This window comes from Hordeum vulgare, chromosome 4H, assembly GCF_904849725.1.
Source record: "Hordeum vulgare subsp. vulgare chromosome 4H, MorexV3_pseudomolecules_assembly, whole genome shotgun sequence".
NCBI lineage: Eukaryota > Viridiplantae > Streptophyta > Magnoliopsida > Poales > Poaceae > Hordeum > Hordeum vulgare.
In genome coordinates this window covers 566554897-566626775 of record NC_058521.1, presented here as the reverse complement: position 1 = coordinate 566626775, position 71879 = coordinate 566554897, and the positions used below count along the sequence as shown (strand labels likewise).

At 44.7% G+C, this 71879-nt stretch overlaps 3 protein-coding genes and 2 long non-coding RNA genes across 9 annotated transcripts; 2 read left to right on the top strand and 3 right to left on the bottom strand.

Annotated features, from left to right (window-relative positions):
* Nucleotides 1-36814: 36814 nt before the first annotated feature.
* On the top strand, nucleotides 36815-38914 carry LOC123449580. 2 transcript variants are annotated; one of them, XR_006632028.1, is made up of 3 exons: nucleotides 36926-37933; nucleotides 38094-38656; nucleotides 38848-38914. It is a non-coding gene; the product is annotated as an uncharacterized LOC123449580 (long non-coding RNA). The 2 variants fall into 2 exon arrangements; XR_006632027.1 differs by having other exon boundaries at nucleotides 36815-38656.
* Nucleotides 38915-39812: 898 nt separating this feature from the next.
* On the bottom strand, nucleotides 39813-41286 carry LOC123449579. Of its 2 annotated transcripts, none has more exons than XR_006632025.1 (2): nucleotides 40335-41286; nucleotides 39813-40253 (listed from the first exon to the last, which is right to left on the bottom strand). It is a non-coding gene; the product is annotated as an uncharacterized LOC123449579 (long non-coding RNA). The 2 variants fall into 2 exon arrangements; XR_006632026.1 differs by having other exon boundaries at nucleotides 39813-40247.
* A 10872-nt stretch (nucleotides 41287-52158) lies between these two features.
* On the top strand, nucleotides 52159-53713 carry LOC123447086 (succinate dehydrogenase assembly factor 1, mitochondrial). Its single transcript, XM_045123654.1, has 3 exons — nucleotides 52159-52376; nucleotides 52693-52986; nucleotides 53393-53713. Exons 2-3 carry the CDS (start codon nucleotides 52723-52725, stop codon nucleotides 53435-53437), a joined length of 309 nt encoding a protein of 102 aa, XP_044979589.1. The 5' UTR covers nucleotides 52159-52376; nucleotides 52693-52722; the 3' UTR covers nucleotides 53438-53713.
* A 2440-nt stretch (nucleotides 53714-56153) lies between these two features.
* LOC123449577 (serine/arginine repetitive matrix protein 1) lies at nucleotides 56154-59488 on the bottom strand. 2 transcript variants are annotated; one of them, XM_045126853.1, is made up of 6 exons: nucleotides 59137-59488; nucleotides 58304-58832; nucleotides 58093-58212; nucleotides 57931-57997; nucleotides 57781-57894; nucleotides 56154-56624 (listed from the first exon to the last, which is right to left on the bottom strand). In XM_045126853.1, exons 1-6 carry the CDS (start codon nucleotides 59297-59299, stop codon nucleotides 56466-56468), a joined length of 1152 nt encoding a protein of 383 aa, XP_044982788.1. In that variant the 5' UTR covers nucleotides 59300-59488; the 3' UTR covers nucleotides 56154-56465. The 2 variants fall into 2 exon arrangements, with proteins under 2 accessions (XP_044982788.1, XP_044982787.1); XM_045126852.1 differs by having other exon boundaries at nucleotides 57781-57997.
* A 5672-nt stretch (nucleotides 59489-65160) lies between these two features.
* LOC123449576 (polyadenylate-binding protein RBP47B') lies at nucleotides 65161-70287 on the bottom strand. 2 transcript variants are annotated; one of them, XM_045126850.1, is made up of 8 exons: nucleotides 70003-70287; nucleotides 68613-69096; nucleotides 68252-68328; nucleotides 68041-68171; nucleotides 67262-67358; nucleotides 66633-66776; nucleotides 65671-65771; nucleotides 65161-65584 (listed from the first exon to the last, which is right to left on the bottom strand). In XM_045126850.1, the coding sequence occupies exons 1-8, from the start codon at nucleotides 70126-70128 to the stop codon at nucleotides 65494-65496; spliced, it is 1251 nt and encodes a 416-aa protein (XP_044982785.1). In that variant the 5' UTR covers nucleotides 70129-70287; the 3' UTR covers nucleotides 65161-65493. The 2 variants fall into 2 exon arrangements, with proteins under 2 accessions (XP_044982785.1, XP_044982786.1); XM_045126851.1 differs by lacking the exon at nucleotides 70003-70287 and adding an exon at nucleotides 69655-69817.
* Nucleotides 70288-71879: the final 1592 nt, after the last annotated feature.

Sequence of the window (71879 nt, the reverse complement as noted above, 5' to 3'; positions counted from 1 at the left end):
ATCTGCCTGGCCTGGACTTCGTCTTGTGGTAGTTCCTGCCTCAGGATATACGCAATGATCGACACAGTCCAATCGGGGATGAGAGCAAGAATCTCCATGACCAGATCAACCACAGCAGGTACATCGACTTCAGTCGGATCTGTTGAACTCTTTGGTTGTACTGGTTCCTCTGTAAAAGGATCTTCTTTGACTGAGGGAAGGTGGAGGTGCTCGAGGCAGACGTCACTCGGGACTGGTCTCCAAGTGGATCCGAGTTTTGCCAACTCATCAGCTGCTTGGTTCTTCAGTCTCGGAACATGGTGAAGTTCTAGACCTTCAAACTTCTTCTCAAGCTTCCTCACTGCATTGCAGTATGTGGTCATGGTGGGGTTCCTGACGTCCCACTCTTTCATCACTTGATTGACCACCAAATCCGAATCGCCGTAAACCATCAGGCAACGGACGCCGAGTGAGATGGCCATGCGCAATCCATAGAGGAGAGCTTCATACTCTGCCTCGTTGTTGGAGGAATCGAAGTGTATCTGTAGCACGTACTTGAGTTTGTCGCCCTTTGGCGATATGATCACAACGCCAGCGCCGGAGCCATTCAACATCTTGGACCCATCGAAGGACATTGTCCAATGGGCCGAGTAGATGTGGGTCGGTTGCTGTTGTTCTACCCATTCTGCTATGAAGTCAGCCAGAGCTTGAGACTTAATAGCTTTCTTGGACTCGAACTTGATATCGCAGTACAGCATCTCCATCGCCCGCTTCGCCACTCGGCCTGACGCATCTCGATTGTGGAGAATTTCCGACAACGGAGCATCAGAAATGACATACACCGAGTGGTCTTGGAAATAATGGGCCACCTTCTTCGCAGTCATGTAGATCCCGTAGATAAGTTTTTGATAGTGGGGATACCTCTGCTTGGAAGGAGTCAGGACTTCAGAGACGTAGTACACTGGCCGCTGAACTTTGTATGCTTTGCCTTCTTCTTCTCGTTCGACTGTAAGAACAGTACTGACGACTTGATTTGTAGCCGCGATATACAGAAGAAGGGGCTCTTTACTGAGTGGAGCAGTAAGAACCGGCTGGATGGAAAGTAGGACTTTGAGGTCGTCGAATGCGACTTGGGCTTCGTCTGTCCACTCGAAAGTATCTGATTTCTTCATGAGTCGGTACATAGGAAGTGCTTTCTCACCAAGTCGACTGATGAACCTGCTCAAAGCCGCTAGGCAACCTGTGAGCCGTTGAACATCGTGTATTCTGACCGGCCTCTCCATTCGGATGATGGTCCCGATCTTTTCGGGGTTGACATCGATCCCTCGTTCGGAAACGAAGAAACCGAGTAACTTTCCGCTGGGAACACCGAATGAACATTTGGCGGGGTTGAGCTTGATATCGTACCTACGAAGGTTGGCGAATGTTTCTGCCAAGTCAGTCAGCAGGTCGGAACCTTTGCGTGACTTGACTACGATATCATCCATATACGCCTCCACATTCCGACCGATCTGATTGAGGAGACATTTTTGGATCATGCGCATAAAGGTAGCTCCTGCATTCTTCAAACCGAATGGCATAGTGATGTAGCAGAAGCACCCGAATGGGGTGATGAAGGCTGTTTTTAATTCATCGGGGCCATACAGATGGATCTGATGATAGCCTGAATAGGCATCAAGAAATGACAGACGCTCGCAACCCGCAGTCGAATCGACAATTTGATCTATGCGGGGGAGCGGAAAATGGTCTTTCGGTCAGATCTTATTGAGATGCTTGAAGTCGATGCATATTCGGAGCGACTTGTCCTTCTTGGGCACCATGACAACATTGGCGAGCCACTCGGAGTGGTGAACCTCGCGAATGAAGTTGGCTGCCAGCAGCTTGGCCACCTCTTCCCCGATTGCCTTCCTCTTGTGCGCGGTGGACCGGCGCAGGCGCTCTCGGACGGGCCGAGCGGTGGAATCCACGTGCAGTCGGTGCTCAGCCAACTCCCTGGGTACACCTGGCATGTCAGAGGGTTTCCATGCGAAGATGTCCTAGTTCTCACGGAGGAATTGGGTGAGCTCAGCTTCCTATTTAGGATCGAGGGTGGTGGAGATGTTCGTCGGGGCAGCTGTGGCGTCCGTCGGGTGGATGCTGACCTTCTTTGTCTCTCCCGCCGACTGGAATGCAGACTCTGAAGCTGGCTTCTTCGAGCGCATCAAGTCGGCGGGGTCGACTGTTTTCTTGTACTCGTCAAGCTCGAGGACGGCCATCTGCTGGTCGATGATTCTTGATCCCTGCTGCAGACACTCTTCGGCCCGCTGCTGATTGCCTGTGATGGTGATCACACCCTTCAGGCCTGGCATCTTTAGCTTTAGGTATACGTAACATGGACGGGCCATGAAACGCGCATACGCTGGGCGACCCAGAATTGCGTGATAAGCGCTCTGGAAGTCGACCACTTCGAACGTCAGCTTTTCCTTGCGGAAGTTCTTGTCGGAGCCGAAAACGACGTCCAACGCGATCTGGCCGAGTGACTTGGCCTTCCGTCCAGGGACAACTCCGTGGAACTGCATGCTGCTCTCGCTGAGTTTGGACATCGGGATGCCCATCCCCTTGAGTGTGTCGGCGTACATGATGTTCAAGCCGCTGCCGCCATCCATGAGGACTTTGCGCAGTCAGACTCCTTCCACCACCGGGTCGACGACCAGAGCCTATCTCCCCGGGGTGGGTACATGTGCCGGATGATCCGACTGGTCGAAGGTGATCGCAGTCCGAGACCATTTGAGGAACTTGGGGTTGGTAGGGGTGGCCATGTTCACCTCTCTGTTCACCAGCTTCAGTCGACTCTTGCTCTCGACGTGAGCAAAAATCATCAGGGTTGCATGGACTTGGGGAACGGATCCTCCTTATCCTCCTCATCCTGTTCATGGTCCTTCTCACTCGGTTGCCCTTCGCTGAACCCCTGGATCAGGAGGCGACACTGTCGAGTGGTATGCTTCGCATATATGGGGTTGCCCTCTTCATCCATCTTTGTATGAACCGGACATGGCTGGTCCAGGATGGGGTTATTGAACTGCTTCTTCTTGGGGGTGAACTGAGCCTTCCCTTTGCCCTTGAACTTGGCATTGGTTACGGCTGCAGCTTCTGCTTGCGGAGCGGTCGGAGCTTTCTGCTTCTGCTTCCGAGTGTTGCCCCCATCTCCATCAGCGACTGTTTTGTGCTTGCCGCTTCGGATGCGGTCCTCTTCTTCGCCATTTGCATAGCGTGTTGCTATCTCCATCATTTGCATAGCGTGTTGCCCTTCGGCTGAACTTCAGGTACAGATCCCTGTACCGCACGCCTGCCTTGGAGGCGCAGACTGCTTGATGCTCGGTGACGTTCTCCACCGTGTGGTAGAGAGTTGTCCAACGCTGAATGAAATCTCGCAGGGGCTCATTCTGTTTCTGGACGCAGTGCTGGAGCTCCACGAGGCCAGCAGGGCGCTTGCACGTCCCTTCGAAGGTCCTGATGAACACTCGGGCCAGATCTGCCCAGCTGTAGATGCTTGAGGGGGGCAACTGATTCAGCCACGCCCGCCCCGAGCCGTCGAGCATCAGAGGGAGGTGCTTCATGGTGACATGGTCGTCTCCTCCTCCGATCTGGACTGCTACTCGGTAATCATCCAGCCACGTTTCTGGCTTGGACTCCCCTGTAAACTTGCTAATTCCCGTCGCCAATCGGAAGTTGGGAGGGATGTCAGCCGAACGGATGGCTCGACTGAAACACTCGGGACCAGAAACGATGGCCCTGCTTCCACTCGGACGGTCAATATCGTAACCATCGCGGTGGGCTCGGCCCCTGTCGACCCTCCGCTGGGTGATATGCCCTCTTGCGTCGGGCCTTGGGTCGTAAGTGCCGCCGACTGAACGCCGATCATCATGATGTCGGGGCCCATAGGGCCCACCCCACGGAGGGGTGCGTGAACGGCGACGATCTTCGGGATTTATGGAACGATTGCCTCCTCTGTGTCGCTGATGAGAACCAAGGCTATGAACTGACTGATGCGTATTCGCATGAACAGAACTATTGTAGATTCTGTTGTGCGACTGGGAGACCGCCGAATTTTGCTGCTGCGCCGTATGCAACAGGGCGCGGATTTGCTCGATTCCCCTACCAACCTCTGAATCAGTCGGCTGAAGGGAATCGACTATCTTGGCAGCCGCAGCCAAGTTGAGGAGAGGCGTGCGGAACAGCTCCACGTTGCTCCGTCGAGTGTGCCGACTGGCAGAACGGCGAGGCGGACGACGCGCGCCGGACGTTTCGCCGATCTCGTGCTCGTTCCGGCCAGCTTGACGGGGATTTTATGGGAATTGGCCATGTGTACTTCTGCTGCAGGCCCGCGACCCGCGTACTCAGAAGGAAACTCAATCGGAACCGAGCCCGAGCGCTGGGACGGCGGGGCAACCACAACTGACTCTAGAACCGCCACTTGTGAAGACGCGTTCTGGCACGCCTGGGCGTGTTGCACCCAACGCTGGAGCCGGGGACGGCGGGACCGCTTGTTGCGGCGCGTGACGGCGGTATAGGTCGACACCGGAGCCGACTGTTGGAGAAGAAGAATGCCGCGGGCGCCGGCACGGAAGTGCGTAGCCCCGCGACCGGGAAGCGCCTCGACGTCGAGAGGGGCGTCCCGAAGCCATGCCGAATCGTCGACGATGAAGGAGAGAGCGCCAAAGAGGATCTCGTGACCCATGCTCGAATCTCCACCGGACGACATGACGAAGTGATGTAGTCGCAAACTCGCCGGAAGTCGCTTAGACGCCTGCCCCACGGTGGGCGCCAACTGTCGTGGGTATAAGCCTGACAGTAGATGTGTAGGGTACGAAAAGGATGGGCAGAGTCCCAGCTACGGCAAGGTTGTATGAGTTCAGGCCCCTCTACGGTGGAGGTAATAGCCCTACGCCTCAGTGCTCTGGGAGCTTGTTGTCGAGTGAAATATGGAATACAATGATTTGCTAACCCTTGCACCAGCGGGGGAGGGTGGCTTATATAGAGTGCGCTGCCCTCCACAATGGTTCCGGTACAGGGGTGGAGTAGTGGCGATTGAATGCGTACGTTACAGGTAACGTACGTCCTAAATGCTAATAAATGCACCGGGAAACGTACGACCATTTCCCTCCATGGGGGTTACGATGTTCCGAGTGGCATCCAGTCGGTTAGTTGGATGTTCTCCGAATGCTAGTCTCCGACTGGATGGTCGAGGACCTGTTACCGACTGGACGATGGAGACTCGTTAATTCAGTCGGAACTGGCTAAGGGCCTTGTCCCTTATGAGGGGTAGTCCTTGGGTAGGACTTACAGGGCAGGCCTATGGCCCTACCCTAGGACTATAACCCCATCAACCGGTAAAGTATCGGGAGTGATGAATGGGTTCCGGGGTTTTATCGGGAGGGACCACCCACCCGGGAGAGGACCTAATAGGCCTAAAGGTGGCACACTAGCCCTTGGTGGGCTGGTGAGGCAAGCCCAATAACCTATTTCGGCCAAAGGAAAAAGGGAAAAAAGGAAGGAGGTGGACAAGTGGGAAGGGAGTCCTCCACCAAACCGAATTGGAGGAGGACTCGTCCCCTTGGCTCGACCGAAGCCCTCCTACTTTGAGCAGGAGGCAAGGCAACCCTCCCTCTTGTTCCTCCTATATATAGTGGAGGTTTTGAGGGCAAACTACACCGAAAAAAGCCACGTGTTGCCCTCTTCTCCACAGATTGTCTTCCTCATCTAGATTAGTCTGGCATAGCTTGGCGAAGCCTTGATGGATTAGTTCACCACCACCACCACCACGCCTTCGTGCTACCGGGGAACTCATCTAACTCTCTGCCCCTCTTGCTGGATGAAGAAGGCGGAGATTGTCATCGAGTTGTACGTGTGTTGAACGCGGAGGTGACGTCCGTTCGACGCTAGATCGGGATGGAGTTCGTGGGACGCTTGCGAATCGGATCACACAGACGTTCGACTACATGAACCGCGTTTCTTAACGCTTCCCGATTAGCGATCTACAAGGGTATGTGGATCTGATCTCCCCTCTTTGAGATGATCATCACCATGATAGGTCTTTGATAAGTCTCCAACGTATCTATAATTTATGAAGTATTCATGCCATGTTTACAATAATTCTATATAATTTTGGTATGATTTTATTAGTACTAACCCGGATTGACGCTGTTTTCAGCAGAACTACCATGGTGTCGTTTTTTTTGCAGAAATAGAAGTTCTCGGAATGGGCTGAAAATTTACGGTGATTTTTTATGGACCAAAAGAGACCCCGGAAGCACCAGAGCTGGACCAGAAAGTGGATGAGGAAGCCAAAAGCCTGTTGGGCACGGCCACCCCCTAGGTCGCGCTTGTGTGGCTTGTGACCTCCTTGCGAACCTTACTGACGTGAGACCAATGCCAAAAATTCCTATAAATACCAAAACCCCTAGAAAGAAACCTAGAACGGGAGTTCCGCTGCTGCAAGTCACCAGAGCCACGAAAAACCAATCAGGAGCCCGTTTCAGCACCCTGTCGGAGGGGGAAACCATCACCGGAGGCCATCTTCATCATCCCGTCGGCCTCCATGATGAGGAGGGAGTAGTTCACCCTCGGGGCTAAGGGTATGTACCAGTAGTTATGTGTTTGATCTCTCTCTCTCTCTCTCTCGTGTTCTTGAGATGGCACGATCTTGATGTATCGCGAGCTTTATTAATATAGATGAATCATATGGAGTTTTCCTCTCTCTATCTTGATGCCTTGCCACATGTGATGAATTGAGTTTTCCCTTCGAAGTTTTCTTATCGGATTGAGTCTCTAAGGATTTGAGAACACTTGATGTATGTCTTGCAATGGGATATCCGTGGTGACAATGGGGTGTTCTATTGATCCACTTGATGTATGTTTTGGTGATCAACTTGCGGGGTCCGTGACCTTGGGAATCTATGCATAGGGGTTGGCAGATGTTTTCGTCTTGACTTTCTGGTAGAAACTTTGGGGCACTCTTTGAAGTTCTTTATGTTGGATTGAACATGATGAATCTGAAATTATGTGATGCATATTGTATAATCATGCCCATGGGTACTTGTGGTGACATTGGAGTATCTAGGTGACATTAGGGTTTTGGTTGATGTGTATCTTAAGGTATTATTTTAGTACGGACTCTAGGGTTGTTCGTGACACTTATTGGGATAGCTCATAAGATTGATGAGAAAAGATAACTTTGAGGTGGTTTCGTATCCTACAATAATTTCTTTGTTTGTTCTCTGCTATTTGTGACTTTGGAGTGAACTCTTTGTCGCACGAGAGGGATTTATATATGATTCAACTATGTTAGTATTGTTGAGAGAACTTGCCCTAGTGAAAGTATGGACCCTAGGCCTTGTTTCCAAACATTTATACAACATTTGGCTTGTTGTTTACTATTTGTTACCTTGTTGTTTTTATATTTTCATATTACAAAAACCTATATCTACCATCCATATTACACTTGTATCACCATCTCTTCGCCGAACTAGTGCACCTATACAATTTACCATTGTATTGGGTGTGTTGGGGGACACAAGAGACTCTTTGTTATTTCATTGTAGGGTTGCTTGGGAGAGACCATATTCATCCTACGCCTCCCACGGATTGATAAACCTTAGGACATCCACTTGAGGGAAACTTGCTATTGTCCTACAGAACTCTATGCTTGGAGGCCCAACACGAGTCTACAAGGAGAAGGTTGTGTAGTAGACATCAGTCTTGCGTGTGCGTAGGAAAAAAAATTGTTTCCCATGCAACGTTCCCCAACAGTGGGCGAATTATCAAAGAATTCTAAGAGAAAGATCGTCACATAGATCTGTTGGCTAATAAATTTAGTTTTTATTTCTATCAAAGTAATTTATTGTAATGATGTGGAATTTGAGATATAATATGACATTTGAGTTATGTTATTAGGACCAGTCTTATATATTAGCAACGTTTGAGTTATGTTAATGTTTCATTTCATATTACTTGATGTGATTTTGCATTTTCAGATTCTTATATTTCTTAATGTGATGTGGGATTTTATTTTCTCATGTTGCTTAATGTGATCAGATTCTTCTGTTGATTTATTGCTAAAGTTACATTGTCATAGGTTCAATATGACGCAAAAATAGGGCTAAGCGGACAACTCAATATGAGAAAGGTCTTTTGGAGATACTTATAGAGTACAATCTATCTCATTACCATGGCCAAAATGGATGGACTACTGAACGATGGAATCAAGTTGTCAAAGAATTTAACAATTTATATCCAGAGGCAAGGTTTACCAAGGACCAGGTCCTGGATAAGGAAGCTGAGTTGAAAAAGCACTACAAAAATATCAAGTCCATAGTTTGCAAGTCTTATTTGAGTGGGTATTCCTTTACATCTCGGTTCTCATCTGGCATTATTCCTTCAATCAATCTGGTGCTCTCATCATAGGTATTGTCCTTGCTCCCCCCTCTCAAAGATTCATTACAACATCTTGCTAGCTAGCTCATCATCGTGTAGTGGACTTATCCTGCCTGCCATGGCTTCGACCTTCGAGCAACAACTCATGACTCTCATCTGTTGATATATACTCTAGGAATACAATTTTGTTTTGTGAATAAACTATGCATCGTCCGTCTTAAGTTCTGCTATCTTCTATGAAGTACATACTTCTACTATCTTCTATGAACTACATAGGTCTTTTGTGAAGCATTTGGATGTTTGCAAGTTGACTACGCGGAAGTGCGAGACATGTTATACCCATGTTACAACATCTTCTTTTGCTAGCTAGTTTATCATGTAACTAACCTTTTAATAAGAAACAAACCCAAGTTGAGTCGCACTACTTGCTTTTACATTTTTATTGCCATTCTCGATATCAACATCAGGATCAAGCCTGGACTCTAGGAATGCAAACAATGCAACAACTTTTGATAAAAGACTGAACTACTCCCTCCATTCGTTTTTATAAGACGTTTCAGACAGCTTGCTTTGCACTAATTTAGGCAGTGTCTGAATGTCTAAAACGTCTTATAGAAGTGAACAGAGGGAATAGTAAAAGTAATATGACACTCATAAATTGATTGGGTTCTGACAAAACCAAAGCAACAAATGCAAAAAACACACTATACTTTTTCATACTAGTGCATCTAATATTCTTGACATGCAATTCTTGGTTGGTATCCTTCATAGAGCACAAAGTGTTCTTACATAGCTAATGTTTTTCTTTTTTTCTTTTCAAGCTGTCCTTTCACATGATTTTATGATTACCCGAGTCCATGAAGCAATCAATAATCTTCCTGAAATACTTTATGTCTAAATGCACAATGATTGAACAATTGTCGAGTCCTAACTTTGGTTATGTAGGAGCGGATGAGACGAGACAAGTATACATCAATAAATTTGTAATTTAAACTGTTGATTTTGAGCACTATGAGTTATTGGAACTATGTTCAAATGGATGATTGCAAAAATATTATCCTTTTTTATGTTTTGGTATTGTTATATAAATAAAAAAATTAGCTCATTTTATATACCCGTGCAATATGTGTGAAAGTGCAGTTTGTGCTGTTGGAAAGTCTGTATGTGTGTATTTAAAAGTTTGTGTTGTTAAGAGTGCACTCTATGTTGCTAAAAGTTTGTGTTGTTGTTGAAAGTTTGTGCTTTTAAAAGTCTTGGTTATGGGAGCCAAGTTACACGGGTGGGAGAAAAACAACATTCCAAACGGAGGGTGGGAAGCGGAATGGAAATACAATCATGTGACATGTATTTGATTGGAGACTGGTATAATACAGGTGTAAAACGTTACAAGGATGATAGAAAAACAACATTCCAACGGGGCCCTAGTGATATACTCCCTTCGCCCCAAAATAAATGTCTTAAGCTTAGTACAACTTTATACTAAAAGTAGTACAAAGTTGAGACAATTATTTTGGGACAAAGGGAGTAGTATCTCTACTACTAATAAACAAGCCAACAAGAACTTCTCTACGTGCACCCCATAAAACGCCCCACAACACACACCAACCAATCAACACCTTACAATTAAGTCCACAAAACTCAATCTAGCAGTCATCATTCATCTAACACCTCCACGGTGTGGCCTTAGCAAATTCCAATGACTGACCGTACTCCACCATCCCACAAGCCTTCAATCAAAAAACAGAACAACGTCCCCTACATTCACGGCATTGTAATCGCAAACAAATAAGGAAATCCAAACGAAACGGCTCCCGTCGCCCAATCACGCACCAACCTCTCTGCCTTGCGTCACCGCTGTGCTAGGCCCCGTCCTCCAAGATCGTAGCATCCCTGCACATACGACCTAGCGGCCTTTGAGGAACCTGGCCTGCCCTAGCAGCGTGGCAACAGCCCGGCAGATCGCCGGTGCCCAAGATCCCACATCGGCACCCGCGCGTTCTCGCGACTCTACACCGCTCTGTCGCCTACCTGGACGATCTCCGTGGCGAGCGCCCATGAGCTGCACTTTCATTGCATCGTGGCAAAAGAACATCCACCGGTGCCCAGAATTTCGCCACGGTACCCGCGCAGGCCATGCACGTCAACTGAACCAGCCGACCACACTCAACTGTAATTCTGGCCAGCACTTCTTCAGGTTTGACTTGTACCTTTCACCCATTGCATCATTACTCAACATTGGAATTTTCAGAACAGTTATCCGCTAGCCTACTCAGTCAGAAGTTAGAAAAAGCGGTGTGCTTATCTGCCTGTCAGTAATAAAAACATGTGTGTCATGTTCATGTTCACAATTATATGCATAATATCCATGCTTCTGATAATGTAATGACATGAATATTCACATGAAGACGACGACATGTCATCTCTCAATCGTGCGGTGTCACGCACCCTGTTTTAGGATATAAGCAACAACCAACCATTCGGTAATTAGCATCAACCACTTCCTACTTTGTGCTACTGTTTCTGCTTTTTCTTGTGTGCTTAATTGTGGTATATATTTTATAGAACCTAGCACCCATTTCAGGATATAAGCAACAACCAACCACTCGATAACTACCTGAACCACTTCTACTTTGTGCTACAATTTGTGTTGTTGCTTGTGTGCTAACTTGCGGTATATATTACATACAGACCCTACCACCCTGTTTCAGGATATAAGCAACGACCAACCATTCGGTAACTAGCATCAACCACTTCCTACTTTGTGCTACTGTTTTTCATGTTGCTTGTGTGCTAACTTGTGGTATATTTTTCATACATACCCTAAAGAACTGAAGAGGTAGAAGAACAAAGAGTATTATGCACGCAATAGAGATGCTATTCCTCAAAGACGTCGTGAATCCTGTGAAAGGAAACATGGTGCTAGGGCAATGCCTAATGACGAGCTAAATGTACCACATACATCCATGGCCATGTCCCAAGGTAGAAATTGCTTCTACTCCATGCCTATGTATTTGAATATACTACATTATGCTAAATTACCACTTGTATGTATCATATATTAGACCCTAATGAGGAGCCGAAGAGGCAGCATCAAGCCTACTGTGGGAGACAAATGGCCGTTGTTTCTGTCGATAATATTGTCCAAGAAAATGAAACACATACACCAGTGTCCATGTCCATTGGTAATGATGATCAACAAAGCACTTACAACCATATGTATTAATACTAATTTTTTTTATCTATGCAGATCCTAAGGAGTTAAGGAAGCAAAGGGACAGGGAGCAGTATGCACAAAACAGGGATGAAATATTAAAACGACAACGACTGTCCCATGAGAAGAGAAAGGCTCCAACTACCCACATCTACGATGAAAATGTGTCACCCAGCCTAGCTACACGACAATTCGGTGTCACCCAGCTCAAAAAATGACACGTGCAATTGTTGTGATACCACAAGATACTGATTGCATGTTCTTAGCTTAGCAAATATACCCATAAATATGAGTACTCATGTCGTATTACAATTCGCTTGAAGGCTAAACAAATATACCAAATCAAATCTCAATCACATAAACGCATTTCGCACGACAAGGAGCATAATTTAACATGCGACGATGAGTCAAATTGGTTGCATAGGACTGCTGCATATTAGATGCAACAAATAACATGACGAATTAGAGCTATTGTTGTGCATCTTGTTCACAAAATGCAACCAACTAGATCCATATTCATAGATGTTTCACAAGGTATTCTTAAGTGACTTTGGTAAACAATGTTCCATACTTTCTTATTGTAATCAGATTCTGCCCTAATTAATTGTCCATGCAAGGTCTCACATCCCAATTTTAGGGGTATGGGTACCCCAACACAGCAGAATACGTGACCGAGATTGCACAATGGAAGATGCAGGTAAGTTTGTCGATTTGAAGATGGTGCAACTCTGTGGACAATGTTTATTCGATTCAAAAGATAATGGTTATCTTACCTTTGTTCATCTATAGAGCCTTTTACCGGCTCCAATCAACCAGAAAATATGTCCGAAAATGATAAGAGAGATCGTGTTCAAGCATCTCCGCATGGTACTCAAACCACTAAAAATCGCCTAAATACTTTTGACGAGCGTACGTTTACTACAATACATACATTTTTTTGTTATACTTATGTTATGATAAACGTACAATACATACATTTTTTTGTTGTACTTATGTTATGATTTTCCATAGTGGGCAACAACCACACAAATGGTCCATATGGAATTTTTGAGCCCGTTGTTGATCAAACCAATTTAGAAGGTACGTTTTTATATAATTGTTGGTCAGAAATGAAGGTATTCGTCAATTTATCATTTTTATGCTCTTCTTCGAGCCATTGCATACTGGAGAAGCTGCTTGCCATGAGCCTGATGAAGAAGCTAGAATATTTATGGGTCAAGGTATGTGCACTATGTAATTTCAAATTTAGCACCCTCAAGTGCACATTTTATTAGTATTGAGTGATAGTTTAATACATGTCCTCTTATGTGCTAGATGTTGCTTTCGAATCGTACCAAGTTGGACGCAATACTACACAAGCACCACCCATACCAATCCTGATGAATTTATATACCGAAACCTACCTACAAATCACCATGTCCTAAGAAAGGTTGTGGAATGCCAGCGGTGTGGGGCATTGTGGTTTCCTTTCGAGGGGCCAGCGTTTTGCTGTAGAAAAGGAAAAGTCGGTATATTTACTCATGAGGTTCGAGAAGAGTTGAAACAATTGTTTACAAGTCAAGATGACGATGATGCTAAATATTTCAGAGAGCATATATGGTATTTTAACTCACACTTCTCATTCACAAGTCTAGGAGTCACGCTAGATCGCCGAGTAAGCACTGCGGCGGGAACTGGCTTATGTACATTCCGTGTGTGTGGTCCGTTATACCATGCTCTTGATGATTTGGTGTCGGCTAATCATGGCCCTCGGCATTTCCATCTCTATATTTATGATATGGATGAAAACCTAGTTTACACGGCTAATAGGTCTCCAGATCTCAATATAGACCTCATACAAAAGATTTTGCGGATACTAGAGTGTAACCCTTATGCGCAAGTTTTTAAGAGCCTTGGGTTTGTTCTGAATTTAGATGAGTATATAATCTCACTAAACACAGATATCAACTTGGATCAACGAAGGTACAATGCTCCAACGACTTCCCAAGTTGCAACAATATGGGTTGAAGGAAGCGACCCACAAAAGTGCTTTGACACGAGTTTTGTCGTGCATGGAAAAAGGAGACCACCCCCTATATAGTAGAGCATACTATGGGTGCTACGACCCATTGTCATATCCACTATTCTTCCCACAGGGAGAAACTGGTTGGAATCGTTGCATGCCATATGTAAGGGCCTCGGAAGACACAACCCAAAAATCAGTGAATATGTCTGCAATGCAAGGAAACCAATCCTCTGATTTATATGTAGGTATGGTGTTCAGAATAGATTTATCTACGTACAAATTCTGAATAATGATTAAAACTTATGTTTGCATTTATATCTATAGGGAAACTTGATGAGAGAAAGAGAACAAGATGACATTTTTGTTCAGCATGAGGCGGATAATCCTGCATCACAAGGCAACCTAACACCTGATTTATATACACGTATGATGTTCATTATTAATTTATATAGTTGCTATTTACGAATGATGATGAAAACACATGTTTTCATCTATATGTACGAGATCTACGACATGAAAACTCTAGTATAAAAGGAGAACAAGATGGGAATTTCGCAACGCATGGAGCCCATGCCAGTTATTTACCGGCAGGTATCGGTCATCATTGCTTATGCTTCAATTCATATGACTATGTTCCCACCATACCGTGTTTTATGTTGTTAATCTTGTAGATGACAATGAGGATATCAATCTTGTACATGACAATGAGGACAACCCAGATGAGGATTTTGGTGACAATGAGGTTAATGCAACACAATCCCGAAAATTTGTTAGTGCAAGGGAGTACTACTGCTTCAAGCTGCAAGTCAGGAAGAAGCTTTTTAACATCGTCTTGTTTGGGAGGCGCCTTTTCCAACACTGGGCCGTAGACATGTATATCAAGATTAAGACTATGCGGCTTGACTAGTACTCGAAGCCAGAAAATCAAAAGGTTATACGCGCTGACCTCTACCAGGTAACGTGCTTCTGTTTATTCTAATACATCATAATACAATGACATTATGGACGTTCCATGCATTTATATAACCTTGTATACTACTATTGCAAGGTATTGTTGACATCATCATTGCCGACGAGTCACGCGGTGATCGAATTGGCAAAAGAATCGTGCTTCCACGTACATTTCCTGGTGGTGATCACAACATGCAGCAGAGGTTCCTCGATGCAATCTCAATAGTGCAGCGGTGGGGTAAACCGGATTATTTTATCATGATGACATGCAATCCCTATTGGGAGGAGATAACCGAAAAATTGTTGCCTCGACAACTGCCGCAAGACCGTCCAGACCTCGTGTCAAGAGTATACCGAGCTAAACAATGAGATATGATGGACTTACTAACTAAGGGTAAGCATTTCGGAGAAGTCACATCTTATGCACATATCACCGAGTTTCATAAAAGAGGTCTTCCGCATGAGCATATACTTCTAATCATGAAAGCAAAAAGCAAGTTAGCAACCCCGAATGACTATGACCGGGTCATATGTGCAGATATACATGACAAAGAGAAACACCCCATTCTACATGATTTGGTCGTCAAACACATGTTGCACGGACCATGTGGTGAGTTCAAAAAAAAATCGCCCTTGCATGATTGATGGACACTGTCGGTTTCATTACCCACGAGATTTTTGTGGTGCCACACAACAAGGAAAAGACTCCTATCCCATCTACAGGAGGAGGCACGTGGGACGTCGAATTAGGATTAGAGGAGAAGATTTGGACAATAGATGGGTGTTGGGGAACGTTGCATGGGAAACAAAAATTTTCCTACGCGCACGAAGACCTATCATGGTGATGTCCATCTACGAGAGGGGATGAGTGATCTACGTACCCTTGTAGACCGTACAGCAGAAGCGTTAGTGAACGCGGTTGATGTAGTGGAACGTCCTCACGTCCCTCGATCCGCCCCGCGAACAATCCCGCGATCAGTCCCACGATCTAGTACCGAACGGACGGCACCTCCGCGTTCAGCACACGTACAGCTCGACGATGATCTCGGCCTTCTTGATCCAACAAGAGAGACGAAGAGGTAGAAGAGTTCTCCGGCAGCGTGACGGCGCTCCGGAGGTTGGTGATGACCTTGTCTCAGCAGGGCTCCGCCCGAGCTCCGCAGAAACACGATCTAGAGGAAAAACCGTGGAGGTATGTGGTCGGGCTGTCGTGGAAAAGTCGTCTCAAATCAGCCCTAAAACCTCCGTATATATAGGTGGGAGAGGGGGGGCCTTGCCTTGGGGCTCAAGGAGCCCCAAGGGGGTCGGCCGAGCCAAAGGGGGGAAGGACTCCCCCCCAAACCGAGTCCTACTTGGTTTGGTGGGTGGAGTCCTTCTTTCCTTTCCCACCTCCTCCTTTTTTTTCTTTTCTATTTGATTTTTCTTCCAATGCGCATAGGGACATTTTGGGTTGTCCCACCAGCCCACTAAGGGCTGGTGCGCCACCCTCAAGGCCTATGGGCTTCCCCGAGGTGGGTTGCCCCCCCCGGTGAACTCCCGGAACCCATTCGTCATTCCCGGTACATTCCCGGTAACTCCGAAAACCTTCCGGTAATCAAATGAGGTCATCCTATATATCAATCTTCGTTTCCGGACCATTCCGGAAACCCTCGTGACGTCCGTGGTCTCATCCGGGACTCCGAACAACATTCGGTAACCAACCATATAACTCAAATACGCATAAAACAACGTCGAACCTTAAGTGTGCAGACCCTGCGGGTTCGAGAACTATGTAGACATGACCCGAGAGACTCCTCGGTCAATATCCAACAGAGGGACCTGGATGCCCATATTGGATCCTACATATTCTACGAAGATCTTATCGTTTGAACCTCAGTGCCAAGGATTCATATAATCCCGTATGTCATTCTCTTTGTCCTTCGGTATGTTACTTGCTCGAGATTCGATCGTCAGTATCCGCATACCTATTTCAATCTCGTTTACCGGCAAGTCTCTTTACTCATTCTGTAATACAAGATCCCACAACTTACACTAAGTTACATTGCTTGCAAGGCTTGTGTGTGATGTTGTATTACCGAGTGGGCCCCGAGATACCTCTCTGTCACACGGAGTGACAAATCCCAGTCTTGATCCATACTAACTCAACTAACACCTTCGGAGATACCTGTAGAGCATCTTTATAGTCACCCAGTTACATTGCGACGTTTTATACACACAAAGTATTCCTCCGGTGTTAGTGAGTTATATGATCTCATGGTCATAGGAACAAATACTTGACACGCAGAAAACAGTAGCAACAAAATGACACGATCAACATGCTATGTCTATTAGTTTGGGTCTAGTCCATCACGAGATTCTTCTAATGACGTGATCCAGTTATCAAGCAACAACACCTTGTTCGTAATCAGAAGACACTGACTATCTTTGATCAACTGGCTAGCCAACTAGAGGCTTGCTAGGGACAGTGTTTTGTCTATGTATCCACACATGTAAATGAGTCTTCATTCAATACAATTATAGCATGGATAATAAACAATTATCTTGATACAGGAATTATAATAATAACTATATTTATTATTGCCTCTAGGACATAATTCCAACATTCTCCCACTTCCACTAGAGTCAATAATCTAGCCCTCACATCATCATGCGAATTACATTGTAATAAATCTAACACCCATACAGTTCTGGTGTTGATCATGCTTTGGTCATGGAAGAGGTTTAGTCAGCGGGTCTGCTACATTCAGATCTGTGTGCACTTTGCATATATTTACGTCCTCCCCTTCGACGTAGTCGCGGATGAGGTTGAAGCGTCGTTTGATGTGTCTGGACTTCTTGTGAAATCGTGGTTCCTTTGCCAAGGCAATGGCACCCGTGTTGTCACAGAACAAGGTTATTGGATTCAGTGCGCTTGGCACCACTCCAAGATCCGTCATGAACTGCTTCATCCAGACACCCTCCTTAGCCGCCTCCGAGGCAGCCATGTACTCCGCTTCACATGTAGAACCTGCTACGACGCTTTGCTTGGAACTCCACCAGCTTACCGCACCCCCATTAAGAATAAATACGTATCCGGTTTGCGACTTAGAGTCGTCCGGATCTGTGTCAAAGCTTGCATCGACGTAACCTTTTACGGCGAGCTCTTCGTCACCACCATACACGAGAAACATCTCCTTAGTCCTTTTCTGGTACTTCAGGATATTCTTGACCGCCGTCCAGTGATCCACTCCTGGATTACTCTCGAACCTACCTGCCATACTTATGGCCAGGCTAACGTCCGGTCTAGTGCACAACATTGCATACATGATAGAGCCTATGGCTGAAGCATAGGGGACGGAGCGCATATGCTCTCTATCCTCATCAGTTGCTGGGCACTGAGTCTTACTCAATCTCGTACCTTGTAAAACTGGCAAGAACCCCTTCTTGGACTGTTCCATTTTTAACCTCTTCAAAACTTTATCAAGGTATGTGCTTTGTGAAAGTCCTATCAGGCGTTTTGATCTATCCCTATAGATCTTAATGCCTAGAATGTAAGCAGCTTCTCCTAGGTCCTTCATAGAGAAACTTTTATTCAAGTAATCCTTTATGCTCCCCAAAAACTCTACGTTGTTTCCAATCAACAATATGTCATCCACATATAATATTAGAAACGCCACAGAGCTCCCACTCACTTTCTTGTAAATACAAGATTCTCCAACCACTTGTATAAACCCAAATGCTTTGATCACCTCATCAAAGCGTTTCTTCCAACTCCGAGATGCTTGCACCAGTCCATAAATGGATCACTGGAGCTTGCACACCTTGTTAGCATTCTTAGGATCGACAAAACCTTCGGGTTGCATCATATACAATTCTTCCTTAAGGAAACCGTTAAGGAACGCCGTTTTGACATCCATCTGCCAGATTTCATAATCGAAAAATGCAGCTATTGCTAACATGATTCTGACGGACTTAAGCATCGCTACGGGTGAGAATGTCTCATCGTAGTCAACTCCTTGAACTTGTGAAAAACCCTTTGCCACAAGTCGAGCTTTATAAATGGTCATATTGCCGTCAGCGTCCGTCTTCCTCTTAAAGATCCATTTGTTCTGAATAGCCTTGCGGCCCTCAGGCAGTACCTCCAAAGTCCACACTTTGTTCTCATACATGGATCCTATCTCGGACTTCATGGCTTCTAGCCATTTGTTGGAATCTAGGCCCACCATTGCTTCTTCATAATTTGCAGGTTCATTGTTGTCCAACAACATGATTGATAAGACGGGATTACCGTACCACTCTGGAGCAGCACGTGGTCTCGTCGACCTACGTGGTTTGACAGAAACTTGAACCGGAGTTTCATGATCATCGTCATTAACTTCCTCCTCAACCGGCGTCGCAATGACAGAGGTTTCCCCTTGCCCTGTGCCACCATCCAGAGGGATGAGAGGTTCGACAACCTCGTCAAGTTCTATCTTCCTCCCACTCAATTCTCTCGAGAGAAACTCCTTCTCGAGAAAAGCTCCGTTTTTAGCAACAAACACTTTGCCCTCGGATTTGAGATAGAAGGCGTACCCAACTGTCTCTTTAGGGTAACCTATGAAGATGCACTTTTCCGCTTTGGGTTCCAGCTTTTCAGGCTGAAGCTTTTTGACATAAGCATCACATCCTCAAACTTTAAGAAACGACAACTTTGGCCTTTTGCCATACCACAGTTCGTATGGTGTCGTCTCAACGGATTTTGATGGTGCCCTATTTAAAGTGAATGCAGCTGTTTCTAATGCATAACCCCAAAATGATAACGGCAAATCGGTAAGAGACATCATAGATCGCACCATCTCTAATAAAGTACGATTACGATGTTCGGACACACCATTACGCTGTGGTGTTCCAGGCGGTGTCAACTGTGAAACAATTCCACATTGTCTTAAGTGAGCACCAAACTCGAAACTCAGATATTCACCCCCACGATCAGACCGTAGGAACTTGATCTTCTTGTTACGATGGTTTTCAACTTCACTCTGAAATTGCTTGAACTTTTCAAATGTTTCAAACTTGTGTTTCATTAAGTAGACATAACCATATCTACTCAAATCGTCAGTGAAGGTGAGAAAATAACGATATCCGCCGCGTGCCTCTACGCTCATCAGACCACACACATCGGTATGTATGATTTCCAACAAGTCACTTGCACGCTCCATTGTTCAGGAGAACGGAGTTTTAGTCATCTTGCCCATGAGGCATGGTTCGCACGTGTCAAGTGAATCAAAGTCAAGTGACTCCAAAAGTCCATCGGCATGGAGTTTCTTCATGCGCTTTACACCAATATGACCTAAGCGGAGTGCCACAAAAATATGGCGCTATCATTGTTAACTCTAACTCTTTTGGTCTCAATGTTATGTATGTGTGTATCGCTATCAAGATTCAATATGAACAATCCTCTCACATTGGGTGCATGACCATAAAAGATGTTACTCATAGAAATAGAACAACCATTATTCTCTGACTTAAAAGAGTAACCGTCTCGCAATAAACAAGATCCAGATATAATGTTCATGCTCAACGCACGCACTAAATAACAATGATTCAAGTTCATAACTAATCCTGATGGTAACTGAAGTGAAACTGTGCCGACGGCGATTGCATCAACCTTGGAACCATTTCCTACGCGCATCGTCACTTCATCTTTCGCCAGCCTTCGTCTATTCCGCAGTTCCTGTTTCGAGTTGCAAATATGAGCAACAGAACCGGCATCGAATACCCAGGCACTACTACGAGAGCCGGTTAAGTACACATCAATAACATGTATATCAAATAAACCTGATTTTTCTTTGGCTGCCTTCTTATCTGCCAGATACTTAGGGCAATTGCGCTTCCAGTGACCCATACCCTTGCAATAGTAACACTCTGTTTCAGGCTTAGGTCCAGCTTTGGGTTTCTTCGTCGGATTGGCAATAGGCTTGCCGCTCTTCTTTGAATTTCCCTTCTTGCTTTTGTCGTTTCTCTTGAAACTAGTGGTCTTATTCACCATCAACACTTGATGCTCTTTACGGAGTTCAGACTCTGCGACTTTCAGCATCGCAAACAACTCGCGGGGTGACTTGTTCATCCCTTGCATGTTGTAGTTCAACACAAAGCCTTTATAGCTTGGCGGCAGCGATTGAAGGATTCTGTCAGTGATAGCTTCTTGCGGGAGTTCAATCCCCAGCTCAGCTAGACGGTTTGAGTACCCAGACATTTTGAGCACATGTTCAGTGACAGACGAGTTCTCCTCCATCTTGCAAGCATAGAATTTATCGGAGGTCTCATACCTCTCAATCCGGGCGTTCTTCTGAAAGATAAACTTCAACTCCTGGAACATCTCTAATGCTCCATGACGCTCAAAGCAACGTTGAAGTCCCGGTTCTAAGCCATACAAGACTGCACATTGAACTACTGAGCAGTACTCCTTACGTGCTAACCAAGCGTTCTTAACATCTTGATCAGCCGTAGCGGGTGGTTCATCTCCTAGCGCAGCATTAAGGACATAATCCTTCTTCCCAGCTTGTAAGATTAGCTTAAGATTACGAGCCCAGTCTACAAAGTTGCTTCCATCATCTTTCAACTTAGCTTTCTCTAGGAACGTATTAAAATTCAGGGTGACTGTCGCGTGAGCCAAGATCTACAACACAAATATATTCAAAGTGGACTTAGACTATGTTCAAGATAATTAGAGTTTAACTTAATCAAATTATTCGCTAAACTCCCAGTCAAAAAGTACATCTCTCTAGTCATTTGAGTGGTTCATGATCCACTTACACTAGCTCAAGTCCGATCATCACGTGAGTTGAGTATAGTTTCAGTGGTAAGCATCCCTATTCTAATCATATCATCTATATGATTCATGATCGACCTTTCGGTCTCATGTGTTCCGAGGCCATGTCTGCACATGCTAGGCTCGTCAAGCTTAACCCGAGTGTTCCGCGTGCGCAACTGTTTTGCACCCGTTGTATGTGAACGTTGAGTCTATCACACCTGATCATCACGTGGTGTCTCGAAACGACGAACTGTAGCAACGGTGCACAGTCGGGGAGAACACAATTTCGTCTTGAAATTTTAGTGAGAGTTCACCTCATAATGCTACCGTCGTTCTAAGCAAAATAAGGTGCATAAAAGGATTAACATCACATGCAATTCATAAGTGACATGATATGGCCATCATCACGTGCTTCTTGATCTCCATCACCAAAGCACCGGCACGATCTTCTTGTCACCGGCGCCACACCATGATCTCCATCAACGTGTCGCCATCGGGGTTGTCGTGCTACTCATGCTATTATTACTAAAGCTACATCCTAGCAAAATAGTAAACACATGTGCAAGCACAAACATTAGTATAAAGACAACCCTATGGCTCCTGCCGGTTGCCGTACCATCGACGTGCAAGTCGATATTATCTATTACAACATGATCATCTCATACATCCAATATATCACATCACATCGTTGGCCATATCACATCACAAGCATACCCTGCAAAAACAAGTTAGACGCCCTCTAATTTTGTTGTTGCATGTTTTACGTGGTGACCATGGGTATCTAGTAGGATCGCATCTTACTTACGCAAACACCACAACGGAGATATATGAGTTGCTATTTAACCTCATCCAAGGACCTCCTCGGTCAAATCCGATTCAACTAAAGTTGGAGAAACCGACACTTGCCAGTCATCTTTGAGCAAAGGGGTTACTCGTAGCGATGAAACACGTCTCTCGTAAGCGTACGAGTAATGTCGGTCCAAGCCGCTTCAATCCAACAATACCGCGGAATCAAGAAAAGACTAAGGAGGGCAGCAAAACGCACATCACCGCCCACAAAAACTTTTGTGTTCTACTCGAGAAGACATCTACGCATGAACCTAGCTCATGACGCCACTGTTGGGGAACGTCGCATGGGAAACAAAAATTTTCCTACGCACACGAAGACCTATCATGGTGATGTCCATCTACGAGAGGGGATGAGTGATCTACGTACCCTTGTAGACCGTACAACAGAAGCGTTAGTGAACGCGGTTGATGTAGTGGAACGTCCTCACGTCCCTCGATCCGCCCCGCGAACAATCCCGCGATCAGTCCCACGATCTAGTACCGAACGGACGGCACCTCCGCGTTCAGCACACGTACAGCTCGACGATGATCTCGGCCTTCTTGATCCAACAAGAGAGACGAAGAGGTAGAAGAGTTCTCCGGCAGCGTGACGGCGCTCCGGAGGTTGGTGATGACCTTGTCTCAGCAGGGCTCCGCCCGAGCTCCGCAGAAACACGATCTAGAGGAAAAACCGTGGAGGTATGTGGTCGGGCTGCCGTGGAAAAGTCGTCTCAAATCAGCCCTAAAACCTCCGTATATATAGGTGGGAGAGGGGGGGCCTTGCCTTGGGGCTCAAGGAGCCCCAAGGGGGTCGGCCAAGCCAAAGGGGGGAAGGACTCCCCCCCAAACCGAGTCCTACTTGGTTTGGTGGGTGGAGTCCTTCTTTCCTTTCCCACCTCCTCCTTTTTTTTCTTTTCTATTTGATTTTTCTTCCAATGCGCATAGGGACATTTTGGGTTGTCCCACCAGCCCACTAAGGGCTGGTGCGCCACCCTCAAGGCCTATGGGCTTCCCCGAGGTGGGTTGCCCCCCCGGTGAACTCCCGGAACCCATTCGTCATTCCCGGTACATTCCCGGTAACTCCGAAAACCTTCCGGTAATCAAATGAGGTCATCCTATATATCAATCTTCGTTTCCGGACCATTCCGGAAACCCTCGTGACGTCCGTGATCTCATCCGGGACTCCGAACAACATTCGGTAACCAACCATATAACTCAAATACGCATAAAACAACGTCGAACCTTAAGTGTGCAGACCCTGCGGGTTCGAGAACTATGTAGACATGACCCGAGAGACTCCTCGGTCAATATCCAACAGCGGGACCTGGATGCCCATATTGGATCCTACATATTCTACGAAGATCTTATCGTTTGAACCTCAGTGCCAAGGATTCATATAATCCCGTATGTCATTCTCTTTGTCCTTCGGTATGTTACTTGCCCGAGATTCGATCGTCAGTATCCGCATACCTATTTCAATCTCGTTTACCGGCAAGTCTCTTTACTCATTCCGTAATACAAGATCCCACAACTTACACTAAGTTACATTGCTTGCAAGGCTTGTGTGTGATGTTGTATTACCGAGTGGGCCCCGAGATACCTCTCCGTCACACGGAGTGACAAATCCCAGTCTTGATCCATACTAACTCAACTAACACCTTCGGAGATACCTGTAGAGCATCTTTATAGTCACCCAGTTACATTGCGACGTTTTATACACACAAAGTATTCCTCCGGTGTTAGTGAGTTATATGATCTCATGGTCATAGGAACAAATACTTGACACGCAGAAAACAGTAGCAACAAAATGACACGATCAACATGCTATGTCTATTAGTTTGGGTCTAGTCCATCACGAGATTCTTCTAATGACGTGATCCAGTTATCAAGCAACAACACCTTGTTCGTAATCAGAAGACACTGACTATCTTTGATCAACTGGCTAGCCAACTAGAGGCTTGCTAGGGACAGTGTTTTGTCTATGTATCCACACATGTAAATGAGTCTTCATTCAATACAATTATAGCATGGATAATAAACAATTATCTTGATACAGGAATTATAATAATAACTATATTTATTATTGCCTCTAGGGCATAATTCCAACAATGGGTGGTCCCTTATAACCCATCCCTGCTTGTGCAATACAACTGCCACATTAATGTTGAAGCATGCTCGAGCATCAAGGTAGTCAAGTACTGGTTTAAATACATCTACAAAGGGCATGATCGGACATCCTTTACATTCGAGCAGGGTATCATCAATGATGGTGGAATTATCAATGAAATTCGACAGTATAGTGATGCACGCAATGTATCTCCGCCAGAGGCTATTTACAGGATATTTGGTTTTAAATTGTTTGGTGTCAGTCCGTCTGTGCTACAACTCCAGCTTCATTTGCCAAACATGCATATAGTTGCGATTAAAGCTTCTGAAAATCTAGAAGATGTTGTCGCTCGACCATCTTCTTCCAAGTCCATGCTTATAGAGTACTTTGATATGAACCGGAAGTTTCCGGCACCACGGAAATTTTTGTATAGGAAGTTTCGAGAACATTATAGATGGATGAACGGAAAAAGATGTGGCAGAATAGAAAAAATAAGAAACCACAGATTGGAAGACTTGTGTATGCACACCCTGCTGAAGGAGAGAGGTACTAATTGCGTGTGCTCCTAAGTCATGTCCGAGGTGCCACTTCATTTGATGATTTGAAAACAGTAAATGGCAAGCCATGTAGTTCCTTTAGGGAGGCATGTGAGCACCTAGGCCTCATTGAGAACGACAGGACTATTGATGATTGCATGACGGAGGTTGCGACATTTCAGATGCCTTGTGCCCTAAGAAGGTTATTTGCGACTATACTGGTATCCTGCGAGGCAACATAAATCCGAAAGATGTGGGACAAACATCTCACAACGATGTCCGAGGACTACCATCGTAATCAATCCAACGATGCAACACTTGAGCAGATGGTACTCAGAGATATCCGGGATATATTGCAGTCCATAGGAAATGATATTAAAAGATACGGACTTCTGGATTTGGTTGAGACCGATGCTTCTTATGACGGTGAGTACACAGAGGTAACACAGGAGAGGCAAATCTTTATGGACAAAGAACATCTAGATTTACTTAACAGTTTGAACAGTGAGCAGCTTGCTGGTTTCAATGACATAATGGATCATGTGATGAAGCAAAAAAGCCAGATATTGTTTGTTGATAGTCTAGTAGGCACTGGGAAGACATACTTGTGTAAGGCTTTGCTTGCGCACGTGCGTTCGATGGGCGAGATAGCATTTACAACTGCTACATTAGGTATTGTGTTGGAAATATGCCCTAGAGGCAATAATAAATTAGTTATTATTGTATTTCCTTGTTCATAATAATCGTTTATTATCCATGCTAGAATTCTATTGATTGGAAACTCAAATACATGTGTGGATACATAGACAACACACTATCCCTAGTGAGCCTCTAGTTGACTAGTTCGTTGATCAAAGTTGGTCAAGGTTTCCTGACCATAGGCAAGTGTTGTCACTTGATAACGGGATCACATCATTAGGAGAATCATGTGATGGACAAGACCCAAACTATGAACGTAGCATATTGATCGTGTCGTTTTATTGCTATTGTTTTCTGCGTGTCAAGTATTTGTTCCTATGACCATGAGATCATATAACTCACTGGCACCGGAGGAATACCTTGTGTGCATCAAACATCGCAACGTAACTGGGTGACTATAAAGGTGCTCTACAGGTATCTCCAAAGGTGCCCGTTGAGTTAGTATGGATCAAGACTCGGGTTTGTCACTCCGTGTGACGGAAAGGTATCTTGGGGCCCACTCGGTAATACAACATCACACACAAACCTTGCAAGCAATGTGACTAAGTGTAAGTCACGGGATCTTGTATTACAGAACAAGTAAAGAGACTTCCCGGTAACGAGATTGAAATAGGTATGCAGATACCGACGATCAAATCTCGGGCAAGTAACATACCGAAGGACAAAGGGAATGACATACGGGATTATATGAATCCTTGACACTGAGGTTCAACCGATAAGATCTTCAAAGAATATGTAGGATCCAATATGGGCATCCAGGTCCCGCTATTATATATTGACCGAGGAGTGTCTCGGGTCATGTCTACATAGTTCTCGAACCCGCAGAGTCTGCACACTTAAGGTTCGGTGACGTTTCGGTATAGGTGATTTATAGGTGTTGTTAACCAAAAGTTGTTCGGAGTCCCAGATGAGATCTAGGACGTCACGAGGAGCTCCGGAATGGTCCGAAAGTAAAGATTGATATATAGTAAGTCCTGTTTTGGTCACCGGAAAAGTTTCGGGCTCATCGGTAGTGTATCGGGAGTGCCGGGAGGGGTGCCGGAGACCATCGGGAGGGGTGTCACGCCCCAAGGGGTCTCATGGGCTATGGGAAGAGATAAACCAGACCCTAGTGGGCTTGAATAAGTCCCCACTAAGGCCCATAAGGTTTGAGAAGGAAAAAACACAAGGTGGAAAGAGTTTCCAAGTGGGAAGGTGGAATCCTACTCCAAGTAGGATTGGAGTAGGACCCCCCCACCTCCAATTTCGGCTAAACCTTGAGGGTTTGAGGCTGCCTCCTCCCTCCCTCCCTCCTATATATACTAGAGGTATTGAGGGTTTTTGAGACACAACTTTGCCACGTGCTGCTCAACCCTATACCACGCAGTTTTTCCTCTAGATCGTATTTCTGCGGAGCTTAGGCGAAGCCGTGCCGGAGTAGATCATCACCACCACTCACGCGCCGTCACGCTACCGGAGAACTCTTCTACCTCTCCACCCCCTCTTGCTGGATCAAGAAGGTGGATATCGTCATCGAGCTGTACGTGTGCTGAACGTGGAGGTGTCGTCCGTTCGACACTAGATCGGAATGGTTCGTGGGACGGATCGCGGGACGGTTCGTGGGGCTGATCGAGGGACGTGAAGACGTTCCACTACATCAACCGCGTTTCTTAACGCTTCCTGCTGTGCGATCTACAAGGCCTCTCATAGATGGACATCATCATGATAGGTCTTCGTGTGCGTAGGAAATTTTTTGTTTCCCATGCAACGTTCCCTAACATATTGCGGCGTCGATAATGCCTGGAGGGCGGACTGCACACTCCAGGTTCAAAATTCCAATCAAGCCCACTGACAACAACATGTGTAGTTTCACAAAGCGGAGTGGTACATCAGAGTTGCTTAAACAAGCGTCCTAGATAATTTGGGATGAAGCCGGTATGACAAAACATCAAGAAGTTGAGACTCTTGATAGATCACTACAAGATATAATAGAATGTCGTTTGCCGTTTAGGGGGAAGGTTGTCGTCTTTGGTGGTGATTTCAGGCACGTCCTCCCTGTTGTGACACGTGGGACAAGAGCACAGATCACAAATGCTACACTTCTGAGATCCTATCTATGGTAAAAGACCCGCAAGATACGTCTCACGTGCAACATGCGCACACAGTCTGATCCTTCATTCACTGAATACCTCCTAAGGATCAGCAATGGGACATAAAAGACAATTGGAGATGACTATGTCCATCTCCGTGACGACATTGTGATTGGCTATACCGAGGATGAAAAAGCTATTAACACGCTCATCGAATATGTCTTCCCATCATTGCATGCCAATGCTAGATCGAGAGAGTACATGAGTGCACATGCATTTCTTTCGACCCAGAACGATTATGTGGATGACCCGAATGACAAGATGATCTCCAGGTTTCCAGGTGAATAAAAGTTATACCATAGCTTCGACTCAATCGAGGATGACTTGCAGAATAATTACACAATTGATTTTTTGAACTCGATCACACCAAATGGCTTGCATGCGCATGTGTTGAAACTAAAGGTCAACTGCTCGATCATTCTGCTCCGGAACCTCGACCCTCATAATGGCCTACGCAATGGAACACGGATTATGATTAGAGACTTCCAAGATAATGCAATTGATGTAGAGATTGTTGGTGGTCAGCGTGCTGGAAAGTAGGTGTTCATAACTAGGATCCCTATGTCGCCCTCAGAGGACATTTCACTTCCTTTCAAACTTAAGAGAAAACAGTTTCCCATCCGCGTGGGTTTTGCAATGAAAATTAACAAGGCGCGGGGTCAGACCATCCCAAATGTCGGTATTTACCTTCTCGAGCCAGTATTCTCACATGGTCAACTATATGTTGCATTGTCATGGGGAGTGTCGAGAGAGACAACACGGGTTTTGGCGAAGCCAAACAAGGAGGTTGATAAATCCGGGAAAAATACCAAGAACATTGTGTAGAGAGATGTTTTGTAGAGATGAGGCAGGTGCTTTATTCCATTATTGTATTTATAACTACTCCTGGATCTAACATTATTTGCTTTTCACTTGCAGGTTTAGCGAAGGATAAGAATCGGATGAGGAGGATGTAAGGTTGATGAACACAACAGTATCTCCTTTCATCGAGCAAAAGGTGAGAGCTTTGCTCTGCTTCCCAATCTGACCCCCTCTGATATATATGTAATGATCAGATGGGGTAGGCACGAATAACGATAGTGGCTACACCCATATGATTTGGTTCAACTTCTTTGTATTGTTTGTTTTTCAGAAGAAATAAACTTATGGAAGAGGCAGAGGATAAATTGAGTGTCGAGTTACTCCGCTAGAAAGACAAGAAAGAAATGAGTCATGAACATGAAGAGGGGCCACCCGAAGTTATAATGTTGCCGTCTTAATAACATCAAGAATCTATTATAGTTATTTTCTTGCGCCGTTCACTCGCTGATTAGCCTATAGTTCAGCATCAGCTAAGATTATGCTCCTCTTTTGGACCATCAGATTTACCTGTTCTAATAATGAAGCGAATTGTTTATGTTTTCGTATATCTGATTTGGGAATAAAATTGCTTATTTATAAGAAGAAAACTGAAGAACACACTTCGGTGATCTTTTGTGTAATGTGTTGATAAGTTTGTAGTCAGAAAGCACACTTGGATTATATGGTTTTGTGTTTGACCGGACTTGCTTCTTGCTAATAAGCGTTATTACTACTATATATATTAGACATACGTCCACGACAAAAGTTTGTTTTACCAGCAAAATTTAAGTATATTGTCACAAGTAATGAAATATTACGAATAAAGCACAGCAGCAGACATGAAATATTGCAAATAAAAGTTGCATGAAATTTCCAGCTTGTATCTTGTCATTGCATTTTTTTCGGACAACACATGAGCAACAATAATAATAAAACATAGGACCAAAACTCACCTTCATGGTTTCTTCATAAAATGGAAACCTATGATGTCACCAATTCGAGGAGCTTTGAGTTGTAGTACATAAAGATAAACTTTGTGTACATAAAAAATGTAACATGAAGCACACCAATCCAAGCAGCCAGTCTTCACTTTGACCATTAGTTTATGTGAAAGTATACATGCTGACTACATTCAGATAAGGAAACTGAATTTCAGTATTTGCAGCATACTAAAAGTTGGATTACATGGTTTCAGGTTTGAGGGAACTTGCTTGTTAATGTCAAGCGTTATTACTACTATATGAACAGACGTGTCATACGTCTCCAACATATCTATAATTTTTGCTGGTTCCATGCTATTATATTGTCAAACTTTGGATGTTTTGTATGCCTTCTATATCTTTTTTGGGACTAACTTATTAACTCAGTGCCAAGTGTCAGTTCCTGTTTTTTCCGTGTTTTTTTACCCTTTTCAGAGGAGAATATTAAACGGAGTCCAAACGGAATAAAACTTCCGAAAAGATTTTTTCTGAAACAGAAGATACGCAGGGGGCGTGAGAACCAAGGCAGAGGCCACCAGGGGAGGCCACAAGCCCCTAGGCGCGGCCAGAGGGGGGCGCGCCTAGCAGGCTTGTGGGCCCCCCTGTGGCTCGTCTGCCCTACTTCTTCCGCCTATAAATCTCCAAAAAATCCAAAACCACGGGAGAGATCCACGAAAATAATTTTCCACCGCCACAAGCTTGTCTCCGCAAGAACCCGTCTGGGCCACGTTCTGGTGCCTTGCCAGAGGGGGATTCGGATACGGAGGGCTTCTTCATCAACACCATTGCCTCTCCGATGATGCGTGATTAGTTCACCATAGACCTTCGGGTCCATAGCTAGTAGCTAGATGGCTTCTTCTCTCTCTTGGATCTTCAATACAAAGTTCTCCATGATCTTCATGGAGATATATCCGATGTAATCTTCTTTTGCGGTGTGTTTTTCGAGATCCGATGAATTGTGGATTTATGATCAGATTATCAATGAATCTTATTTGAGTTTCTTCTGATCTCTTATATGCATGATTTCATATCCTTGTAATTCTCTTCGAGTTGTGGGTTTTGTTTGGCCAACTTGATCTATGATTCTTGCAATTGGAGAAGTGCTTGGTTTTGGGTTCATACCATGCGGTGACCTCACCGAGTGACAGAAGGGGTAGTGAGGCACGCATCATGTTGTTGCCATCAAGGGTAAAAAGATGGGGTTTATATCTATTGCATGAATTTATCCCTCTACATCATGTCATCTTGCTTAAGGCGTTACTCTGTTCGTCATGAACTCAGTACACTAGACGCATGATGGATAGCGGTCGATGTGTGGAGTAATAGTAGTAGATGAAGACAGTATCGGTCTACTTGTCTCGGACATGATGCCCATATGTGTGATCATTACCTTAGATATCGTCATGATTTTGCGCGGTTCTATCAATTGCTCGACAGTAATTCGTTCACCCACCGTAATATTTGCTATCTTGAGAGACGCCCCTAGTGAACACTATGGCCTCCGGGTCTACTTCACACCATATTTTCAGCCTTACACTTTTACTTTGTTGCACTTTCTTCCTTCAGATCTCACTTTGTAATCAATCTTGAAGGGATTGACAACCCCTTTATAGCGTTGGGTGCAAGCTCGTTTGTGTTAGCGCAGGTACTCTGGACACTTGGCTTGATTCTCCTACTGGATTGATACCTTGGTTCTCAAACTGAGGGAAATACTTACTGCTACTATGCTGCATCACCCTTTCCTCTTCAAGGGAAAAACCAACGCAAGCTCAAGAGGTAGCAAGAAGAATTTTGGGCGCCGTTGCCGGGGAGGAGGATCAAGTCAAGAATAGTCTCCCGTCAACGTGCCAATTTCTGGCGCCGTTGCCGGGGAGGATAAAGTCAAGAATAGTCCCCCGTCAACGTGTTAATTTCTGGCACCGGGGATTATTCTAAGTGAAGCTTATCCAAGTAAGTGTCGCAAACTCATCTCTTGCATTTACTTTTTTGCCTCTTGTTTTCCTCTCCCCCACTTCTAAAAAACGAAAATTACAAAAATATTTGCCTTTTTCGTTTGCCTTTCCTTTGCTTGTGTGCTATGTGCCTTCAATATGCTTGCATCCTCGCTTGCTGAAAATCTAGTGATATGGATCCTCATCCACTAGCTAATCTCTTTAAGAGATCCAATTATGTTGAAGCAATTGTTAGTGAGTTGAGTGCACTTGACTTTGTCTATGGAGGTTTGCTTGAGATGCGTGAATCTGAAAATCGTGATGAAGAAATTTATGAAGTGATTCACGAGGGCTCCTTGAATGAAAAGCATGATTGCAATGATTTCATTATAAATTCTATTAATGACAATCATGCTAAAAATATGCAAAATCCTAAGCTTGGGGATGCTAGTTTTGCTATGTCCACTACTTGTTGCAATGATCATGATTGGGGTAATGATTTTTCTGATCTTGAAATTTTTTTAAGCCTCATGATGATTATGATATTTGCAATAATATTGAAAGTGGGATTGGAGAAGTCATGACTTTAGTTGATGATAATCCCACTATTTTTGAAGAGCGTCAACTTTGCATGCTTGTGGATCATGAAAAGAATATCCTATGTGATAGCTATATTGTTGAATTTGAATATGATCCCACATGTAATTGTTATGAGAGAGGAAAATATTATGGTAGAAACTTTCATATCACTAAATCACCTCTCGTTATGTTGAGATTGCTATTGTCTCTTTCTTCTTCCTTGCATATGGTAACTATTGGTTGTCTTGACAATTTGTTTTCCTATAAAATGCCTATGCATAGGAAGTATGTTAGACATAGATGTGATTTTCACATGTTTCATGATGCTCTCTTCGTGTCCGATTGCTATCTTCTATGTGAGCATCATTGAATTATCAATGCCTAGCTAAGGGCGTTAAACAATGGCGCTTGTTGGGAGGCAACCCAATGAATTTATCTTTGCTTTTTTGCTTTCTGTTTCGTTGCGTCCACACCATCATAATTCTGTTATGATTGTGTATTTTGTGTTTCTTTTGTGTTTGATCCAAGTAAAACCTTTATGACTAGTTTGGTGATGGTTGTTTGATCATGCTGGAAAAAGACACAAACTTTTCGCTCACGAAATTATTTTTCATTTTTATCCAGAAATAGATTTTGAGTTGATTCTTTTTGCTGCTGGTTGATATGCCAATTGCCCAAACGTTCGTAATTTTTCAGAATTTTCGAGATACCAGAAGTATACGAAGTATACAGATTTCTACAGACTGGTCTGTTTTTGACAGATTCAGTTTTTGTTGTGTTGGTTGCTTGTTTTAATGAAACTATGGATAGTATCCGGGGGTACTAATCATGGAAAAGTGAGAATACAGTAATCTAACACCAATATAAATAGAAATCAAGTTTGCTACAGTACCTAAAGAGGTAGTAGTTTGTTTTCTTGTGCTAATGATATCACGAGTTTCTGTTTAAGTTTTGTGTTGTGAAGTTTTCAAGTTTTGGGTGATGTTCTCATGGACAAAGGGATAAAGAGTGGAAAGAGCTCAAGCTCGGGGATGCCCAAGGCATGTCAAGCCAAATTCAAGGACACCAAAAAGCCTAAGCTTGGGGATGCCCGGGAAGGCATCCCCTCTTTCGTCTTCAATCCATCGGTAACATTACTTGGAGCTATATTTTTATTCACCACATGATATGTGTTTTGCTTGGAGCGTCTTGTATCGTAGGAATCTTTTCTTTTTGTTGTGTCACAATTATCCTTGCTACACACCTTTTGAGAGATACATGCACTCATCGTGAATTTGCTAGAATACTCTTTGAGCTTCGCTTATATCTTTTGAGCTAGATAACTTTTGCTCTTTGTGCTTCACTTAGATCTTTTAGAGCACGGTGGTGTCATATTTTGGAGAAATAAGAACTCTCGATCTTCACTTATATATTTTTGATAGTGATCTCTCTGAGTAACTTGGTAGTTTGCTTGTGCTATGAAAGTAGTCCCAAAGGTGATAGGTATCCAAAGAGGATACAATAAAACTTCCATCTTCATGTGCATTGATTAGAAAGTGAAGTTTGATTCCTCTCAAATAGTTTTGAGACATGGATTTGGTGATATTAAGAGTTATGTTAGTAGGGTGTTGTGAATCTAGAAATACTTGTGTTGAAGTTAGTGATTCTCGTAACATGCATGTACGGTGAACCGCTATGTTAGGAAGTCGGAGCATAATTGATCTATTGATTGTCATCCTTTGTGTTGTGGTCGGGATCGCGCGATGGTTAACACCTACCAACCCTTCCCCTAGTAGTATGCGTTTAGCACTTTGTTTTGATTACAAATAAAAACTTTCGCAATAACCATGTGAGTTCTTCATGACTAATGTGAGTCCATGGTATAGATGCACTTTCACATTTCACCATTGCTAGCCTCTCTAGTGCCGCGCAACTTTCGCCGGTGCACAAACCCACCACATGCCTTCCTCAAAACAGCCACCATACCTACCTACTATGGCATTTTCATAGCCGTTCCAAGATATATTTCCATGCAACTCCCACCGTTCCATCTCATGACTTGTGTCGTCACTCTCATATTGCCATTGCATGATCGTAAGATAGCTAGCGAGTCATACGCCAAGCTAGATCGCTGCACATCCCGGTACACTGCCGGAGGCATTTCCTATAAGAGTCATTATTGTTCTAAGCTGTGAGCTATGAGTAAATAAAAGTGTGATGATCATCATTATTAGAGCATTGTCCCATGTGAGGAAATAAAAAAAAGAGGCCAAAGTTGCCCACAAAAAAAAAGAGATATGGAAAGAGGCAAAAGAGCCCAAACAAAAAAAGAGAAAAAGAGAGAAGGGGCAATGCTACTATCTTTTTCCACACTTGTGCTTCATAATAGCACCATGTTCTTCATGATTGAGAGTCTCTCGTTTTGTCACCATCATATGCTAGTGGGAATCTTCATTATATAACTTGGCTTGTATATTCCAATGATGGGCTTCCTCAAAATTGCCCTAGGTCTTCGTGAGCAAGCAAGTTGGATGCACACTAGTTCTCCTTTTGAGCTTTCACATACTTATAGCTCTAAGTGCATCCATTGCATGGTAATCCCTACTCTTTCACATTGATATCTATTGATGGGCATCTCCATAGCCCTTTGATACGCCGAGTCGATGTGACCATCTCCTCCTTTTTGTCTCACAACCTCCACCACACTCTATTCCACCTATAGTGCTATATCCATGGCTCACGCTCATGTATTGCGTGAGAGTTGAAAAAGGTTTGAGAAACTAAGAGTGCGAAAACAATTACTTGGCCAATATCGGGGTTGTGCATGATTTAAATTAGTTGTGTGGGGATGATGGAGCATAGACAGACTATATGATTTTGTAGGGATAACTTTCTTTGGCCTTGTTATTTCGAAAGTTCATGATTACCTTGCTAGTTTGCTTGAAATATTATTGCTTTCATGTCAATAGCAAACTATTGTTTTGAATCTTACAGATCTGAACATTCATGTCACATGAAATATGTTACAAAGGACAAATATACTAGGTAGCATTCCACATCAAAAATTATGTCTTTATCACTTCCCTACTCGAGGACGAGCAGGAGTTAAGCTTGGGGATGCTTGATACGTCTCCAACGTATCTATAATTTTTGTTGGTTTCATACTATTATCTTGTCAAACTTTGGATGTTTTGTATGCCTTTTATATATTTTTTGAGACTAACTTATTAACTCAGTGCCAAGTGTCAGTTCGTGTTTTTTCCGTGTTTTTGACCCTTTTTAGAGCAGAATATTAAACGGAGTCCAAACGGAATAAAACTTCTGAAAAGATTTTTTCTAGAACAGAAGATACGGAGGGGGCGTGAGAACCAAGGCAGAGGCCACCAGGGGAGGCCATAAGCCCCCTAGGCGCGGCCAGGGGGGCGCGCCTAGCAAGCTTGTGGGCCCCCTGTGGCTCGTTTGCCCTACTTCTTCCGCCTATAAATCTCCGAAAAATCCAAAACCACGTGAGAGATCCACGAAAATACTTTTCCGCCGCCTCAAGCTTCTGTCTCTGCAAGAACCCGTCTGGGGCACGTTCTGGTGCCTTGCCAGAGGGGGGATTCGGATCCGGAGGGCTTCTTCATCAACACCATTGCCTCTCCGATGATGCGTGAGTAGTTCACCATAGACTTTCGGGTCCATAGCTAGTAGCTAGATGGCTTCTTCTCTCTCTTGGATCTTCAATACAACGTTCTCCATGATCTTCATGGAGATCTTTCCAATGTAATCTTCTTTTGCGGTGTGTTTGTCGAGATCTGATGAATTGTGGATTTATGATCAGATTATCTATGAATCTTATTTGAGTTTCTTCTGATCTCTTATATGCATGATTTCATATCCTTGTAATTCTCTTCGAGTTGTGGGTTTTGTTTGGCCAACTTGATCTATGATTCTTGCAATGGGAGAAGTGCTTGGTTTTGGGTTCATACCGTGCGGTGACCTCACCCAGTGACAGAAGGGGTAGCGAGGCACGCATCGTGTTGTTGCCATCAAGGGTAAAAAGATGGGGTTTATATCTATTGCATGAATTTATCCCTCTACATCATGTCATCTTGCTTAAGGCGTTACTCTGTTCGTCATGAACTCAATACACTAGATGCATGCTGGATAGCGGTCGATGTGTGGAGTAATAGTAGTAGATGCAGATAGTATCGGTCTACTTGTCTCGGACGTGATGCCTATATGTATGATCATTGCCTTAGATATCGTCATGACTTTGTGCGGTTCTATCAATTGCTCGAGAGTAATTCGTTCACCCACCGTAATATTTGCTATCTTGAGAGAAGCCTCTAGTGAACACTATGGCCCCCGGGTCTACTTCACACCATATTTTCAGCCTTACACTTTTACTTTATTGCACTTTCTGCTTTCAGATCTCACTTTGCAATCAATCTTGGAGGGATTGACAACCCCTTTATAGCGTTGGGTGCAAGCTCGTTTGTGTTCGCGTAGGTACTCTGGACACTTGGCTTGATTCTCCTACTGGATTGATACCTTGGTTCTCAAACTAAGGGAAATACTTACTGCTACTGTGCTGCATCACCCTTTTCTCTTCAAGGGAAAAACCAACGCAAGCTCAAGAGGTAGCAACGTGCAGGACAGAAGTTTGCTTTACCAGCAAAATTTAAGCTGTCTAGGATCATTGGCACAAATCATGAAATATTGCAAATAAAGCACAACAACACACATGAAATATCGCAAATTTAAACTTGCAAAAATACTAGCGTATATCTTCTAAATGCAATTTTTTTCTTTTACACAAGATCAGCAACAATAATAATAAAGCATAACTATGAAACTCACCGATGGTTTCCATTTTGCTGGAACAACCGAAAGCACTTCCCTGTCCATTAACTAACTGGCAAGACAAAATGATACAAGAATTATATTTCTGTACAGAGAAAGATACATTTTTTGTATATAGAAAGGTATAACGCAAAGCACACAAAACATCAAAGAAATGTTTCGATGAGCCGAACCCAATATTTCCGTATTAAAATGTATTACGAAAATAACACCATCAATTCTATATGTGTGGGGTATAAAAAAATAAAAAGGAAAAGCATGGGGCCTGAGATAAATCAAAGGAAAGCGTGAGGCCTGAGATAACCACCGGGATTCTCTTCCTCCTCACGATATCCATAATCCTTCCCGTGATTTCCTCCTTACATATTGCCTACAAGGAACGATCTCTCGATCACGAGCCCAAAGAAGCAACGAGTTTTGCACACCAATCCATCCACCTCTCTTTCATCCTCTCTCGCAGAGGACTGCCGCATCTCACACCCATCCATCGCATTGGCCTCCTCCACTGCAACCTCTCCAGCTTACCGTACAGATATGTACGTGGTGAACTACCATCGTCCTCCATGTCTGCATCACAGTCCCGGTGGATTCGGTGGATCAATCTGCTATCATCATGGTAATGATATCTTTTTATAATTACATCCTATTCACGATTTTACATCTGAAAGGCAACATAGTCAATAGAGGGGATCCAACAAAGTGAATCAACATGCCCTGTGGGACACCGCAAAATTACCAAGATGATCTCCGTGACTTAGGAAATTCTTTGGAAAACATCCACCTGATTACTTGAGAGAATAGTCATGCGAGTGAGTCTCAAAGAGTTCACCAAACAATTGAACAAAGAAATAGATAGTGAAATTTACTTGGAAAAAGAATGTCCTGATACCACTATGTTAAGTAACATAAGCAGATGTGTGCATCCAGTTGTGATGTACAAAACATAGGGGTTGAATGTTAACGACATGATAATAATATATTATTGGGTTTTTCGGAAAGCATCAACAAGGGATGCAAGGACGAGCATGCGGAAAATATGCAGGTTGAAGGCATAATAACAAAAGACGAGGATGCGAACCCTGAGTCAACAAGGACAATAGAACAACAAGCCATCATGGATGATACAGAAAATATGCAGATTGATGAGGTCATTGTTATATTTTCACATGTCATTATTATTGTTATTCTGTCGGGACAAAACATTATGCAGTTTGTAGTATAATGTCATATATACAATTCTTTACTCACCTTCATAATATTCTCTCTTCTATATGTACTGGATAATATTATATTATTGTGTGTTTCAGTTACTAAGCGAGGAAGAATCAAGTGGAATAGACGACAAAGATGAAGTACAGAAAAATAATAGCACGCAGGCCACTGATTGCGAAGTGACAAAGGCATGATTTCTTTTCAACTATCCCAAATAGTTATAATTCTAATTATATTATAACCTGCATAGGGATTACTCTTTGTAATGTTGCTCTCATGAATTAACCTTGAAGGGAACAAGTGAACAAATGCAACCTACTCAAGACAATGAAATAGCACAAACATTCGACACCAAAGGGGCGGAAACTATAGGGGACAAGCTGGCAGAATAAAATGTACGAGCCGACAAATATAAAGTGGAGAAAAAGAAGAGCAAGCAATCCACTCATTTCGAGCTGAGAGAGAGCCATCTTTTCTTTTCCAACTATGCCCTAAATAGTTCTAATTGTAATGTTATTATATCCTGCATACGGATTATTCGCTGTAATGTTGCTATGAGGAATTAACTTTTCAGGAAACAAGTGAACAAATGCAGCAAGCTCTAACGACGAGGAATTAGCTCGGGCATGGGGCACCGAAGGGGCAGAAACTATAGGAGGTAAGCTGGCAGGTTCAAATGGAATATCCGGCAAAGATGAAGTGGAGGAAACAAAGAGCACGAAGTCCACTGATTTCGAAAACTCCGAAGTGACGCATGCATGTTTTCTTTTCCAACTATGTCCCAAATAGTTCTAATTCTAATTATATTATATCTTTCATACGGATGATTCTTTGTAATGTTGCTCTCAGGAATTAAGAGACAATGAAACAAGTGAACAAATGGAGGCGGTGAACAAATGCCCGATAGGGAAAGGGGCGGAAAACATAGGGGGGCAAGCTATCAATGTCAGCACAAAAAGTGAAGCATGTCCGACTGCATAACAAACTTAAGAAGGCACAAGACTACGTAGTGGCTCCAGAAGGCATGAACAAATCTTTCTATGCCCTGCTTTTGCTACATTTATTTTCTTTGTTATAAGTGTTGTTACTTAAATCATGATAGATCATGCCTGCATGATGATTGGTTCGTGATTGAAAATACCATGTGTGAAGCAAGCGACAAAATAAATTTAATGAGCATCTGGGACTCATATCTCCAAAAGAAACAGTTAGAACGTCTTTTAACCGATGGAGAATTTCTCGGCGACGAAGTAAGTATATGTATCTTATGACAAGACGATGCTATGTGAACATACGTTTCTATTATCTCCTATAACCAAGGTGTGCACTTGACATTGTAGATCATAGACACATACATACATTGCATAAGTGCTAAAGAGCATCTACAGATGAGGTGAGGTGGTAGTGCGTTCTTAGAGAATGTATGCATCTCTAAGCTGATAAAGGAATTTAGCTCTATACACGATGATGCACCAAGATGGGTATTACAGAGAGCTGCCACTTATTTGGAACATGATATGGTGAGTCTCAGTTCCATACATATTACTATGAATTCAATAGAGGACGGATATTTGTATAGATGGGACCAAAACTAACAAAACCCCCTTTTCAGTTATTCGTTCCAGTAAACATTGAAGACTTTCATTGATACCTAGCAGTTATAAATAGCAGGCTGTAATGTATCTAGGTGCTCGACTCGCTAGGCCCAGGAATGCAACGCAAAGACCTCACCGCTCTGGTTATTTATTAGTCCCACTGCACCATCTTTTGATAAGACGATATCTGTTATTGTTCACTTGTGATGCTAAGATAACTTTTCATGGAACGACTGGAAGGACTGCAAAATGTATTCCAATATGCATCGCTTCAAATGGAACTAAAATCTGATAAATGGAAAGACCTCACAACATGGCCATGGAAAGAGTGTATTACAGGAAAACTGCATAGAGATGGGTATACTCTTCGATTCAGACTTCTTGATCCAATCCCCTTTCAGCACCTCCTCCTTCTCCTTCGGGAAATCTGAACAATTAAGGGTTGCATCATCAACACACGCACCAACTACTATGATATAAATAAAATCATAGCCCTCGAAGAAAGCTATCTCTTTTTTGACTGAACCATTAACAACCAGAGCAGGGACAACCAGCCTTGGACCTTCCCAGCCCCAACGCCGCAGTGATGCACGACACACAACCACACGGCGGCGAAGGCAGCGCCGCGTGGAGCACACCATGCCCCCTGAGCAGCTAACCCTAGGGGACAAACATTGCACACAATGAGGCTATGCATCGATTTGACGGGGAGGAGCAGGCAGCGGGGTCGGAGAGATTAACCTGGACTCGGACGAGGGAGGATAAGCATATGGAGGGTCTTGAGCAGCAACACATCACGCATGTCTTTGTGGTCATCCTAATCATGATGAACACCGTGAGCAGCAGCTGGTCCTACTCCCCCGTGTCTCAGGAAGGAGGGAAGGCCCTAGCGTCGCCGACGAGCATGCCAAGCTCGAGTGCCCCCGTGTCGCAGGGAGGAGAGAGGGACCTGGCGTCGCCGGCGACCATGCCGAGCTTGAGCGCCATCGTGTAGCAAGGAGGAAGCAGGGCCCCATCGACGCCAGCAAGCATGCCGAGCTCGAGTGCCCCCGTGTCGCAGGGAGGATGAGGTACCTGGCGTTGCCGGCGACCATGCCGAGCCCGAGCCCCGCCACGTAGCAAGAAGGAAGGAGGGCCCCGTTGGCGCCGACGAGCACCGAGCTCAAGTGACCCTACGTCGCAAGGAGGAGGGAGGACCCCGGCGTTGGTGGATACGAACAAGGGGCGGGGCAGAGCAGGGGCCTGCGACCGCCGGTGGTGGTGACGAAGGGGACGGGCGGCCACCAGAGAGCGCTTACGTCGCTGGCCGGGGATCGGGTGGGGGCAGGAGTGAGGTGAGTGGACGAGTGGTTGTGAGTGAGTGCGGCGAAGTCAAAGTCCAAACCATTTATCTTCTATACAAAAAATCATTTTTTATAGCAACATCGACTATTTTTTGTAGGGCATGCTGATTCACATGCGTGGGTGAGTTTTTTTTCACCAAGGCTTGTTACGGTCATGACTGTTTGATAATTTTAAAGCTTTTTTATCACTTTGTAATCATGCACGTCATCTTGTGGTCTCTACATGGTAAATTTTATGGAGTATTTCACGGGAGATATTTTGTGTGACATCCTGTCACGTCCTCTGTGCTGGCTGATCGCCGGAGGATGGAACGACGTTAGCTGTGGCGAGGCCGACGGTGAGGAGCGAGTGGGGAAGAATCGCACAGAGAGAAACGAGAGGTAGAGACATCACGAGAGGGGATAAGACAGAGAAGAGAGAATGCGGGAGAATATTCTTCATTTCAAATCGATGTCTGAAACAGTACATGGCTCTGCTTTATATACAGCAGGCCCGTTGCACACCACGTACACCCTCGCTAGGCCCAGCCCGGTCCACCACGTACAGGCCCGATTCAAATTAACCATCGCGCGCCAGCTGCCGCAGCCCGATCGCCGTCTACCTTCTGTTACTGCTTAACTGACAGCAGTAGTACTGAAAGTACCTCCCCGTGAAGAACCGGCTTGACCCCAAGCTGGTGCAGATGGAAAACGCGCCACCAGCACGCCATGATCCTTCCAGGTGGCCGACTCCGCTGGTAAAGTAGCCCATTTCACAAGCACCTGCAAGTGTGATGCATTGCCTTTCTTCACCAGACGTCTGTCTAGTATCTCTTCAGGCACAAGTCCGGGTGCTGATAAATCAACTGGAGCTGGTAGGGACGAAAAAACTGGAGTGTGGTCAGGTATATGCTCCTTTAACTGAGACACATGAAACACAGGATGTACTTGACTCCCTCTTGGCAACTCCAAACGATAGGCAGCCATCCCAATCTTCTCTAAGATTTTGAAAGGTCCAAAATACTTCAAAGCTAACTTCCTGCAAGGACGATTGATCACCGAGGACTGGGCATATGGTTGTAGTTTAAAGTATACCATTTCCCCCACAGTAAACACTCTGTCCACTCGTTTCCTGTCAGCAAACTGTTTATACTTGCACTGTGCTCTAGCCAGATGTTCCTTAATCACAGCAGTATGTTCAGCATTTGATGCTAACCAAGTGTTGACATCAGGATTTAGAGAGGTAGGATGACCCAACAGCTGTCCCATATTTGGATCATGCCCATACAGAGCCTTGTAAGGAGTGCAACCTAGAGCAGGGTGATAAGTGGAGTTGTACCAAAACTCAGCTAGAGGTATACATGCTGCCCACTTATGAGGAAAATCATGTACTGCACATCTCAGGTACATTTCTAGACACTGATTCACTCTCTCTGTTTGCCCATCAGACTGAGGATGATATGTTGTGCCCATGTGCAATTTAGTGCCCCAAGTTCTGAACAACTCTTTCCAAAAAGCACTGGTGAATATCTTGTCCCTGTCTGACACTATCACCAGAGGCAACCCATGTAGTCTGACTATGTTGTGTAAGAAAGCCTTGGCTACAGAAGCAGCTCTGAAAGGATGCCTTAAAGGAATAAAATGACTTACTTTAGTCAGTCTATCCACCACTACAAGAATAGCAGAATATCCTTCTGACTTAGGTAATCCTTCCACAAAATCCATGCTAATCTCCTGCCATGGACTGTCAGGAACAGACAAAGGTTGCAGCAGACCAGGTTTCTTGCACAGTTCATGTTTGGCCTGTTGGCAAACTGCACATTGTTTCACAAAATTCTCCACATCCTTTTTCATCCCTTGCCAACTGAACAACTGCTTGACCCTGTGATAAGTGGGTAAAACCCCTGAATGTCCACCTACAGGAGTGGAGTGAAAAGCTTGGATCAATTTAGTTTGTAGGCCAGAGTTAGCTCCCACCCAGATCTTCTGATCCTGTTTAATAAGGACATCCATCAACTGAAATCCAGGGCAAGCATCTGCATGAACTGACATTTTCTGCAACATGAGCTGAGCCCTAGGGTCCACAGCATATGAATTCAAAATTTCATGCACCCAGACAGGTTTGCTGGATGATATTTGCTGGATGGAGAACAAATGTGCTACCCTAGACAAAGCATCAGCTGCCACATTTTCTACTCCCTTCTTGTACTGGATAGGGAACTGTAATCCCACTAGTTTTGTCATAGCTTTTCTCTGTAAATCAGAAGTTAGATTCTGATCTTCCAAGTGACACAAGCTTTGATGATCAGTCTTTATCACAAAATGAGCTCTGGACAAATAAGATCTCCACCTATCAATGGCCACCATTATTGCTAGGAATTCTTTTTCATAAATGGACAATTTTTGACTGTTAACCCCCCAAAGCTTTGCTGTAGAAGGCAATAGGGTGTCCCTCCTGAGACAGGACAGCCCCAACCCCTGTGTTGCAAGCATCAATTTCTACAGTAAAGGGCTTCTCAAAGTTTGGTAAAGCCAACACAGGAGTGCTCACCATTGCTTGTTTTAGTGACTGAAAAGCTATCTGAGCCTCAGGTGACTAGACAAAAGCCTGTTTCTTAAGCAATGTAGTTAATGGTTTAGCTAGTACCCCATAGTTTTTCACAAACTTTCTGTAATAACCAGTGAGCCCCAAAAATCCTCTCAGCTCACTAGCATTCTGAGGGGTTGGCCATTGCACCATAGCCTCAGTTTTAGCAGGATCAGTGGCTACACCTTTATCAGAAATGATGTGACCCAAGTACTTTAAACATTGATGAGCAAAAGTACACTTACTTTCTTTTACAAACAGTTGGTTCTCTTTCAAGACATCAAAAACTGCCTGGAGATGCTCCACATGTTCCTCTAAAGTACCACTGAACACCAGTATATCATCCATGAAAATCAAAACATACTTTCTGTTGGATCCTGCAAAAGAAAAATTCATGACACACTGAAAAGTGCCTAGAGCAGTGGCTAAACCAAAAGGCATCACCCTGAATTGGAACTGGCCATGATGAGTTTAAAAACAGTCTTGTATTCATCCTCTTCTTTCATCCTGATCTGGTGATACCCTGCTCTTAAGTCCAACTTAGAGAACCATTTAGCACCTCCTAATTCATCCAGGATCTCATCAATTACTGGCATGGGAAATTTACTTTTAACTGTTACTGCATTGAGCCTTCTATAGTCCACACAAAACCTCCAAGTGCCATCTTTCTTTTTAACTAATAGCACATGAGCTGCAAAAGGGCTCATGCTAGGGGTAATCATATCAGCCTCCAACATCTCTTTAACTTGTTTCTCAATCTCATCCTTCTGCACAGGAGAATATCTATATGGTCTACAATTTACTGGTACCGCTCCAGGAGTGAGGTTGATCTGGTGATCAAAAGCCCTGTGGGGAGGCAACTTGTTGGGTTCTTGAACCACTTCCTTGTTTCTGTCTAACACCTGTTGTACTGCCTCAGGTACTTCTGTAGCTAGAGCCATCATAATTCTGTTCAGTACTGCAGTGGCCCACACATCATTGCCCTTCTCCCATTTCAGCAACTGTTCCATAGACACTTCTTCTAGTTGAATTTTTTGTGCAGGTAAAACCCCTTGCAGTCTCACTTCCTGTCCCAGGTGTTGGAACTGGATCCATTTCTCTGCCCAATGGCATTGCATTACTCTCCACTGCTCTAACCAATCCATGCCCAAAATAATGTCATGGCCCCCTAAGGGCAACACTTGCATGGTATTACTAAAAGTATACCCTTGTATCCACCAGTTCAGGACTGGTACCATCTCAGTGCAAGGTATGATTGTCCCATTAGCTACCTTCACATTCATTGGCTATTTTAACTTCACAATGGTTGCTGGAATTTTGCTCAACAGTGACTGGTCCACAAAAGTGTGTGTGCTCCGAGAATCAACCAAAATGAGTACCACTCTGTTTTCCACCAAAGCTCTTAACTGAATTGTCTTAGGATGGGTTGCTCCTGATAGTGCATTCACTGAAATTGTAGCACATTCCTCAGTACCACTACCCACCAGTGCATCTAATACAACATCATATATAATTTCATGGGGATCCACCATCTCAGCAGCTTTTAGTTGTGGATTATTGATTCCAGGTTGAGAGCATAAGTGTCCAGGCATGAACTTCTCTCCACACTTAAAACACAGACTATTAGCTCTCCTGTATTCTTTTAGCTGTTTGGCCTTCCATAATTCCCCTGGTGCCAATCCCTGCCTAATGTCAGGTTTTGCATATGCATGTTTTGGGTACTGGACCTTATTGCTCTTCTGTGGTGCCAGTAATCCTTCCTGAACAGAAGCATAAAATGCAGCCATCTGCACGGTTTGAGGTATTTGAACTTCCACCCCTGCTCTCAGCTCTTCCTTAAGTCCCATAATAAACCTAGTGACCAGGAAAGTGTCACTGATAGTAGGCTCATACAACCTGACAGAGTATACTATCTGCAGAAATTTCCGTTTGTACAGTTCTACTGTCTCTGTTTGTTTCAGCATGAGTAACTCCTTCATGTGCTGCCTGTAAACATCCACATCAAACTCTTGGATCACTGCAGCAGCAAACTGTTCCCAAGAGTGAAAACCCCCTGACTGCTTGAAAGCCTGGTACCAATGTGCTGCATTCTCAGATAAATGCACAGAAGCTGAAGCCACCTTGAAATTATCAGGAATGTGGTACAATTGAAAAAATGCCTCACATTTATCTAGCCACACCCGCACCCCAGATCCATCAAATCTAGGGAAATCCATTTTGGGCATCCACTGTCTCTTTCCCCCAACCTCCTCCCGTGTAACAGGCACAGCAGTCTGCACTAGGGGTGGCACTACTGATACCTGAACCTGACGTGGAGAAGGGAAAACTCCGAGGCGTGGAGCTGCTCCCAGTATTCCCTCAGATCCATCTGAAACCATTGGTGATGAACTCTCCGTCCCCAACTGTTGTTTGGCTCTCTGCCCCACCTGAAACTGCTGCTGTTGCTGCACCTGTCCGAGAGCATCACACGAGAGGTTTACCTTCATCTGAACCTGACCAGGCGTACCGTGTGCTCGGACAGCTTGGCGTTGAGTGCCGCCAATTGCTCACAAATTCCATCCACCAGAGTAGGCTTCCCTTGCGTGGCTCGAATCTCTACAAACTCCTGCAGCATCCGCTCCTGCAGTGCCTCCATCTCGTCCGCGAGGAAGCGCGACTGCGGGTTGGGCTTAAACTTCGCCGTCGTCGTTGCTCTGTCCCCCAAATCAACCCACCTCAGGTCAGGAATTAGGCGGATCAAACCCTAGGGATGATCTGCAACCTTCGCCTCGGATTTGCTGGGTACGAATCGGGAGAAAAAAAATTGGAGCGCGCGGCGGCACGGAGGCTCTGATACCAGATTGTCACGTCCTCTCTGTTGGCTGATCGCCCGAGGATGGAATGACGCTAGGCTGTGACGAGGCCGACGGTGAGGAGCGAGTGGGGAAGAATCGCACAGAGAGAAACGAGAGGTAGAGACAGCACGAGAGGGGATAAGACAGAGAAGAGAGAATGCGGGAGAATATTCTTCATTTCAAATCGATGTCTGAAACAGTACATGGCTCTGCTTTATATATAGCAGGCACGTTGCACACCACGTACACCCTCGCTAGGCCTAGCCCGGTCCACCACGTACAGGCCCGATTCAAATTAACCATCGCGCGCCAGCTGCCGCAGCCCGATCGCCGTCTACCTCCTGTTACTGCTTAACTGACAGTAGTAGTACTGACACATCCCTACACAGGTATTTTTTCTTATGTATCATTATATTTATTCTATGTTGTATCGTTATTTAACTCTTATTATTATTTTAATAGGATCATATGACATATTTTAGAACAAAACTAGCTGTTATTTTAGTGGACTTGGAACTGAATGGTGACAATATAAGAAATCGAGACATGAAAGATGACGAAAATAACACAGATCCCACGGATTGTATGATTTTGGATGGACCCCCTGAGAATCTCAAAGCATTGAATACATCATCAGCTGTTGAGCTCATCTCACAGTCATATATCCTTTCACCGTCTATCAATCCAACAAACGATGACTTAATAGACAAACTTTGCTTGTTCATCAGTATGGTTGATGATGACGATTTACTAGAGTAAGTCACATTTTTTAGTTCATTTTGTAAATTACTCTGATGTCATTATAACTGACAGAATTTTGATTTTATAGGAGCGAATGGGTGAAAAGCTCTGATCCTTACCCTATTAGCTTAAAGTTGGGACAAATAAAAAAGATATTAAACAATGATGAATATATGGATATTGATTGCTTTAATATGGCTGTACCGATACTAGCGTGCCACGAAGTCCTACTTCTTAGAGACATTCCATCTCACTACATGGATTTAAACTTTTGTGTAAGTTACTATAATCACATATTTCATTTTTTTCTCATAGGGCTAATATTTTCTTATTCTTATTTTAATCGACGTTCCACTATGCACGAGACTCAAGTCGTCATGAAAATATGAACTTTGCTTCGTTCAAATGGTTGTTTCATAGCTGGCTTGACAACAGTGAATATCATATATCACAATGTGATATGGTAAGATTTTTTTATAACACTGGTTTATTTGGTCTCATGTAATATCATGTATTTCTAAATGTATGCATCATTGCAGATTTTATTGTCTTGGGATATTTTTGGCCTATTTCTATTGTTTGTCTTGATCAAGATAAAAAAGTTGTCTCAATTTTTGATCCAATTCCACTACCTACTTTGGGAAAGAATGTACTTAAAACCGTGGTCAATAACCTAACCCTCACGCTTCAAGTTGCAAACCCTGCATTTAAGGACGGTATCTCTAAATGGGAATGCATAGTTCTCGTTGTTCCGACAAACTTACACTGGTATGGATCTTTTTAATGCATTATAATATTGATTAATTCATTCAACGCATATTATGTGTTTATTTCATACACGCAGTGCCTTGTCGGGTTATTTGGTTTTCAATTACATGCACTCACTGTGCAATGGAAATATATATTTTCTCATACCCCAGGTGACTGTCTACATCATGCTTATTTGTATACATATTATTGCACACATAAATTTGTTATAACAATGTTGTATAATGCATGTAGGATGGTTTTGAACCGAGAAAGCAATATTTGGTGCACATTTTAAAGTATGAAGATGATGAAGCTCAAAACAATATCCCATCCGTTGAACGAAGCATCTATAGATGGACCTTCATTGCTTCAAAAGATGGACCTTCAAGACATGCTTAGTTCTGATTTTCAAAATATTTTTTTGTAACCATTATAATACAATTATTATGTGAACGTGAGTTTTATGCGGAGACATGTTTCTGGACCGTGTGTTACACACGTTCTCATTTCGTTGGGCATCGCACACGTTTAAATGGCTCGATGAAAAAACTCGTTAAAATAAAAACCAGATTCAAAATAGATGTTTTTACTATAGATTATGATACATATGTTGGATCCCAAATATGTCACACTTTTGACAAATATTTTGATGCCATCTGAATTTTTTGATATTTTTTTATTATGATACCATATGAACTCATTTTATTTAAAATGTACGTTTTTTAGGGGATATTTTTTTTTGAAACTAACTGAACCTTTATAAACTAGCCAACAAAGCTAGGAATGTCATCAGAGATTACAGCTAACGCAAAGTACGGGGGTACCCCCACCCACTCCTTACACACGCCATCACCCACTCCAACCCTAGCAAACTTATGTGCTACCCCATTAGCTGATCGCCGAACCCAGTCCACCCTACAGGCTTCAAAGGTCGATAACAGCGATTTAACTTCTTGGATCCAAGGCCCCACAGCAGCCATATTCATCTGTTGTTCCTGCAGCATCCGGACCAACCCTTGATTATCAAGCTCAAGGTGTATCTTCACGACTCCCCGCTGACTTGCCAATTGCACCGCCCGTCTGCACGCAAGGATCTCTGCCGCTTCCGCATCCCTGACCTCGCCGAAGAAAAGGGCCTCTCCAGCAAGGAAGGCCCCATTATGGTCCTGCAGCACCACACCTCCGCTGCCCTTCGTACCAGATTTAGTCATAGCTCCATCTGCATTGACCTTAATCCACCCTTCATCCGACACTGTCCATTTCTGAATCGGCCGATCCTTTGGCTGCCTCGCAGCTTGCTCATGTGTGGTCTTCCACTCTCTTACCAAGGCAGAAATTGAGTCTACTATCGCATGTGGTGGGGCGATCCGTTTCCCGTCCCTTGCTTCGTTCCTGGCCAACCAAAGTCCATACGTAGCCTGCACCATGTATTCTTTCTCATCGTAGCAGCACCAGCTAACCAACCAAGAAGCCAGCGAGATAAGGCGCCCTGGGAGCCAATCTGGATCGGTGGTGCTGCCACCGAGACTCCTATCTCCGAGCGTAACATCTGCCAGAACTGGGCTGAATGTTGGCACGACCAGAATCTATGAAGAATAGTTTCCTCTCGGCCGCACGCAACACAAAAAAAACCGGGCTTAATACGACGCCTATGCAGTTCTGCACCCACTGCAAGTCCATTTCTGATCATGCGCCACATATGTATCTTCGCCTTGCCTGGGACGTTAGTATCCCACAGCGCCAGGAACCCCTTGTGCTTATGAACCGAGCTCGACCCCTCTAGCTGTCCAGAACGCCCTTGCGTTAGAGAGACCCGGAGATGGTACGCTGATCTCACGGTGAACATCCCATTCTTCGTGTAATTCCAAGCCTGGTAGTCTTGTACATGCGGGCCACCCATAGGAATCTGCTTGATATCAGCCGCATCTGACTCCGAGAACATTGCATCCACCTTCTCAATATCCCAGCATCTTCCAGATCTAGTGAGTAAGTCCCCCACCTTAGTAATACCCCTGTGCAAAGGCTTGACCGAGCGGCCTCAAACACCCTCTCCTTGGAATCCAATTGTCATTGTGAATGCTGATGCTTGATCCATCTCCCACCCTCCAAATCAACCCCTCCCTTAGTAAGTCACGTCCATACAGAAGACTCCGAAACGTATATGATGCATTGGAAGGACAAGTAGCTGACAGGATGGAGTGATCGGGGAAATACCTAGCCTTAAGCACTCTTGCCAACAGAGAAGATGGCGCCTGGAGGACACGCCAGGCTTGCTTCGCCAAGAGCGCTTGGTTGAAAGCCAAGCCCACCATCTCTCTTAGGTGTACACATTTTGTCCCACGCAATCCAGTGCACTTTCCGCTCACCATTAATTGCTCCCCACCAGAATTTTGAAGAAATAGAAGTCAGGTTCCGGCATATCTTCTTGGTTAGTTGAAAGCAACTCATGGTGAAAGTTGGCATGGCTTGAAGCCCAGATTTGATGAGGACCTCTCTCGCAGCCTTGGACAACCCCTGTCCTTTCCAACCAGTCACCTTCCCTTTGGAGCTCTCTGTAACATACTTAAAAGTGCCATTTTTCGACTTCCCAACCAGTGTTGGGAGCCCCAAGTATCGCTCACTGAGAGCCTCAGATTGAACACCTAAAACTTGTTTTAGTTGGGCCTTTGTCTCCTCTTGATAACCCTTTCCGAAGAAGATCGACGATTTCTGTAAATTAACCCGCTGGCCAGACGCTTCTTCATACTTAACCAGTATCTCCTTTAGAGTCTCCATGTTTTCGTTTGATCCTTCCAGAAAAACTATGCTATCATCGGCAAACAACAGATGTGTGACATGGGGACCAGCACTTCCAAACGACACACCCTTGATCATATGTTCTTCCTTTGCTTTCTTTAGCAGTGCAGAGAAGCCTTCCACACAAAATAAGAATAAGTATGGTGACAAAGGATCTCCTTGCCTAAGCCCCCTCGAGGGACGAAAGCATCTAGAGAGACCACCATTCGGTTTGACAGAAAAGCTCGCCGATTTAACACATCTCATAACCATCACAATCCACTCACTCGCAAAACCGAATTGGGCCAACACTTGTTCAAGGAAGGTCCACTCGACCCTATCATAGGCCTTCATCATGTCCAGCTTAACGGCACACATACATTTCTTCCTCTTCCTAGTTCTTATCGCATGCACACACTCATAAGCCACTAGAACATTGTCTGTAATGAGACGCCCTGGGACAAATGCGCTTTGCTCCACCGAGATCAAGACCGGAAGGATTTGTTTGAGCCTATTAGTCAGTACCTTCGTAGCAATCTTGTAGAGCACATTGCACAGACTAATCGGCCCGAACTGGGACAAAACCTCCGGGGAGTTTACCTTGGGGATCATGACAACCACAGTGGCATTAAACGAGTCCGGCGGCGCTGCCCCACATAAGAAGTCTCGAACAGCTCGGCATACATCCTCTTTCACCAACGACCAGTGCCGTTGGTAGAACATGGCCGGCAAACCGTCGGGCCCTGGGGCCTTAGTTGGCCCCATCTGGAAAAGAGCAGTCTCAATTTCCTCATCAGCAAAAGGCGCCGTTAGTCTCGTGTTCATCGCCTCAGAAACCACCTGATCAACGTTCTGAAGTAGGGCAGTAGCTCCTTGCGATCCTTCCGACGTGAACAACTTCTCATAGAAAGAGGTTGCAAGTTCCCTCATCTCTTCGTCAACTTCGCATATAGATCCGTCATCTCTCTTCAACGCTCTAACTGTGTTCTTCCTCTTACGATGAGAAGCCCTGTTCTGAAAATATTTCGTGTTCATATCTCCCGCCTTCAGCCAATCAACCCTCGATCGCTGCCTATACATCACCTCCTCCCGCTCATAAATCTCCCGTAGCTGCTCTTCAATATCCCGCACCTCAGTGGTATATCCCGTCATCCCAGCTCGAGCTTTTGCATCCACAAGATCAGCTTTCAGTCTAACGATCTGCCGCTTCACCGAGCCAAAAACATTCCGAACCTAGTTCTGCATATTCCTGATAACTTTCTGTAGCTTCTGACAGACTGCACCCAGGCTATTCGTATGCAAGCCAGCATCCTCCCATGCTGCATCAACCACTAATTCTACTACTCACAACCACTAATTCTCCCACTCAAAAAGTACTTGGTGCGGCTTGGAACACTTTAAACGTTCCAAGCTGAAGACACGTCTAGTGTAAAATTTGCCGGTGATACGAACGAACACGTGGGCACTTTTCCTCTAAAAAAAAAAAGAAGAACTGATTTCTAACCTGCAATTCCCTATTTTACCCCTGGGCAGAATCGATCGAACACACCAGGATCTTGCCCTCGACCGTCCCGGCAGGCAGGCGACGCGCCCCCCAGCGCCCGACCCTCTCACCCGCGCCCTGCCCTCCCTCCGCTCCAGCTCCTCAGCGATCTCGGCAGGCGGCGACGGCGGCCAGCCGCGACCAAGTCCCTAGCTCCCGCCGCTCCGTCTGCCCCTGCCTCCGCCCCACTCCGCCCGCCTCCTCCGTCGTCGATCGACCCTGCGTGCGCCGGTGAGCAGACACACCGAGGTTCTTCTCCCCCCATTCTATTCCACCGGCACGGATTGGAGATCCATCCAGGCTTGCTTGCTTAGACTTGTTCCGAGACTTCCGCCCTTGTATTTCCACCCTGCGCGCGATCTAATCCAAAAGTTCCTTCCCGAGCCCCGTTCGCCGTGGATTTGCTTGCTAGGCGTTTGCGCTAGAGCAGGTTGTTTTATGATTGTCTTTTGGGGTTTCAGTGAATGGTGCGCCACCTGAGTAAGAATATTATGCGCATCACCACGAGACAACTCGTCTGAATTCTGATAGTTCCATTTCTTGCCAGGCCTTGATGGTTGCTTGACAAGGGGATGAGATGGCGTCCCGTACGAAGTTATCTGGTATCCAGAGGCAGGCCTTGGCGTTGTACAGAGGGTTCCTTCGGACAGCACGGCTCAAGTCCCCGGAGGAGCGCCGCAGGATCGAGTCCGTTGTCTCGGCAGAGTTCCGTGAGAATGCCAGGAGTGTCGATCGCAGGAACTTTGTGTACATTGAGTATTTGATGAGGAGAGGGAAGCGGCAGCTTGAGCAGCTCAAGAACCCTGATATTACTGGACTTTCTACACTTCAAATAAATAAGGTATATATAAAATCTTGGAAAAGATTCTAATGTTCTCTCCAGGTAACGCTGATACCAAATGATATTGAGTTGGCTGTTGCGTGAAAACACTGGGGATTGGCGAAGCACTGATAGCTGTTTGCATATAAATGCTGTCTTGGTAATTTGTAGGAGATACTTAAATTTAAGTGTAGTTGCTCCATAACATCTCTTGATGTAATTGGTTGTTGTGCATTCCGAGATCCAATCCACATATCATTTACGCTTCAGTCACAATTTTTACCACATGTTTCTCTTTGTTTGTATAAAGCTAATTAGTGCAAGATCAAACCACATGTTTCTCTTTGTTTGTATCATAATCTGATGACGTGTATTCTAGTTTTTAAGGTAATCTTCACATGTTTGCATTGATTTTGGAATTTTGCAGGCCTCTTCTATTCCAGAACTTGGTGTTTCTACTGGGAGACAATAAAAGAGGAAATGGCTTGCTTTTAATGGTGTCCAACATAAAAATGGCCTCATATGAAAGCTCTTTATGATGTAACTTCTCTGGTGCTCCTTCATTTTCCCGTAGGAATCCCTAGATGAATTTCGTAGCATCTTATTGCCCTCTGGATATTAGAAGTGTGATTTATGTATGAATTCTCTTGGTATTACCAAGATCAATTGGACCAGAGTTTATTGTGAGAGAGCATATACATTGGAGTTATATAGTGTCTAAATGACTAAACCATGTGGGTTCAATTCAGCAATGGTGTTACTTTCTATACAATGTAATTCACCCCTATCATTTATGCAGACTTATGTGCCAAATTGAATTTAACTCAGAAAAAAAGATGATGTGACCTATTGATGGAATTTATGTTATATTGAAAACTGAATTGTATTGCTTCGATGGTATGTCGTAGGGATGTTTTCACTTCCTTTGTTCTCCACCAGCAGTGTAAATGCTGCAATATATATATTTTGCTATAAGGTTCTGCTTGAAAAAGCAATGAGTTTATCGTCTAGGTCAGTTTAAATAGTTCTTCTGAATGCATATATGGGCCAGATCAAGCAATGTCGCAAAGCGTGGAAGATGGTTCTAACTGCTAGTGGTTTGAATCATCATCGCCACAGTTAATGTATTATTCTGGCTCACTCACTAGAACTTCCTGAAAAAATGGTACGTCTTCCCATAGGCTAGATCTTACATGCGCTGCTGCTGATATAGTTATGTACCGAATCAGCTTCAGACCCACGGTGTATCATCCTTGACTTACCTATAGCTACCAGGAGAACTAACCTAATATACTGTAGTCATGGTTTATGATCTTTTAGACCTTTCAGTGTATCCATGCCTGTCAACAATCCGTGTATTTTTATTATGCTTGTTCATAATCTAAAAGATGTGCATTATCGACACTTCAGGTAAGTTGCATGTCTTTGAACTGTCATTTTGTCACCATTATGGTGAATATTTTGCTCCATTTTTATTCACTTGATCAGTAGCCTGTTTGTCCTCGTGTCGTGGCCTTTCTGAAGGGTGATCAGGCATTTTTCTTTGTATCTTAAGTAATCAGTTTGGCTTGCAAAAGCACTGAAATAATGCTAGTGCATTCGGTTGGCTTATAGTGACTTTAAGGTGCCCTGATATATTCATTGCTTAGTTCACCTGTGGCCTGAAGGACAAATCTAAATTTGCAACTAACTGTCTGAAATGGCCTATCAAATTTAGTTGCAATAGCCCTTGGTTATGTCCAATAGTACGCAAGAACATACTCCTTCCATTCCTAAATACAAGTATTTTAAGAGATTTCGCTAACTACATACGAAGCAAAATAAATGAATCTATACTCTAAAATATATTTATATATATCCGAATATCTAGAAAGACTTATATTTAGGAACGGAGGGAGTAGTTGCTTGCTGCACCACTCATACATGCATGGTGTCTTTGAGGAGCTTGTGCTTCTGGACATTTTGCACAACTAAAATAATGGTTCTTTCAACTTTCAAGCCTTGACACATTTGTACATTTGATGTCACACACTCACACTTGTAATTTTTGTTATTTATGCATTCAAGTCTATGTCAGTCTCTTTCATGAATGGGCCATAAGTAGTAACTGTTCTCCTGTCTGCTCTTCCTTGCTATAGCTGAATAACTGTAGCCACCAACAGCTCCAGTGCGGTTGTTGTCTCTGCCTCAAATGCATACCGTTTTCAGACAAACAGAAGTGTAACAAATCATATCTACAATCACACAGAGCTTGAGAAACGAACAATTATCGATTCACGTAGAGTTGAGCAATGTAACAATTATAAACTTTTGAACCTGCCCCCGAATTCCCTCGTTTCCTTGAGTGTTCCTCCGATCAAACACCTGAATGGTCTTAAACACAGCCTTAATGTTAGAGCAGCTGGATTATGTATAATTATTGTATAGCTAAAAATATACTCCCTCCGTCTTAAAATATGTGTCGCAAATTTTGTACTAATATCCCATCTCAAAATAGGTGTCGTAAATTTTGTACTAATATTTTGGGATGGACGGAGCACTACTGTATATGGATTTTTAGGGGATGCACTCTCCAACCTACGATTGCATCTGGAGGAGCTGGGCAACACTCGAGTGCAATTTTTTTGCCTGACTAGCGGTGCAATACCTTGTCTGGACATCCGACCTACGTGCTCGCCATGGATTGCGGGACCAGACGTCTGCTCGTGTCTGCAAGACGAAGACACGGTTGACCACATTCTAATCCAATGCGGATATGCGAGGGAGGTCTGGCATTACGGCTTTCAGGCCATTGGTTTAAGCACAAACCGGACGGAACAGGATTAGTCTCTCACTAGTTGGTGGCTGCAGGCCAGGATGAGTTGCTCCTAGTTTAGACAGGAGGGGGTTTTGACACTACGATCATCGCTGTCACTTGGTCCCTCTGGAAACAGCGGAACGCAAGGGTCGAGAGAGTGAGTCTGGGTTTTTGGTTGTGTTGGTGTGCGCTACCATTGATGTTCGCATCATTGGTTAGCTTCTCTTAAATCTTTTGCTTCCTTCTATAAAATATGCGTCGACTAAGTTTCTATGGAGCCATTGGCAACAAAGGTACTCCCGTGTGTATTTCGGATCGAATAATGAAATTAGTGCCTTTTGCTCAAAAACAGCATGAGAAAACAATCCAGAACAATGCATTCAGTAAGATTAAGAAGAACAATAATATTTCTCTATATCTTGAACAATAACATCATTTGCAGTACATTTGCTCAAACAGCCAATTAGCAGAAGAGCAGTAACATCTCTCTATATCATGAGTTCTACTCATGGTATTATAAATATCTCGACTTGTATGGCTTGACTGGTAAACTATACATATGCTTTCTATTTATTTGCCTGACAGAATGCCCATCAGATGAATAAATCAAATAGGAGGAACTGGGGGTATTTCAAACTGAAACAAAGAATCGATCCTAGCTACATGAATTGCAGTAGCTTTAAAGCTTCTGATTATTTTGCTGCTACTCCACCAGGAAAGTGCACGGCTTCAAGAACCAAAACACGCCACTGGAGCTCTCTTCGGCCTCATAAGCCCTGTTGTTGTTCATATCTTTAACCCCAAAAGGTTGCCTCTTAGCTTCTCTGCTGTTCTCCTGATCCTTATTAGGCGTCATCTTATCCTGAAGAAAAGGAGTAGATATCAACATTAGTTTAAATGCATGGTTAGCGTGTGTTGAGATGCTATTTTTGGATTCACAGCACTAATAGAAGATCAATAGGTTATCTGTCACTATAACAGTAAATGATGAACCGTATGATTAGCGCCACTAATTTGCAGGAAAAAAAAGCCTGCACACCATTAAGAAAGGCCACGATGATAAGGTGAGAATAAACAGGATACTGATCAGGTGAAACATTTATCATAATTGTGTTGCTGAAAAAATTACAGTACACGTTCATGCACAATGGAGTTAGTGCCACATATGCTGATGCCACTGATTTGCAAAAAAGAACGCCTGAACGAGAACAGCCTTAAGAAAGGTCACAGTGACGACATGAGATCAAACATGCTACTGATCAAGTGACTGAATGGAGTGAAATATACACAAGTTATGCACAATGGAACTTACACTGAAGTGTCAATTATGTTGGAAACACGAAGAAAATGCACATTATTTTAGCTTATAAAACATGCATAATAAGGAGACACTGATTATTGACAGGCATGGACACTGAAGTTCTCAGAGATCTTTAACTCAGAAACCATAAGGAGACACTGATTATTGACAGGCATGGACACTGAAGTTCTCAGAGATCTTGAACTCAGAAACCATAAGGAGACACTGATTATTGACAGGCATGGACACCCCAAAGTTCTTGATAAATCGGTACAGAACAATCTGAGCATCAAACTCGGTATGCAAGATCTAGCCTATGGAAAAACATATCATTTTGAGGAAGGGAAGTTTTGACTTAGGGTTATAACCGAGTCTAAGCCATTAACTATGTTGATGATAATTCAGATCACTAAATTTTCTGATCAGAACCAAGTGCTCGACTGATTGAAATGTTCTTAAATATTTTCACAAAGGCCAAGTGCTCGACTGCTTGGAATGTTCTTAAATATTTTCACAAAGGCTAGTAGAAACACACAAATACCGAAAATTCACCGAGCAAACACTCTCAGTCGACTGCTTGGAATGTTCTTAAATATTTTCACAAAGGCTAGTAGAAACACACAAATACCGAAAATTCACCGAGCAAACACTCTCAGTCTAACAGTCACCAACACTATATATCAATAACCAATATTATAGGCATGACAGATTAAGTCACCTTCAGTGTCTTCTTGAGTGGCGAGCTTGATGTTGCACCTGCAGCTTTCACGCTCTTGACACGGTTTACCGAGGGGGATGGAAACCGCTGCGGAGTAGGTGGTGTTGCCTTCACCTCCTTCAACACAGAGGGCGATCTCTGCCCCTTCACCTCCTTCAACACAGAGGGCGATCTCTGCCTCCCTGCTTCCACCTTCAACCCCGCCTTCTTCCCCTTCCTGCACAAACCATCATTATCACAAACCACCATTATCAGTACATCAACCTACAATCCTCTAATGCCGCTTTTGCATCATAGTGACAAGCAAATTACATTGGGCTTGGACTCTTTTGTGCTGTTTCTTGCCTCGCCACCTTCTTCACAGCGTCCGGCAGAACCCGAGCACCGCCGCCGCTGCTACAATCCACCTTCTCCACCACAACACTGCTGTTTCTGCAAAAATGGGAGTGTAAGGACCTGAAAGTACCAATCCAGAAGGGGTGGATAACTCAGCACCGATTCCAAAGAGAGAGGGAGAGATTACATTGGGCTCATTTCCTCCATGTCCTCTGAGACAGGCTGCTGGCTGCCGCCACCGCCGGCCATCCGCTTGAGCTCGTTGTAGAAATCCGATATCTGGCCAAGTATGTCCTTCCCGGAGAAGAGGTTCCTCGCCGAGAGGGTGCTCTTGAGCTGCCTCGGCGCCGGGTTCCTGCCGAGCAGCGCCTCCTTCTCAGCATTGTCCGGCCGCTTCTCCGCGCTGGACTTGATGGCCTCCTTGGCGTTCTTGGCCCAGCGCTGCGCGCCGAACGGCGGCCTGGTTGCCGCCGGGGGCGGCGTGGTCAGCGCGGGGTCCTGGTTCTCGGCGTCGTCCTGGAACCTCTTCTTGGGCGGCGGCTTGGGCTTGGTGGGCGAGGCGAATGCGGCAGTCCCGCCGGCGCCTCGTCTCTTGAGGTTGTTATTGGCGTCCCTCTCGCCGAAGGGCATCATGGCGGACATTGATCGCAGCAGCCTGGCCTTGGGGCTGGGGGTCTGCCGGAGGAAGTCGTCGGCCGTCTTGGGATGCTTGCAATCTGCGCGGGATCCAGCACGGAAATCAACTGGGGGAATCTCACAAGAAGAGAAACCAGAGCGCGGCCTGAATTTCTCGAGAAGCAAGAAAACAGCGGCGAGATCAGCCGCCCCAGATCAAGAAACCGGGGGCAGGCTCGTTGCCAGCCGGACCCGCCCGCCCGCCATCGGAACCGAATCGAATCGGAACCTGACACTGACAAGGCAGAATCCTCTCGCTCGTCGAGGGAGGGGGGGGGGGGGGGGGGGGGGAACCAAGGAAGCAAGAGGGGACGCGGGTAAGGAAGGGGGATGGATCGTACATACCGGGGCGGCAGAACCAGGCGTCGTCGTCGACGGCGGCGTTTCCGGCCTCGGGGTCGGCGAGGTCGGCCCAGTGCGGCGCCTCGATGCCCTCGTAGGTGTCGTCCCGCACGAAGCGCGACACCACCCTGTTCCAGTCGATGTCCATGGGCTCCATGGACTCCATCCCCTCGCGCCCCGCCCCGCCCCGCCCCGCCCGCGCCCGCGCCCGCGCTCGTGAGTCTCAGGGTCCGCCGGAGGGAGGGAGGGAGGGAGAGGGGCGGTTCTCGTGGTGGTGGTGGTGGTGGTGGGCTGGCACGCACCTGCTCTGCGTCTGTGTGCCTTCTCCGGCTGGGGCCTTGGCTTTTCTGCGGGCTGCGCGAGCCGTTACGTTACGCTACGCTGGGTATTGACCTGCCGTTGGCTCGCGGGCGGCCGATTCTCTATCCTTCCCGACCGTTGGGGCGGGGGAGAAGAAGGCCCGCCGCTAGCCTAGTAATGGCGGTGCGGTACCGCACTCCCAGGCCCCACGTGGGTCTCGTCCTCGTCGGTGGAGCGACGGAGCGTCACAACGGGGACCGGTATCCCCGGATCCATCGGCCGGTGTCGCGTGTGTCACCTGAGAGATCTCGTCCGCGTCGCGCCCGTTTTCACCACGGATCACAATTACCCCACCTTATTACGGTTCATGGGAATACGGTTTCCATACCATGGTTGCCCTCCGTTTCCCCTCTTTCCCGGTTGCAAAAAAGAACTGCTCCTTCTGTCCCAAAATAATTGTTTCAACTTTGTATTATCTTTAATACAAATGTGTACTAAGCTTAAGACACTTATTTTAAAACGAATAGATTATTTCTAGCATAGTTGCGAGCCTCCCAAATATGCCAGAATGTCACTGTAAGAACTGTAGCCTCATAGTCAGAATACGTGGACATAAGATCATATAGCCATAATTTTGGTGACATGAAAGCACATCGTTGCAAATTGATGCCATATGTATGTTTAATAATCTCCCACACGTCCCTCGTGTGCGGGCAGAAGAGCATTGCGTGAAGATAACATTGTGACGTGGGGAAGCGGTGGGAGGGAACCAGAGGAGACACGCGTCACGCGAGCGTGGCGGTTGATGGAGTGAAAAATCAGCCGGCTAAATCTGATCGTCCTCCTTTCTTTTTAGGGTCCCCCATACAATCCTTGGGAATGCGGTTTGTGTACCATGGTTGCCCTCCATTTCCCCCCTTTCCCAGTTGAAAAAAACAAAACAAACCTACTTTCCATTTATCTTCCATTTCCTTTCCCATCGTTTCTCCGTGAGTCCTAGGGAGCTCTCCGGTCTCTCTCGCATTCTCCCTTCGCTGGTGCCACCGACCGGCATGGCCATGCGAGGGAGGATCGGGCCGGCGTTGTGGTGTGGGGTGGGGCTAGCCTTAGGAGGCGTGTGACATTATGTACTTGAGGAGCTTGGCACACTTGCAGGTTCTACCTGATGGTGCCCTTCTGTCACCCTAGGCGTTTGGGTACCCTAACCTGCCATCCGAACCCGAACCGAACCGAATTATCCGAATTGTCGGGTAATACCGGTATCGGGATAGGGTTCCGTTTTCATTTCATGGCTATTTAGTTTTCGGGTTAGGGTTCGGGTTTTAGCCCGAACAACCCGAAATACCCATACAATCTAAATTATTCATACTAGCCAAATTATTGATGCTATTATTACACTTACATGTTACCCATATTAACTAAAATACACATACTATCAAAAATACCCACGATATCCAAATTATTAATACCAAAAGTTGATGTGTGCTTCGAATATTTTGGGTCTTCTGGATACTGAGGGAGTTCCGGATTAAGGGCCCCTCGGGCGGTCGGGTTGTCCCTTATGGGCCGGTCATATGGGCTGCGTCATTAAAGACCGAATTATCTAACAACTTCGTAATCAAGATGGAAAGCTCCAAAGACTAGACGTGCACTCCAAGGCAGGAGGACTAGTTCGGCCCATCTACCCGGATTAAAGTCAGTGACATGTAACCCTAGGGGCCCTGGTGTCTATATAAACTAGAGATTCTTATGCGTAGAGGCAAGTTATCTCATCTCGGGTTTAGCTCATATGATCTCGAGGTAAATCAACTCTGTAACCATCGTTCCCCATCAATATAATCAAGCAGGACGTAGGGTTGTACCTCCTCAAGAGGGCCCGAACCTAGGTAAACATCGTCTCCCCCTCTTTCCTGCAACCCATCGATCTAAAGTCCATAGTTTGGGACCTCCTACCCGAGATCTGCCGGTTTTGACGCCGACATTGGTGCTTTCATTGAGAGTTCCGCCGTTGGATCACTGAAAGGATCGATGGCTCGCTTCATAATCAACGACCTAGTCTACAATGGGGGCATCTTTGCCCCCGAACAAGTCCCCTCGCCCGGCAGCTTCACACTGTGCGCGGACCTAACCGGTCGTCCTGGCCAGATCGTTGGTTTCGTCCCCGGTCACCGAATAAAGTTCAGAGACTTTGAATTATCCACCAACTCGCGAGGCAATCTGTTTCCCGCCAATGCCACGGTCTTGGCCGATGAAACTCAAAATCCCGAAGCCTTGACTCTGGGACCCTTGTCGGGCCACACGGTCCCCTTCTCGTCGGAGAGGAGGCCTTGAGCTCGGAACTGACCGTTGTGTCCGGACAACAGGAAACGACTATTGCCGAATTGGCTTCCCTCACGGAAGTCGCGGAGGTCAACTCCAAAAATCTTGAAACTATTGATCGGGACAGCCTCTCATTGTTAAATGAGATGCTCGACCAGATCCATTCGCTGCAAATCTCACTTACCCAAAGTCCGACTTGGTCGAAGTTCGGCTCCGAGGTGGATTATGAGGACTTTTACGACCCACCCACCACCCACTTGATCGCCACCATCGAAGATCTAACCGACTCATTGGACTATGCCTCCAAATAGCTCAAAGACATGGACGATGAGGCCTACTACCCCACCCCCATAAACACCGGGCGGTGGACAACAAAATCTACCTACGACGTTTACATGGTAGACACGCCTCGCGACACAGATGACGTCACACCCAAGCAAAACGACGATAAGCCCGTGGAAGAGCCCTCAAAACGCCGAAAGCCGCATAAGCGCACCAAGGCAAATAAGGGAAGGGGCTCCGCACAAGCCACACGGGAGAACGCGACCCCAGATGGGCACGGCTATCCCGAATCTCCCGAGCACCAACCAGAGGAACCGGCCAATGTCGATCCCGACAGTCGCAACAATTCGGACGACGTTGACGATTACCTCCCTCCCATCGACGACCTAGATGTCCTTGAAGACGAAGAATTCATAATTCCCGAAGACCCCGAGCTATTATTTCATGTAAGGAAGCTTGTTTCTTATGATGAGGAAAATATTTTTGAAAGAAGTAGTAGATCATATCCTGGGGACTACGCACACAACCAGGAGCAAGAGTAGTAGATCATACCAAATCTTAGCATTACCCTTTAATGAGAACGGAAATAATTTAAGAATATAGTAGTAGCAATTTTTCTCATGATTAGTAAATAGGGTGGTTATATCATTTAGCTTAGCGAGATGTGCCACAACCGTTTCATTTTTATAGCCATGAAAAGGATCAGATTCAACCAAACTAATTATCTTTGGGTCGACAGAGAATTCATAATCCTTATCAGTAACAAAGATAGATGAAGTAGCAAACTTAGGTTCACATTTCATTCTAGTATTCAAGGATTTTTCTTTCAACTTGCATAGTAATTTCTTAAGGTCTTCTCTATCCTTACAAGCAAGAAAGTCTTTGGAAATTTCTTCATCCATAACATAACCTTCAGGTATTTCAGGCATTTCAATTCTACCATAGTCGTGGCTAAAAGGTATTTCAATATTTTCAATAGCAAGAACTTCATGAGTTTCAGTAGTATCATCAATTTCAGCATGCTCAATTTCTTTAGCTCTAGCAAGACATCCTTGTTGATGATCTCTTTGTTGATGACTAGGTGTGCCATCGATCCAATCAACGGAACTCTCAATGAAAGCACCAATGTCGGTGTCAAAACCGACAGATCTCGGGTAGGGGGTCGCGAATTGTGGACCTTGGATCGATGGGTTGCAGGAGAGAGGGGGAGACAATATTTACCCAGGTTCGGGCCCTCTTGAGGAGGTAAAACCCTACGTCCTGCTTGGTTATATTGATGCGGATGATGATTATAGAGTCTATCTCGAGACCGTATGAGTTAAACCCTAGATGAGTCAACCTGTCTACATGGACGTGGATCCCCGATTTATATAGTCACCAGGTGATCTAGGGTTACATACAACCGACCTAGTCTACTTTACTTGGACATCATGCCGGTCTTCGGTGCCTTCCTCCTTGAGTACGAGATGACCACGCAGCCCGGCCTTCGATTAGTACGGCCCATAAGGTCGGCCTCTTCATAGTAAGCCGACTACCTGAGGACCCCTTAATCCCGGACTCCCTCAGGGGGCACCTCTTAGTAGCACGTGATATAAATTTGATCTCATGCTATTCGAGGTGTCGACCTCCCCGTCTTATAGTTTTTCTTGAATGTTGCTTCGGGTGGTTTCGAGCATCGTGATGTGAAATGGGTGTGTACTCGTTATGTGCGTTTGTTTCCAAAATACTGTAAGCGAAATTAGTCATTTTGACTACCGAAATCTGTTAGTTGTGGGTAAACAGTACAACCTGTGCAGAATCAAAATTATTCGAGTAGCCGTGTTCATGGTAATGACGTTTGGTTGACACATTAAGTGTCGGTCTTAGTGTCGATCTTTGGAGAACCAAAAATCTTTAATGTCGGAAATAAACTTGTAAATTATATGAATATCATGGTTGTTTGTTGGACTAATTGTTTAATTGATTGATGCACCGAGTATCACCTCGGATGGTCTTATCACCTGATACTCGCATTTTTATTTTTAAATATAAGCCATTTATATGGTGTCGCCTAGATGTTCGACTGTGGTTGTTTATATGTTTTTCCTTTTGAGACGTCATTTCTGATACCCGATTGGTTTATTTTCTTTTTTGTTTCACCTTTCGAGGCGTTGCTTCAGACACATGACTGTTTTTTTTAACTTTTGAGGCATCGCTTCAAACACCCGATTGGTTTATCTTATTTTTTTTGTTTCACCTGTCGAGGCGTCGCTTCAGACACCCGATTGGTTTATCTTATTTTCTGTTTTACCCTTTCGAAGCGTCGCTTCACACACCTAGTTGGTTTATCTTATTTTCTAATTTCATCTTTTGAGGCGTTGGACACCTGATTGAATTATTTGATCTTTCAGAAATTTCGGAAGAATTACCGCCCAACTTTTCCATTTCATGCATTGTTTGGTTAAGCGGCTTAATCTTTATACTTGTTGAAATGTTATATTTAATCTAACCCGAATTTGTGCATTATGTCTGCATTCAGTATATTTTATGTTCAAAGTGTCTTGCGAGTACATTCAAAATACTCATCTGGCTTGTTGATTTGACCAGATATTGATGAAAACGATCTTATGAAAGACAAGTACGCTAGCAAGTCCAACGTCTTGCGAGTACATTCAAAATACTCATCCGGCTTGTTGATTTGATCAGATATTGATGAAAACGATCTTATGAAAGACAAGTACGCTAGCGAGTCCGACGCCTAGACGAGTCCCAATCAGTCGTTTGCAATCCTGGAGTCCACCACTTGAATTATCCACCGATGTTTTCGTCACACAAATAAAATTGTCGAGCCTCACCTTAACGCTTGACTTGCTGTAATATATTAGTCATGACACCCACTTCATCGTGACATATCCACTACCATCATATATTAGCACTACTATCATTTTCACGATCGACCTTAACTCAACCATTGTCTACCGTTTCGACTTTATTTCTGTGCTGAAATGACATTACGGGTTATTTCGGATAAACATATTATTCGAAAACAGGTCCTGACAGGGAGAAACTGCGGACACATAATTATGCACAGCACCACGACACAAGAGAAGATAACTTCAAATCCTGCACCAGAAAGAAGAAAGAAAATTTCACCCACCAGAAATTTTTATCTGCGCCACACAAGATCAGGATAAAGAAGCATTCTTATGCTGCATAATACCCCAACACTTGTTCCTTTTTGCGGTGATTACATGACAGAAACTTGGCAGCACCATCGTTGGCATAAACCTGTTGCTTCGGATAAACAAGGACAGGGCTAACAGAAGAGGTTTCCTAAATCACAGTACATGCGACCCAACATACATGAAGCTAGCTAAGCTGCCTGTCATAATCTCGATCCCGTAGTTACTGCTCGGAGGGACCCTCAAAATCTTCAGAAAGAAGTCAACGATGAGCGATAGATGGACGGGTTGCTCCTGCTCAAGCCGACTGAGACAATGGTGAGGTCTTCAACCACAGGTGCCGTCCTAGCACCGCGCTACCATGAACCGCCATGTATGAAGCGTTCAGCCTAGATCGGAAGGAAGAAGAGGTGCATCGTTTAGATAGATAGAGATAAGCAGTATAAAACAGCAGTTGGATGAAGACTGTACTTACTTCTCGACATCAGGTAAGCTCATTGGATCATACACCTCATTTTGTTCCATGCCTGGGGCATGGCCACCAGCTGCTGATGCCATGTCGGTTGCTCCCTCAACCTGGAAAGATTGCAGGAAGGTTAAGAGGAAGCCAAATACAGAAAAAATACATTGATGATTTGGGCTGTTTTCAGGAAATAATACAGACATTCTTGAGGTGAGTCTATGTATGCAGCTAGGTTACAGAACAAAGAAAGGACATAAAAAACTAAGCAAGAACATATGTTGCCAGCTATATTGGCGAGATACACATGATAAATTGTTCAGGTGCAGTGAAGCCTGAGACCATAAGACATGCATCAGAAATCATATCTATTCCACAAGAGTATGAATTATAAACGAGGTACAAGATACACATGGTAAACGAGATTGGTTACAAGAGTATGAATTATAAACGAGGTACAAGATACACATGGTAAACGAGATTGGTTACAAGATGATGGTGAATAGGGATGCACGTGGCTTGGCCCACCAATCCATCCTAGTAACTTGGCTTCACAACTAATTCAAGAGCCATGTGCACAAACAGAATTGTCGATTATGTTGGCAGTGAACCGTCAATTAGGCAAACTAAGTGGGTGTCCAGAGAAATGAGAATGGGTCTCCACACTTGTATCCCTTAAAGGTACTGGCCACAAGTCAAATATATACGTTCTGCAACCCGAACAACTTCTTTTAAAGCCATTTAATATGGTGAAGTGAACTATATGGCTCATAAAAAGCAATTCTCTATCGGTAGAAACAAATCATACAATTGGTATCAAGTATTAACATGAATCTGCATTCTCTATGGTGGCATGCCGCACAAATACACAAATCAAATGGCAAGCTTCAGGTGTCCATATCCACAGCTTCTTGCAGAATGCACAAGTACAAAACACTTGGAAATATCACGAGTGCAAAGTAGACTGAAAGCCTTGCCTGTTGGGGATACTGTGCATATCCTGCATAAGCACCATATGCATATGATGGGTCCTGAGGATACCCATATGGATCATATCCATAGCTATAATAAGCACTCCATTGATTAGGATCTGCCTGCTGACCCCAGGCAGCTGATTGATCCTGCATATGATTGTGGAAGATATAACATGTAATTATTAACCTAAATTTGAAGAGATCGCAACAGGTAAAAACACAAGAAACAATTATCAAATAAACTGAATGCTTCATTCTATTTTTGACAGGAAAAGGGGGTTACGTTGGGTTCGATCCCCAGATCTCTATGGCGAAACTGAATGCTTCATTTGTTAGACTAGGAACAAGAACAATATAATCAGATCAGTCCGTCATCTATTTAATACTTCCTCCGTAAAGAAATATAAGAGCGTTCTTTAGTGATCTAAACGTTCTTATATTTCTTTACAGAGGGAGTAGTTAATAATCAAGAAAGTTCTTCTTTAGCATGCTCATCACTGCACACCCCAAAATTAACAAGCTTGCTTCTAGAGAATTTCAGAAAATATGGATTTGAGAGATTACTGGATGTCAGGTTCATGAATTAGAAATTTAATGAAGGTTTGATGCACCAGCATTTAAATCTGACATACCTGTTTATTGGCAGGACTTCTGCCCCATGAAAGCCTAACCACCTGTTGACCAATCACTGTGCCATGAAGACGCTGCACAGCCTCCTCAGCTGATGCCCTGAAACAATTATCTTAGTGGTAAACACATCATACTTGCATCATTCAGACATTAGATGCCAGCACAAAGAGGAGTCACCAAAAAATACAATAACCAAGAGTCAAAATTTTAGAAGGAAGTAGCCACTGTACAACATTTAATAGGCATATATACACATACAATAAAGATAAATTTTGCTCCTCCCTACTGAGCTATAAATGGAGATTAATAGTCTGCATGCAAAATGTACTAATGAAACAAGTCGACATAAGGCATGCAGTATTTTCTCCTGCTGGTATATATGGACAAATCTTTCCCAGATTCTACAGGATTAAGTTTTCAGTTCACAAAGACACGTAAATATCTAGATACACCGTATCTAGACAAATCTAAGACAAGTAATACAGAACGGAGGGAGTATATACTTTTCAAGGTTCTTCTTTGATATATTATTTTCTATCACCACATTTGCATATGATTGCACCAAAAGACAAAATAGACTACAGATGATACAATCACACCTTTTTGTGCTTCACCTATGACGGCAATGCAATCTAAAAATTGAAACACACACACACACAAGACATTGGCAATTTGCGAATCTTGCACCTTGGGCAGTGCCTACTGAGAAATGCATGCTTTGTTCTGTAAATTATATTCAACGAATAAAACAAGTATCATTTGTTTTTCTTAAAAGACTCACCTAGATGCATATTGTACAAATCCACATCCTTTACCAACTGGAATTTTTACATATATAAGCTCCCCAAACTGCACGCAAATCTGCCTCAGCTCCTCTTCCGTCACATTTGGGTCCAAGTTACCAATAAATATCTGCAGACGAATTCCAATGTAAATGACATAACAAACAGTCCAACAGAGGAAACACCAATCAATATGATAAGGGTTCTTACAGTAGTGTTTGTAAGATCACTATCTGGTAGAACTGTTTGGGCCTGCGGAATTGCATAAGCTGTTGCTGGGTACATGGCTACATATTAAACATAAAAAGACAGTTAAAACATATCAATGGAAGTACCTCTTTTAATGAAGATCTACTTGTAATAGTTGCTGTGTTGCCTTACAATATTGATGAATCATTGCAGTGTCCCATTACAGACGGATCTTTGTTTTATTAGCACTAATAAGAGACAAATCATATGAGCCCATGCGTCAATCGAAGTGCCTTATGACCATATTTGATTATAATCGACAACATCAAGTAGTACTGTGTTGAATTGGAACGCCAAATAGTAGGTTACAGATAATCATTACCTTTAGCAGCTCCATATTGAAGCTGAGATCCAGATGATTTCTTAGGAATTGCAGCACTTATCCGCATAGGTCTTGTTGAGCAATAAACACCATTCATCTCTGACATTGCACGGGTCTTCTCATTTTCATCTGCAAACTTTACAAATCCATATCCTTTAGATCTCCCGGTATTTGGATCTGTGACAACCTTGGCCCCCCTAACAGATGAATAGTTCACTCGGAAAGTCTCTTGTAGTAAGTAATCTGTGACATCAGGTGCCAAGTCTCCTACAAAAATTGAATGGTCAGGTCCAGCATCTGGACGCTTCTCACCAGAACTGAACGATGCCCAGTTCAATCTGAATGTAAGCTCAGTTCCAGGCATTTGTGCGCCATTATAAGCCTGTAGAACTTTCTCAGCAGCTTCATGTGAAATGAATTCAATGAATCCATAGCCCTCTGGAAGACCAGATAATTTGTTGCGTATTAATTTTACGGATTGCACCTGCATTCCCAAACAATCGCAGCCCTGTTAGTACTACGAGTGCAAAAGGTACTCCTGAATGCTCAGCAGTAGAAGAACGACGCTGGCAATAAAACAGACGTATATACTCCACTGAAATCAGCATGACACAGTATAGAGTTGCAAACATGGCATGCACACAAAAAAAACTACTAAATTATATCATCAGCTCTGTTCTAAATGAAGTCCAGAAGGGGACCAGCATGGATCACAAGTCCGACAATGTAACACTTGCTGCACTGATTCTTACAGGATGTCAAGGTACAAAACTTTGTTGAGACTTTTACTGAAACACAACATTCAACTGAATCGTGTTGGCTTGCTGCAAATAAACACCTAGGGTTTACAAAGAAACTGGGGCATTGACCTTATAGCAATTCTGAACTAAGAAGAACACATTGGTAGAAGATACCATAAAGGCATAAACAAAAAATCCAGTGATGTGAAGATGAACAGGTTACCATAGCCATGAAAACAAGCTACCTACTATTATGCGATGACAAGGTTCAACAAACCTACGCTGTTCACTAAGAAATTTACCTCCCCATTTGGCATAACAAACAATCACCTCGGCACATCAGTTGACCTGCACAGTAGGCTCCAGCAACCGCTTCGATTCAGAATGTCAACTACTTCAAACAAATTTGCTAATTCTAGTATGACAAAGCGTCTGGCCACGCGGAATCATGGCTACAGCCAGTTCCAGAACAAAACGGCCAGTTTGGAACCCTAAAACCAGGATATACCACCAGCCAGTTCGCCCAAATTCACCTAAATAACGAAGCAACCGCTCCTTCAGCACAGCCAGAGCGGAGGCAAATCACCGAGCCGGGCACGAGCTCCGAGACCTGGCGAGGTGCCGACATAGCTCGTGGGATGGAAACCTACCTCGCCGGTGTGCGCGAAGCAGCCGTAGAGGTAGTTCTCGTCGGCCCAGTACTGGAGGTCGCCGATCCAGAGCGTGCGGACCTCCTCCAGGGTCGTCGGCTGGTGGTACGGCCCCGCCATCATCATCGGAGCGGCCGCTCCCTGCGACGGCGGCGGGCGGTGTGGCTTGGGTCGGAGGCGCGGCGGCGAGAGGGCGGTGGTGTGGTGTCTGGTCGGGGGTACGGGCCTGTCTCGGTGGTTCCCGTCGTTTCCTTCTCGCGTCTAATAGGAGCCCTTGGGCCTACTCGGATGACAGGCCTCGATGGACTGGGCCTTCAAGAACTAGTAGTTAAAAGAAGGCTTACTAGCTTCCAACAAAGGATTTCCTCACGTTAGGGTTTTGTTCCTCTCGATTTTCGCCGCAGGTGAGAACCATCGCTCCCTACCTCCGCCGTTCACGCTACCAACCTATTCCCTGCTAGGGCGTGCTTGTGTGGCCGCTCTTCCTAGGTGCGGACGGTGCTAGGCTGAGGTTTAGGGTTTTACCACCACGCCCCGACCTTGTTCTTTATCGGGTTAGAGTTTTCAAAGATGGCGTCGGACGAAGCTTCGGGATCGGCGAGGGCCGGTCCATCTGAGATTAATGATGTGCAACTGCTGATGAAGGAATTGGGTCTACGGGAAGAGGATCTGGACGATGTGGTCTTCGACGAGACGGAAGCGCCGATGGAGGCGGCTCGGTGGATGGCGCTGGCTAGGGTGAATTCTGCCAAAACCTTCTCTCAGTACTGGTTCTTTTGAAACATGCGATCGGCATGGGATCTTGCTCTGGGAGTGGTTTTTAAGCCACTGGAGGACAATCTGTTTACGGTGCAATTCTCCTGCCTAGGAGATTGGGAGCGAGTTACTCAAGAAGGGCCTTAGCACTTCAGAGGTGATGCAGTTATAATCAAGCCCTATGATGGTTTGGCAAAACCCTCAACAGTTCCTCTTGATACTATCGAGATTTGGGCTCAAATTCATGATGTGCCTCCACTATATGCTCATCTGGTTCCATCCCTAGCTGCAAAGGTTGGTGAAGTCCTGTTCACAGAGCCACAATCTCAGGGTTTTGCCGGCAATTTTCACGGTGTGTGGGTCCGGATTAACGTCGCAAAGCCTCCGAAGAACTTTGTTTCACTGATTCGAGATGGTAGGCGCCAGATTTATAGGGTTAAATATGAAAAACTCCCAGACTAGTGTGTTGTTTGTGGGATGCTTGGACATATTTTCAAGGAACATGGCAATGGTACCCATCCTCCGTCGGCATTCATCTTCAAAGATTTAAGGGCAACCTGGACTATGCGTATAGGACATGGACCAGGGGGTGGTCGAGGTAGAAGAGGAGGACGCTGGGGAGGCCGCACTGGAGGTCGTGAATCACGAGCTGACACTGAGATTAATGAGATGGAGGTAGGGGAAGCAGACCAAGATGTAGTGATGGAGGATGCGAATAGCAAGAATAGGGCGTCAGAGCAAACAAAATTTAGCATGTTGTCTGATTCTGCGACGACTTCTGTTTTGACAGGAAAGAGCAATCTACTATCCCTCCCCCCACCTTCAATTCCGACAAGTCCAAGTGCCAAGTAGGATACAAAAAGAGCTAAAGTGGGAACCAAACCAAGCAAGACCTCGAGCAACAGTGGAACAATAGTGCACCAAGACAAATTTTTAGCAGGCTCCGACGAGGAGCGCCGCGGGCCTAATGAGTGTCTTCTTCTGGAACCGCCGTGGTGCAGATAAAGCCACTGTAGTTCGTGAACTTTGCGATTTTGCAAAGAAATTTACCCCTACCCTATTGTGCATTGTAGAAACTCAAGTTGAGGGTGCTAGGGTAGAATATATGGCTAGCTCTATTG

Coding starts and splice junctions, on each gene's coding strand:
- LOC123447086 (XM_045123654.1), top strand. CDS start 52,723: ATGGCGTCCCGTACGAAGTTATCTGGTATCCAGAGGCAGGCCTTGGCG. Junction 52,987..53,392: donor CTACACTTCAAATAAATAAG/GTATATATAAAA, acceptor GGAATTTTGCAG/GCCTCTTCTATTCCAGAACT.
- LOC123449577 (XM_045126852.1), bottom strand. CDS start 59,299: ATGGAGTCCATGGAGCCCATGGACATCGACTGGAACAGGGTGGTGTCG. Junction 58,213..58,303: donor ATGGAGGAAATGAGCCCAAT/GTAATCTCTCCC, acceptor CCATTTTTGCAG/AAACAGCAGTGTTGTGGTGG. Junction 56,625..57,780: donor CACTCAAGAAGACACTGAAG/GTGACTTAATCT, acceptor CCTTTTCTTCAG/GATAAGATGACGCCTAATAA.
- LOC123449576 (XM_045126850.1), bottom strand. CDS start 70,128: ATGATGATGGCGGGGCCGTACCACCAGCCGACGACCCTGGAGGAGGTC. Junction 66,777..67,261: donor GAAGTCCTGCCAATAAACAG/GTATGTCAGATT, acceptor AATCATATGCAG/GATCAATCAGCTGCCTGGGG. Junction 65,772..66,632: donor ATGCACAGTATCCCCAACAG/GCAAGGCTTTCA, acceptor CAATCTTTCCAG/GTTGAGGGAGCAACCGACAT.